Source organism: Triticum aestivum, chromosome 3D, assembly GCF_018294505.1.
Source record: "Triticum aestivum cultivar Chinese Spring chromosome 3D, IWGSC CS RefSeq v2.1, whole genome shotgun sequence".
Classification (NCBI taxonomy): Eukaryota; Viridiplantae; Streptophyta; class Magnoliopsida; order Poales; family Poaceae; genus Triticum; species Triticum aestivum.
This window is the reverse complement of record NC_057802.1, coordinates 450,192,751-450,264,839: the sequence shown is the minus strand read 5'-3', so window position 1 is coordinate 450,264,839 and position 72,089 is coordinate 450,192,751. Positions and strand designations below refer to the sequence as shown.

Here is a 72,089-nt window from a genome sequence, read left to right as displayed (position 1 = left end):
TGAGGTGACCACAGGTATCAAAGATACAAAGGAATAGCAAGGTGTTTGGAGTTTGTTGAGGCTCACACATGTGGAGATTAAGGCTGTTCTTTGACTGAGTTTGATCACTTACTAGGGTGACTAAGATAGCAGGGTTTCAGCTCAAGGGGAGGGGCTTAGCTGATAGTTGCTGTAGAAAGCATCCTCCTGACCAGATTTAGAAATGATTAAGAAGCACTCACTAGGAGTGTCAGTTGAGCTCAACTTGGGCAAGGCAGAGTTATTTGATCATATGAAGATGCTGAAAACGGTTTCATACCATTTGGATAAACCAAATGGTACTTCCTTCACAAACATTTCCACTGACCAGAAACTTGCAAAAATTCTAGAGGAAAATTGGCTGGATGAAATATGCCCAAATTGGGTGGAGATAGGTTATATGGATAAGAGAAGGCCTAGGAAAATTTACAGCCATAATGGAGCAAGATAAAATATACTTGCTTCACAAACTGAAAATTTGGATAGAATCAAAGAATTGAAGATGAGCTCTCATGGAGGCATGACATGAGCTCAACTTTGGTGGAGAGCTTTTATTTGATGATATGAAATACCATGCAAAAATTCAACTCAAATGGGTTAACCTAGCTAGTACTTCCTTCACAACCAATTCCCTCAGACAGGAACTTTGAAAAATTGCTTCGGAACATTTACTAGGCAGGTTAAGTTGAAATTTGTCATGAGGCAATTATTTGGACATGAAAAGGTGTCCAAAAGGTTTGTGGTCAACTGGGCAAAGGAAAATATCACTTGCTTCACAATGTGCCATTTAGGACAGAATAGGAAATGAATTATTTGAGCATGATGATAAACATGGCAAATGAAATATTTTGCCATATTTGAGGAAGATATTACCCAAACAATTTATGAGAATTATTTGGGAATTTTAGGAGTGATGGAAATATAGGTTGCTTCACAACCTAGGGCAAATTGGTTTATTCCTTTAATAGAAAAGGAATATCCCCAATAAAAAGAATATTAGGATTTGGGCTAGGATGAAAATGGGAAGGTCAAGGGAAGAATTTGGGTATGACAAGCCATTCTGGAAGCAAAGAAGAGTTCATCTTCTTCAGTTTCCCGACCACAGAGCCACAGAAAAAGAAATCTCAGGCAAAAACCTCAGAAAATCAAAAGAAAAAGAAAGGGCCAAAAATCAGGCGGTTACAGGTGGATCCAAGTAAAGTCAAGTATGTGCTAAAATGGCCAGCACCAACGACAATAACTGAAATCAGGAGTTTCCTAGGGCTCGCTAGTTATTACCATCGATTCATTGAAGGCTTTTCCAAGATTGCTAAGCCAATGACAGAACTAATCAAGAAGGACCAAAAATTCATATGGTCTGAAGACTATGAGAAGAGCTTTAATGAATTGAAGACTCACTTAACAACAACACCCATGTTGACGCTTCCAGACATGTATCGAAGCTTTGACGTGTACTGCGATGCATCTCGAAGAGGCCTGGGATGCGTGCTCATGCAAGATGGCAGGGTTGTAGCTTATGCATCCTACTCATGACTTGGAGCTAGCAGTAGTTGTGCATGCATTAAAAATTTGGAGGCATTATCTCATTGGCAAGCGGTGCCAAATATTCACCGACCAGAAAGTCTCAAGTACATATTCACTCAACCCGACTTGAATATTTGACAAAGAAGATGGCTTGAGTTGGTCAGGGATTATGACCTCAGAATAAATTATTGCTCGGGTAAAGCTAATGTGGTTGCTGATGCTCTCGGTCACAAGCCAGCCGCCTTAAACGCCGTAATGGAATCTATGCCCACCGAGCTTCAAGAAGAACCACCCAGCTCAATTTAACCATTGTTGAGGCTGACTCCCACTCTTGAGGAAGAGATTCACAAGGCCCAGGCAGAGGACCCATTCCTGCAACACCATGTCACACGAATGAAAAACGGCATGGCTCAAGATTTCCAGATAGATGAGCAAGGTACCTTAAGGTTTCGAGGACGAATCTATGTACCCGAAGTAGAAGATCTAAGGAAGAAGATATTAACGGAAGCTCATGAGTCCTCTTACTCGATCCATCCAGGCGGTACCAAGATGTACGAAGACCTCGGTCAAATATTTTGGTGGGATGGAATGAAGAAGGATATTGCATATTTTGTCGCCTGCTGTGATGTATGCAATAAGGTGAAGGCGGAACATCAGAAACCCACCGGGCTGCTTCAACCATTACCTGTCCCTCAATGGAAATGGGACAATGTCTGCATGGACTTCATCACCGTTCTTCCCAAAACCTCTCAAGGTAACAATGTCATATGGTGTTGGGAAACGTAGCATGAAATTTCAAAAACATTCTATGCACACGCAATGATCTATCCATGGAGATGCATAGCAACGAGGGGGAGAGTGTGTCTACGTACCCTCGTAGACCGTAAGCGGAAGCGTTTGACAACGTAGTTGATGTAGTCGAACTTCTTCTAGCTCCGACCGATCAAGAACGAAACGCACGGTACCTCCGAGTTTTGCACACGCTCAGCTCGGTGACGTCCCTCGTCTTCTTGATCCAGCAAGACATTGAGGTAGTAGATGAGTTCCTTCAACATGACGGCGTGGTGACGGTGATGGTGAAGTGATCCTCGTAGGGATTCGCCTAAGCACCACGAAGATATGATCGAGGGTGTAAACTATGGAGGGGGCGCCGCACACGGCTAGGCCATTGTCTGTGTGTGCTAGGAGCCCTCCTCTTCATATATATAGGTGGGAGAGAGGAGAAGCCATAGGAGGTGCCCAAGTAAAAGGAATCCTACTTGGAGTCCCTCCCAAGCCGCGCCCCCCTGCCATATATAAACGAGGGAGAAGGAAAGAGGGGGCGAGAGGGAAGGAAGTAGGAATCCTAATCCACACTTTCCCTGCCCTCCCCTCTTTCCTTCTCGTCCTCATAGGGCTTGCCTCTATAGCGGTGCACCAGGGCTGGTGTGTTCCCTCACTTGGCCCATAAGGCCCATATCTTTCCCGGGGGTGCCCGAAACTCCTTTCCGGTTACTCGACAAGTACCCGGTACCCTCCGGAACACTTCCGGTGTCCGAATACCATCGTCCTATATATCAATCTTTACCTCTCGACCATTTCGAGACTCTTTGTCATGTCCTTGATATCATCCGGGACTCCGAACAACATTTGGTCACCAAATCACATAACTCATATAATACTAAATCGTCATCGAATGTTAAGCGTGCGGACCCTACGGGTTTGAGAACTATGTAGACATGACCGAGACACCTCTCCGGTCAATAACCAATAGCGAAACCTGGATGCTCATATTGGCTCCTAAATATTCTATCTTTATCGGTCGAACCGTTATGACAACATACGTTATTCCCTTTGTCCATCGGTGAAAGATCGTGGATGTCGCCTAGAGGGGGGGTGAATAGGCGTTTTAAAATAATTACGGTTTAGGCTTGAACAAATGCGGAATAAACCTAGCGGTTAATTTGACAAGCACAAAACCTACAACAACTAGGCTCACCTATGTGCACCAACGACTTATGCTAAGCAAGATAAACAACTAAGTGATAGCAAGATATATGACAAGAAACAATATGGCTATCACAAAGTAAAGTGCATAAGTAAAGAGCTCGGATAAGAGATAACCGAGGCACGCGGAGAAGATGATGTATCCCGAAGTTCACACCCTTGCGGATGCTAATCTCCGTTTGGAGCGGTGTGGAGGCACAATGCTCCCCAAGAAGCCACTAGGGCCACCGTAATCTCCTCACACCCTCGCACAATGCAAGATGCCGTGATTCTACTAAGGGACCCTTGAGGGCGGTCACCGAACCCGTACAAATGGCAACCCTTGGGGGCGGTCACCGAACCCGTACACTTTGGCAACCCTTGGGGGCGGTCACCGGTACCCGTCAAATTGCTCGGGGCGATCCACACAACCTAATTGGAGACCCCGACGCTTGCCCGGAGCTTTACACCACAATGATTGAGCTCCGAACACCACCAACCGTCTAGGGCGCCCAAGCACCCAAGAGGAACAAGCTCAAGGGCACCAAGCACCCAAGAGTAATAAGCTTCTCAACTTGTAACTTCCACGTATCACCGTGGAGAACTCAAACCGATGCACCAAATGCAATGGCAAGGGCACACGGAGTGCCCAAGTCCTTCTCTCTCAAATCCCACCGAAGCAACTAATGCTAGGGAGGAAAATGAGAGGAAGAACAAGAAGGAGAACACCAAGAACTCCAAGATCTAGATCCAAGGGGTTCCCCTCACATAGAGGAGAAAGTGATTGGTGGAAATGTGGATCTAGATCTCCTCTCTCTTTTCCCTCAAAAACTAGCAACAATCCATGGAGGGATTGAGAGTTAGCAAGCTCGAAGAAGGTCAACAATGGGGGAAGAACACGAGCTCAAGAGATAAGGTTCAATGGGGAAGAAGACCCCCTTTTATAGAAGGGGAAAAATCCAACCGTTATGTGCTCAGCCCGCACACGAGCGGTACTACCGCTCCACGAGCGGTACTACCGCTCTGGCGGAAGAAGCAGGGAAAAGGAGCAACCAAACATGAACCTTGGGGCGGTAGTACCGCTCATAAGCGGTACTACCGCGCACCCCAGCGGTACTACCGCTGGAGGAGCAGAACACGGGACCAAAAATGCAGTAGCGGTACTACCGCCCGACCGGAGCGGTACTACCGCTTACAGGCGGTACTACCGCCCATCGGGGTGGTACCACCGCTTATAGGCGGAACTGCCGAGCCTTACTGCCGTGCAACTACTGCTAAACCCGACACGAAAAATGCAGGACCCAAAATCGAGGCGGTACCAGCGCGGAACCATAGCCGTACTACCGCTTATGGCCATAGGCGGTACTACCACTGAGGACAGCGGTACTACCGCTTGGGGCGATAAGCGGTACTGCCGCTCTGGCCGCGGTACTGCCGCAGGGAGAAAACCAGAACTGCCATAACTTCTTCATATGAACTCCGAATTGGGCAAACTCAAGCTTGTTGGATACAAGACGATGAGTAGCATCAAAACAGCGACATAACCTCCAACAAGTAGAGGAGTGAAACCTCCAACCGAGAAGAACCGGCATAACCTCCAACATCGAAAACATCATAGAAGATGCGAGTGAACTCCGTTTTCGATGAACTCGAGCTTGTCATCAAGATGACCATAAGCTCCAAAACTCACAAAGAGAAGAACCAAACAAGAACCAACAAAGATGATGCAAGGATGCAATGGTTTGAGATCTCTATGAACGATACGATCAAGCTACTCATCGAGAGCCCCCCTTGATAGTACGGCAATCGATCCTATAACCCGGTCTCCCAACTACCATCATGAGACCGGTAAAATAGAAAACCTATCAAGAGCAAACCTTTGCCTTGCACATGGTCCACTTGAGCTAGATGATGACGATCTTGACTCCCTCAAGATGGACCACCTTTCTTGGTTGTGTTGGCTCGATGAAGTCTAGTTGATTGCTCCCCATACTCCACTATGGGTGAACCACTCTTCCGCACATCTTCACCAGTCCATTGTCACCACAATGGACGGCAAGCTTCAAGCATTTGATCTCGTCATGATGCTTCACTTGAACTTGCACACCGCAACATCTTCACAAGTCCATTATCGCCACAATGGACGGCAAGCTTCAAGCATTTGATCTCTTCATGATGCTTTACTTGAACTTGCACACCGCAACCTAACCCCACAAAGAACTCTCACGAAGATCATGGGTTAGTACACAAAGCGTAATTGACAATGCTTACCACACCATGGGATCGCTTGATCCCTCTCGGTACATCTTGTGCGCTTTGTGTGTTGATCAACTTGATTCACTCTTGATTTAGTCTTGATCAACCTTGACTCTTTCCAACTCTCTTCATTTGGATAATGTCTTGAAGGTAAACATGAATGATCACACAATCTTCTTCTTCAAGACATGCTTGCTATAAGCTCTACTCTCACATGACCAATCTTTGGATAATTCCTTAATAACACCTTGGTCACCACATAAACTCCTTGAAACCAACACATGGACTTCAAGAAATGCCTATGGACAAATCCTTCAAATATAACTCAAGGCAACCATTAGTCCATAGAGATTGTCATCAATTACCAAAACCAAACATGGGGGCACCGCATGTTCTTTCAATCGGTATGTTGCTTGCCCGTGATTCAGTCGTCAGTATCTTCATACCTAGTTCAGTCTCGTTCCTGGCAAGTCTCTTTACTCATTCCTTAATACATCATCCTGTAACTAACTCATTAGTCACTTTGCTTGCAAGGCTTCTTATGATGTACATTAGCGAGAGGGCCCAGAGATACCTCTCCGAAACTCGGAGTGACAAATCCTAATCTCGATCTATGCCAACCCAACAAACACCTTTGGAGATACCTGTAGAGCATCTTTATAATCACCCAGTTACATTGTGACGTTTGATAGCACACAAGGCATTCCTCCGGTATCTGGGAGTTGCATAATCTCATAGTCGAAGGAATATGTATTTGACATGAAGAAAGCAATAGCAATAAAACTGAACGATCAATATGCTAAGCTAACGGATGGGTCATGTCCATCACATCATTCTCCCAATGATGTGAGCCCGTTCATCAAATGACAATACACGTCTATGGTTAGGAAACTTAACCATCTTTGATTAACGAGCTAGTGTAGTAGAGGCTTACTAGGGACACGGTGTTTTGTTTATGTATTCACACATGTATCAAGTTTCCGGTTAATACAATTCTAGCATGAATAATAACATTTATCATGATATAAGGAAATATAAAATAACAACTTTATTATTGCCTCTAGGGCATATTTCCTTCAGTCTCCCACTCGCACTAGAGTCAATAACTAGTTCACATCGCCATGTGATTTAACACCAATAGTTCACATCTTTATGTGATTAACACCCATAGTTCACATCGCCATGTGACCAACACCCAAAAGGTTTACTAGAGTCAATAATCTAGTTCACATCGCTATGTGATTACCACCCAAAGAGTACTAAGGTGTGATCATGTTTTGCTTGTGAGAGAAGTTTAGTCAACGGGTCTGCCACATTCAGATCCGTATGTATTTTGCAAATTTCTATGTCTACAATGCTCTGCTCAGAGCTACTCTAGCTAATTGCTCCCACTTTCAATATGTATCTAGATTGAGACTTAGAGTCATCCGGATCAGCGTCAAAGCTTGCATCGACCTAACCCTTTACGAGGAACTCTTTGTCACCTCCATAACCGAGAAACATTTCATTTGTCCTCTTTAAGGTAACTAAGGATAATTTTGACCGTTGTCCAGTGATCTACTCCTGGATCACTATTGGATCGTTGGAGCTTGCACATTTTGGTAGCACCTTTAGGATTGACAAAAACTTCTTGTTGCATCATATACAACTCTTCTTTAATCAATCCATTAAGGAATGCAGTTTTGATATAAATTTGCCAGATTTCATAAAATGCAGCAATTGCTAACATGATTCGGACAGACTTAAGCATCGATACGAGTGAGAAAATCTCATCGTAGTCAACACCTTGAACTTGTCGATAAACCTTTTGCGACAAGTCGAGCTTTGTAGATAGTAACACTACCATCAGTGTTCGTCTTCCTCTTGAAGATCCATTTATTCTCAATGGCTTGCCGATCATCAGGCAAGTCCACCAAAGTCCACACTTTGTTCTCATACATGGATCCTATCTCAGATTTCATGGCCTCAAGCCATCTGTCGAAATTTGGGCTCATCATAGCTTCTTCATAGTTCGTAGGTTCGCCATGGTCTAATAACATGACTTTCCGGACACGATTACCATACCACTCTGGTGCGGAACGTGCTCTGTTCGACCTACGAGGTCCAGTAGTAACTTGATCCGAAGTTTCATGATCATCATCATTAGCTTCCTCTATAGTTGGGGTAGGCATCACGGGAATGGAATTCACTGATGTGCTACTTTCCAATTTGAGAGAATGTACAATTACATCATCAAGCTCTACTTTCCTCCCACTCACTTCTTTCGAGAGAAACTCCTTCTCTAGAAAGGTTCCATTCTCGACAACAAAGATCTTGCCTTTGGATATGTGGTAGAAGGTGTACCCAATTTTTTCTTTAGGGTATCCTATGAAAATGCACTTCTTCGATTTGGGTTCGAGCTTATCAGGCTGAAGCCTTTTGACATAAGTGTCGCAACCCCAAACTTTAAAGAAACGACAGCTTAGGTTTCTTGCCAAACCACAGATCATACAGTGTCGTCTCATTGTATTTAGACGGTGCCCTATTTAACGTGAATGCAGCTGTCTCTAATGCATAACCCCAAAAACGATAGTGGTAAATTGGTAAGAGACATCATAGATCGCACCATATCTAATAAAGTATGGTTACGACATTCAGACACACCATTACGCTGTGGTGTTCTAGGTGGCGTGAGTTGTGAAACTATTCCACATTGTTTTAACTGAAGGCCAAACTCGTAAATCAAATATTCGCCTCTGCGATCAGATCGTAGAAACTTTATTTTCTCGTTACGATGATTCTCCACTTCACTCTGAAATTCTTTGAACTTTTCAAATGTTTCAGACTTCTGTTTCATTAAGTAGATATACCCATATCTACTCAAATCATTTGTGAAGGTCAAAAAATAACGATACCTGCCGCGAGCCTCAACACTCATCGGACCGCATACATCGGTATATATTATTTATAATAAGTCATTAGTTCGCTCCATTGTTCCGGAGAACAGAGTTTTAGTCATCTTGCCCATGAGGCATGGTTCGCAAGCATCAAGTGATTCCAAAAGTCCATCTGCATGGAGTTTCTTCATGCGCTTTACATCAATACGACCTAAACGGGAGTGCCACAAATATGTTGCACTATCATTATCAACTTTGCATCTTTTGGCTTCAATATTATGCATATGTGTATTACTACGATCGATATTCAATAAACCATTCACATTGGGTGTATGGCCATGGAAGGTTTTATTCATGTAAACAGAATAACAATTATTCTCTAACTTAAATGAATAACTGTATCGCAATAAACATGATCCAATCATATTCATGCTCAACGCAAACACCAAATAACATCTATTTAGGTCCAACACTAATCCCGAAGGTAGAGGGAGTGTGTGATGGTGATCTTATCAACCTTGGAGTCACTTCCAACACACATAGTCACCTCACCCTTAACTAGTCTCTGTTCATTTTGCAACTCCTATTGTGAGTTACTAATCTTTAGCAACTGAACCAGTATCAAATACACTGGGGTTACTATGAACACTAGTAAAGTACACATCAATAACATGTATATCAAATATACCTTTGTTTACTTTGCCATCCTTCCTATCCGCCAAGTGACCATTTCCTTTGCAGTAGAAGCACTTAGTTTCAGGCTTGGGTCTAGCTTTGGGCTTCTTCATGGGAGTGGCAACTTGCTTGCCATTCTTCTTGAAGTTCCCTTTCTTTCCCTTGCCCTTTTACTTGAAACTAGTGGTCTTGTTAACCATCAACACTTGATGCTCTTTCTTGATTTCTACCTTCACTGATTTCAGCACCGCGAAGAGCTCGGGAATCTTTTCCGTTATCCCTTTCACATTATAGTTCATCACGAAGTTCTAGTAGCTTGGTGATAGTGACTAGAGAATCTGTGAATCACTATCTTATCTGGAAGATTAACTCCCACTTGATTCAAGTGATTGCAGTGCCCAGACATCTGAGCACATGCTCATTGGCTGATCTATTCTCCTCCATCTTGTAGGCAAAGTACTTGTCAGAGGTCTCATACCTCTCGACACGGGCATGAGTCTGAAATACCAATTTCAGCTCTTGGAACATCTCATATATTCCGTGGCGTTCAAAACGTTTTTGAAGTTCCGTTTCTAAGCCGTAAAGCATGGCGCACTAAACTATCAAGTAGTCATCATATCGACTTACCAAAACGTTCATAACATCTGCATTTGCTCCTGCAATTGGTTTGTGACCTAGCGGGGCATCAAGGACATAATTCTTTTGTGCAGCAATGAGGATAATCCTGAGATCACGAACCAAGTCCACATCATTGCTACTAACATCTTTCAACTTAGTTTCTCTAGGAACATATTAAAAATAAATGGGGAGCTACATCGCGAGCTATTGATCTACAACATAATTTGCAAATACTATCAGGACTAAGTTCTTGATAAATTAAGTTCAATTAATCGTATTACTTAAGAACTCCCACTTAGATAGACATCCCTCGAGTCATCTAAATGATCACGTGATCCAAATCAACTAAACCATGTCCGATCATCACGTGAGATGGAGTAGTCTTCAATGGTGAACATCTCTATGTTGATCATATCTACTATATGATTCACGTTCGACCTTTTGGTCTCCAGTGTTCCGAGGCCATGTCTGTACATGCTAGGCTCGTCAACTTTAACCTGAGTATTCCGCATGTGCAAAACTGTGTTGCACCCGTTGTATGTGAACGTAGAGCTTATCACACCCGATCATCATGTGGTGTCTCAGCACGACGAACTGCCGCAATGGTGCATACTCAGGGAGAACACTAATACCTTGAGATTTTAGTAAGGGATCATCTTATAATGCTACCGCCGTACTAAGCAAAATAAGATGCATAAAAGATAAACATCACATGCAATCAAAATATGTGACATGATATGGCCATCATCATCTTGTGCCTTTGATCTCCATCTCCAAAGCACCGTCATGATCTCCATCGTCACCAGCTTGACACCTTGATCTCCATTGTAGCGTCGTGGTCATCTCGCCAACTATTGCTTCTACAACTATCGGTAACGCATAGTGATAAAGTAAAGCAATTACATGGCGTTTGCATTTCATACAATAAAGCGACAACCATAAGGCTCCTGCCAGTTGTCGATAACTTTTACAAAACATGATCATCTCATACAACAACGTATATCACATCATGTCTTGACCATATCACATCACAACATGCCCTGCAAAAACAAGTTAGTCATCCTGTACTTTGTTGTTGCAAGTTTTACGTGGCTGCTATGGGCTTCTAGCAAGAACCGTTCTTACCTACGCACAAAACCACAACGGTGTTTCGTCAAGTTTGTTGTTTTAACCTTCTTCAAGGACCGGTCGTAGTCAAATTCGATTCCACTAAAGTAGGAGAAACAGACACCCGCCAGCCACCTTTATGCAAAACTAGTTGCATGTCTGTCGGCGGAACCGGTCTCATGTACATGGACATGTAAGGTTGGTCCGGGCCGCTTCATCTTACAATACCGCCGAATCGAAATAAGACGTTGGTGGTAAGCAGTATGACTATCACCGCCCACAACTCTTTGTGTACTACTCGTGCATATCATCTACGCATAGACCTGGCTCATGATGCCACTGCTGGGAAACGTAGCATGCACTTTCAAAAAAATTCTACGCACACACAATTATCTATCCATGGAGATGCATAGCAACGAGGGGGAGAGTGTGTCTACGTACCCTCGTAGATCGTAAGCGGAAGCGTTTGACAACGCGGTTGATGTAGTCGAACTTCTTCGAAGCTCCGACCGATCAAGTACCGAACACACGGCACCTCCGAGTTCTGCACACGTTCAGCTCGGTGACGTCCCTCGCCTTCTTGATCCAACAAGACGTTGAGGTAGTAGATGAGTTCCGTCAGCGCGATGGCGTGACGATGATGGTGAAGTGATCCGTGCAGGGCTTCACCTAAGCACCACGAAGATATGACCGATGGTGTAAACTGTGGAGGGGGCACCGGACACGTCTAGGTCATTGTCTATGTGTGCTAGGCGCCCCCTGACGATGACATGTACCTAGAGTAGGGCAATAGACCTGATATGAGTACCCTACCCAAGGACACTGCCCTACAGTCAAAGACATTCAAAGGACAACAGATTCTACCGACTGGAATCACCACAGGACTCAACCCACTCGACTAAGTATTCACTCGGATCTCCCAATTCCATTTGACCATACCAGAATCCACTCAGAGAACAGAAGGTCTAAAGTCGCTCTGAATGACAATGGTCGGGCGTTCACTCCGTAATCTTAATGGTCATTTATGTAACTTTCATGCTGGCATTACCAGTAATGTTCCTATCTTTATGTACATTGAACCCTGTGTAACTGAGGGCCGGAGGAGTCTGGCAAACTCTATATAAGCCACCCCCTCCTCAGGCACAAGGGTTCACACCCCCTATAACTCCACACATATAATCCAATCGACCGAGCTCCCGAGCACCGAGACGTAGGGTTGTAACTTCCACTTTGAAGGGCCTGAACTCGTAAATCTTGTGTGTACAACTTCACCATAGCTGGGATCTTGCCTCCTCATACCTACCCCCCATTCTACTGTCAATCTTAGAACCACGACAGTTGGCGCCCACCGTGGGGCAGGTGCCTTAGCGACTTTCTGGTGAGGTTGCGATTTTTCCGATTCCCATCATCATGGTTTCTGGCGGTGGATTGGTTGAGGGCCGCGAGATCCGTCTCGGCGCGCTCATCTTCGTCGTCGACGACTCCGCCTGGCTCCAGGAGGCTCCCCACGACGTCGAGATACTCCCCGTCCGCGGGGCGACGCACTTTCACGCGTGCGTTCGCGGCGTCCTTCTGCGGCAGCCGTCGACCCAGCATCGGTCGGCTCCCGCAGCCTCTTTGCTCCCCGCTGTTCGCCGCCATAAGCGATCTGGTCGCTCGCGACTTCAGCGGTGGGTAAAGCACGCGGTGGCACGCCAGTCGGCCACCCCCCAAGTCGCGGCAATCGAGCCCGACGAATCACTCTACGGCATGTTCGATCTGTCGACTGGCTCCGTCGAGACTTTATCCGAGTGCGATAGCAGCGATCCTACGGTAGAATTCTTGATGGTCGACTCGCCGTGCAGCCCGCCTGGTTTCCTCCGCAACGGTGGCGGTGATGGCGGCGGTGATCCGTCGCGCGTTCATGAAGAGTACCACCCCGAAACCCTATCTTCACAGCAGAGGGAGGAGCTTCACCGCTGCAACATGGAGGCGCTCCACACACCCATCGTTGGGGAGACCTCTGAGGCTCGGGCCTTGGAGGAGGCGCGCCTGGCCAATTTGGCTGAGCGCACTCGACTGGAGAACCTTCAGCATGCACTCGACAAACGTGCTCGACAGCGGATCCCTGAGTCCAGTCGACGGCAGTGACAACTTTTCCCGCCTCAACCTCAGGTATACCGCACTCCAATTCAGAATCTCACAGTCGTGGCCCGTATAGCGGAGTCTATTCAGCCTTCCCAGTCGGAGGCTGGTAGGGGTTTGATGCAGATCCGGGCTTTACTTCGAGCAGTAGGAGAGCAGAACCGAGCAGTATCTCAGTCGCGGGACAGAATCCATAGCAGATCTATGGTGGCTGATACAGTTCAGTTGGCTCACAGCCCAAGATCGCCTCAGAGGCGTGAGGGACGTGGGCATCGTCAAGAGCAGTTCTTGGGTCAGAATCATGAGTAGTTTGATAATTGATTCGACCGCGATAACCGCCGTCGAGTGCCTACGCACCCTCCGAGGGGCGGGTCATATGTGTCCCGTCATCATGATGACAGGCGCCCATACAGTGGTGAGCGGAGATTTCCAGTCGACCCAAGAGAGCTTGGGTTTGATGCAAGGTCAATTTTGGTGCAAGGTCTGGTCGACAGGAACCGGGCACACTGAGAAGGGCAAGACAGAGATCGCCCGAGTGGAAGCAGAGTACATGTTTCAGGTACCGAGTCCTTTAGCAGAGCCATCAGGGCCACCGAGATCCCCCCAACTTCAGGTTGGCGACTGGGGTTAGTAAGTTTACCGGTGAGTCGAAGCCTGACACTTGGCTCGAAGACTACCGAGTGGCTGTACAGATCGGTGGTGGTAACGATGAGGTGGCTATGAAGCATCTTCCTCTGTTGTTGGAGGGTTCGGCCAGAGCATGGCTGAATCAGTTGGCCCTAGGCAGTATATTCAGCTGGGAAGAGCTAGCCCGAGTGTTTGTCAAAACTTTTGAAGGTACTTGCAAACGACCAGCGGGGTTGGCAGAATTGCAACATTGTGTACAGAAGCCGAATGAGACCTTGAGGGATTACATTCAGAGGTGGACCACTTTGCATCATACAGTGGAAAATGTATCTCAGCATCAAGCAGTTTGCGCCTTCAAGGAGGGCGTACGGTATCGAGAGCTTAATCTGAAATTCGGTCGGACAGGAGACATGTCCCTAACCCGAATGATGGAAATAGCCACTCGGTACGCTAATGGAGAAGAAGAGGACCGACTCCGCAGTGGAAAGGGCAAGCCAGTTGCCCAAGATACCGGAGGAGGTCGGAAGCAGAAACACAAAACCAAGCTAGCAGCTCCTGGTGAAGCTTTGGTCGTAGGTCAAGGAAAGTCCAAGGGGAAGCCCAAAGGGCCCTGGATCCCCAAGAAAGTAAAAGATCAAGCAGGAAATGATGTGTTGGATTTTCCATGTCACATTCATACCAAGAAGGATGAAGAGGGTAATCTGATTTATCCTAAACACACCCACTGGGTGTGGTGTCGAACTCGAGATCTGTGTGCGAGCTGCAGCGGTGACCGCAAACGCACGTTTCATGGCTCGACCATTTTACGTGTACCTCAAGCTGAAAATGCCTGGCCCTAGAGGTGTGATCACAGTCACTGGCAATCGGCAGTGAGCTGAAGAGTGTTTCCAGGAGGGCTCAAAGATCGCCGATGACCAAATGGCAGCAGTTGAGATGGCAGAATATCAGAAGAATGCAGATCCGAGTGATTTGTTGAGAGAAAAGAAGCCTGCTTCAGATTCCGCATTTCAGTCGTCCGGTGAGACAAAGTCAGTTCATATTCAGCCGACTGATCCCAGTGGTGCTCCGACCCGCATCTCGTCAACACTCGACGCCAAATAGGAAGAAGCGCTCATCCAATTCCTCCGTGAGAACTGGGACATCTTCGCATGGAAACCTTCTGACATGCCGGGTGTGCCCAGGGAACTGGCTGAGCACCGTTTGCGAGTCGACCCAAAGGTAAAACCAGTCAAAGAGCATCTTCGACAGTCCGCCGTCCAGAAGAGAAAGGCAATTGGCGAACAAGTGGCTCGGCTTTTGGCTGTTGAGTTTATCCGAGAGATTTACCACTCCGAGTGGCTCGCCAATGTCGTCATGGTTTCTGAGAAAGATGATCCACTCCGCATGTGTATCGACTTCAAGCACATCAATCAGGCCTGCCCGAAGGATCACTTCCCTCTTCCTCACATCGATCAGATAGTCGACTCGACTGCGGGGTGTGAGCGGTTGTCTTTTTTGGATGCATATTCCGGGTACCACCAGATCCGACTGTATGGACCCGATGAAATAAAAACAGCTTTCATCACCCCATTCGGGTGCTTTTGTTATGTCACCATGCCTTTTGGTCTCAAGAATGCTGGTGCCACATTCATGCGCATGATACAGAAGTGTCTGCTCACTCAAATCAATCAGAATGTGGAGGCATATATGGATGACATCGTGGTTAAGTCACGCAAAGGTTCCGACCTTCTGACTGATCTCGCTGAAACCTTTAACAATCTAAGGAGATATGGTATCAAGCTCAATCCGTCAAAGTGTATGTTTGGAGTTCCGGGTGGCAAGTTACTCAGTTTCCTTGTTTCCGAACATGGGATCGATGCAAACCCAGAGAAGGTTGGTGCAATTCTCCGAATGAAACGCCCCGTGCATGTACACGACGTTCAGAAGCTTACTGGTTGTTTGGCCGCTTTGAGTTGATTCATCTCTCGTCTCGGTGAAAAGGCACTGCCTCTTTACCGACTGATGAAGAAATCTGATAAGTTCGAGTGGACTCTTGAAGCTGACGCAGCGTTTGCAGAGCTCAAAACCCTGCCTTCCACCCAGCCGGTGCTTGCTGCCCCAATTAGCAAAGAGCCTTTACTGCTTTATATTGCAGCCACTGGACAAGTTGTCAGTACAGTACTCACGGTCGAGCGGGAAGAAGAAGGCAAGGCCTACAAGGCTCAGCGCCTAGTATACTATATTTATGAAGTTTTAACCCCATCCAAGCAAAGATACTCGCATTATCAGAAGCTTGTCTATGGGATTTACTTGACCACGAAGAAGGTTGCACACTACCTCTCAGATCATTCAATCACAGTCGTCAGCGACACTCCATTGTCAGAAATATTGAATAACAGAGATGCAACTGGTCGAGTGGCTAACTGGGTGATTGAACTCCTTCCGCTGGATATCAAGTTTGAGGCAAAGAAAGCAATCAAATCCCAGGGAATAGCAGATTTTCTCGTCGAGTGGATTGAACAACAACTGCCGACTCAGGTTCAGTCGGAGCATTGGACCATGTTCTTCGACGGGTCCAAGATGTTGAATGGTTCAGGTGCCGGAGTAGTCCTGGTATCTCCGCGAGGCGACAATCTCAGTTATGTTCTCCAGATTCACTTTGACTCTTCCAACAACGAAGTTGGATATGAGGCACTTTTGTATAGGTTGCGTATGGCCATTTCACTCGGCGTCCGACGCCTAATGGTTTACAGCGACTCAGATTTGGTGGTCAATCAAGTGATGAAGGAATGGGATGTTAGGAGTCCAGCTATGACTGGTTATTGTAATGCAGTAAGAAAGTTGGAAAAGAAGTTTGAGGGGTTAGAGCTTCACCATATACCCCGACTGAAAAATCAAGCAGTCGATGACTTGGCAAAGATAGGTTCCAAGAGGGAGCCCATTCCCAGCAATGTGTTTTTGGAGCATATTCACACACCCTCAGTCCAAGAGGATCCTTTCACCGAAGAGCCCCCACAGCCTAAGAGCTCCACTGATCTGACTGGAGTTGAAATCCCAGCCGTGGTCGACTTGGTCATGGAGGTTTTGGTCATCATTCCTGATTGGACAGTGTCGTACATTGCATATATTCTCATGAAGGAACTCCCAAGGATGAAGAATAGGCTCATCAGATCGTCCGTTGATCCAAAGCCTTTATCGTGATGGGTGGACAGCTTTACAGAGAGAGTGTCACTGGAGTCAGTCGGAAATGCATCATGCCAGAAGAAGGCCGAATGATCCTCAATGATATCCACTCGGGGACCTGTGGTCACCATGCGTCCTCTCGGACTATCGTGGCCAAAGCATACCGAGCCAGGTTTTACTAGCCACATGCCAATGAGATGGCGAAAGAAATAGTCGACAAGTGTGAAGGCTGTTAGTTCTACTCCAACATGTCCACAAAACCTGCTTCAGCTTTGAAGACCATTCCACTCGTTTGGCCATTTGTAGTTTGGGGATTAGATATGTTCGGACCTTTGAGGACTAGTAGGAGTGGCTTCACCCACGTGCTTGTAGCAGTCAACAAATTCACTAAATGGATTGAGGCTAAACCTATCAAAAACCTCAAAGCAAGTACTGCTGTCAGCTTCATCAGAGAGTTAACATTCAGATATGGAGTTCCACACAATATCATCACAGATAATTGGTCAAACTTTGATTCAGATGAATTCAGAGCTTTCTGCGCTTCCCAAGGCACTCGGGTCGATTATGCTTCAGTCGCCCACCCACAGTCGAATGGCAAGCAGAAAGAGCAAACGGTTTGATCCTCAAAGGGCTGAAACCCCGATTGATGCGTGACCTCAAACATGCAGCAGGTGCTTGGGTGGATGAGCTACCATCAGTACTTTGGGGATTGAGAACAACTCCAAATTGGTTGACTGGTCGAACTCCATTCTTCCTAGTCTATGGGGTTGAAGCCGTGCTTCCGAGTGACTTGCTTCACAATGCACCCTGAGTGGAACTTTTCTTAGAAGCTGAAGCAGAACAAGCTCGGCAAGATGTTGTTGATCTTCTGGAAGAGGAAAGAGAGATGGCCCTAATCCGGTCGACCATTTATCACCAAGACCTTCGTCGATTCCACGCTAGAAACATGAGAGGTCGAGCATTTCAAGAGGGAGACCTAGTTCTCCGAGTGGATCAGCAACGGCCGCACAAGCTTGCTCCCGCGTGGGAAGGTCCCTTCATCATCACCAAGGTGCTCCACAATGGAGCGTATCACCTCTACAATGTGGAGCACAATAAAGACGAGCCGCGCGCTTGGAATGCGGAGTTGCTCCGTCGTTTTTATACTTAAACACTCAGACTATTGAGATGTAATAAGAAATACCTTTTTAGTTTGTTTATCAAAGACATAGTTTTACAGTCTTCTAAATGATTGTTGTCGATTATACATGTGTGTGAAATCCCCCAGTGGGTGGCTTAGCTGTGAATCCGTTTCTCCTAAGTTTGAAACAAATCCCACCGAGTGAAGAGCAAGCCTCTCACTCGAGGGCTTAGCTGCGAATCCATTTCGCCTAAGTTTGAAAAAAATCCCACCGAGGGAAGAGCAATCCTCTCACTCGGGGGCTTAGCTGCAGTCCAGTACTCGCCTAAGTTTGAAAAATCCTACCGAGTGAAGAGCAACCCTCTCACTCGGGGGCTTAGCTGCAGTCCAATACTCGCCTAAGTTTGAAAAATCCCACCGAGTGAAGAGCAACCCTCTCACTCGGGGGCTTAGCTGCAGTCCAGTACTCGCCTAAGTTCAAAACACGTTCCAAGTGAAGAACGATCTTCCTGCTCGGGGACTTGGCCATACGCTCCATCCTAATCCGCAAGGATGACGAGGTGTAGGTCGACTGCAACCTTCTCCTCAGAGCTGCACCATAAATACAATGTGCGCTCCATCCCAATCCACAAGGACGACGAGGTGCAGGTCGTCTGTGATCCTCTCCTAAGAGCTGCGCCATAAGTACAATATGCGCTCCATCCTGATCCGCAAGGACGACGAGGTGCAGGTCGTCTGCGACCTTCTCCTCAGAGCTGCATCACAAGGACAAAAAAACTATTCCGAGTGAAGAAACAAGTCCCACTCGGAGGCAAACACAAGCATATTCAAAGAAAGGCTAAGTTTAAGATAAATCCCACGAGGTTCCCGACTGCGGATTAAAGTACTCGGGTATCAGACCCGAAGGAGTTTAACGGTTACAAAAACCACTCGGCATACCAAGGCAAATTTAATCAGATCATAAAAGTTTGTTCACTCCACAGGAGGCGGACTAGCAGGCTCCACGAATTCATCCAAGTCGATTCCATCTGCAATACGAGTGGCAGCAGTAATAAAAGTCTCCATGGAAGACTGGAAGTCAAGCCTATTGGTGTTGGCGACCATGATTGCTGCCAGCTTCTCTTCTTTGGCTTCCTGCATTGGACACGAACCAGAGACAGAGCCACATCAGCACCACACCGGGCAGAAGACTTCTTCCATTCCTGCACTCGACCAGGGACCTCATTGAGTCGAGTCATCAGAGACTCGAGGTCATTCTAGAGCATCGCCCCTGGCCAGAGTGTTGTGTCGATTCGCGACACCGCAACTTTCAGCCGAGCAAGGTAGTCGACAACGCTAGCAACACGAGATTCCAGTCGAAGCACGTTCATGGCGGCTTCATCCTTAACAGGGGAGAGGATGGCGTCCAAGCTTGTCTCAATTCGCCCAGTCTCTTCCTCGAAGTTCTGGCAGAATTCTGCACTCACAATAAAATGATGGGTCAACAACTATGTAAGGAGTCGACAACAGCAAATCAGTTGGACAAGGAAAAGCACCTTCAAGCATAACGAACAACTTCTTCGCAAACCCTCCCAGATAACTCTCCAGCTCGTCTCTCTTGCGGGCGATGTCTTCCATTTTGTTGGTCGGGGTTCTTTTGACCCTCTTCAGTCGAGTTGCCTCCTTGTTAGCTTCACCAAGAGCAGCCTTCAGCTTGGTGTTCTCTTCTTCCAGTTTACCGACTGAGGCCAGCTTCTGGTCGGCAAGTGCAGTTTTCTCTTCTGCTATTTTTTGTGCGGCTGCAAGCTCCAGATCCTTCTGCGCAAAGCCTGGTTCATCATTTTTGAAAGAGATAACACTTGGTTCAGAGGAAAGAAATAACACTCAGTTCAGAAAAGAGTCAGTCGACAAGTTTTTCATACCAACAGTGTCATCATTTGCCTTCTGCAAATTCGTCTTGGCTAACTCCTGATCAAGATTGAGTTGGGTCTGTTTCTGCTCCAAGTCAGCAAACCGAGCTCCAAGTTCACAAGATTTCTGTGGTTAGGGGATAATCAGTCGACAGACATGAAGATTGGTTACTTCCGAGCAATAGAGTGACAAGTTCAAAAAAGTTCTAAGACTACTGCCGAATCAAACATCCAACAGTAGTTTCGGGGACTACACCCAGTGGGTGCACTTAGCGTGCCCCCACTGGTCCAGTTTCTACTCGACATGATCTGACCAGGTCGAGTAAAAAAAGAAAGAGGAATGCAACAGTTGTTCTAAGACCCCAACCGACTGCCCGCAGTCGACCGCGGTCTCGGGGACTACACCTAGTGGGTGCACTCAGCGTGCCCCCACTGGTTTAGATTCCACTTGACATGGTCCGCCCAGATCGAGTGGAAGAACTGAAGAACAAGATATTTTCATCAAGACCTCCGCCGAATCACACATTCGACGGTGGCCTCGGGGACTACACCCAGTGGGTGCACTCTGCGTGCCCCCACTAGTCTAAAGCTACAATCAACATAACCCAGTCGGTTCGATCGAGAAAACACCCACTGGGTGTACGGATGCAAAAGTACAGACTGACAGATAGATGCACAAGAAAAGTTTTCAGGTAGCATATCCTAACAGAACAAGCGACAAGCTAAAGGATCAGTCAGAAATCAACCAACCTGGACGTTGGTCTGGAGAGCTGAGCTGGCGTCATAAGCAGCTTGACTGGCCTCTCGAACCACTTTCATCTGCTCCATCATGATGCCTGCCTGGCGTATAGCTTCCTTGGCAGCACCCACTTGGTCCTCTGGGACGTGATGCGCAGTGAAGAGTGAAGACGGTGGATCAACTGGAATTTGTGCAGTCGACGCTGAGGACTGGGCACTCGACAATGGTATGGCAAAAGTCACAGAAGCCCGGTTGGCATCACCGGTCTCCTGGATCACCGGTTCCGTCACTGGCGTCGACTGAGGCGTCTTACCAGATGATGTTTTCCTACTCCTCCTTCCCATGGGCCTCAGCGGCACATCCTCGTCATCGTCTGGAAGATCAATGACATTGGTAGGAGCTGCAAAAGAATCTATCGCTAGAGTTCAGTCAACCAACAAAATGGCTGAGAAAGTAAAAACAAAATTGCAGGAATCATACCCGGATTAGAAGTGACTGCGTCTTCCATTTCCTCATCATCATCTCTGTAAGTAGAAGTCCCAGAGGTAGCAGCACTGCAAATCTCAAATTTCAGTCGGTCAGAACAGAGGAGTGAGTCGACCAAAGAGCAAGTTGTGCCAAACTAAGAAGTCAAATTCAGGAATTACCCAGAGGCAATGGGTACAGCTACTTTGATTCTGGGCAAGGCCTTCCGAGGTTTTTGCGGTACGACTTTGGGCTGCTTTGGGGCCTTCTCAGTTGGCACAGGAGAAACTGTCCGAGTGCGCTTCGAAGACTGACCAGTCTGCACAGTCGCTTTCCCTCGAATGTTGGCTGGGTCACGGGTATGCTTGGATCGCCTTTCCGTGCGAGGAGGAGAATCGACCTCTTCACCATCGCTCGGGTCATCACTCTCCTCGTCCTCCCCTCCGTCAGACTGCCAGTCGGCGCTTTCCCCTCAGCTCGCCCCTCCCTCCTGCTCATGCACCTGCTCTTCGTTGGGCATTGAATACATCTCAGTGAAGACCTACAAGACAACAAGTTGGACGAATAATAGTCAGTCGACAAGAACAATTACATGATGGATCAAGAAGACACTCGGAAATTCAGAGTCAGACCTTGTTTGGTTCATAAGTGTTGTCGAGTGGAGGAATCCTCCTGAACCCTCTGGGGTTATCCTTGTTGCCGGTGATGCCCTGCAGCCACTGCGCCACCGTAGCCTCGTCAACTTCTTCCGGGTGAATCTGAGTGGAGTCGTCAATGCCCGAATACAGCCACATCGGATGATCACGGGCTTGAAGCGGTTGGATGTGTCGACTGAGAAAGACCTCTAACAGATCCATGCCAGTCACGCCGTCACGGACAAGCTGGACCACTCGCTCGACCAATGTCTTCACCTCCGCTTTCTCCGCCAAAGTCACTTTCAAAGAAGAGGGCTTCTCGACTCGAGCCATGGAAAAGGGGGGAAGCCCAGTTGACTGACCTGGGGTCGGCTGGTCTTTGCAGTAGAACCAGGTCGACTGCCACCCTCTAACAGACTCTGGAAGTATCATGGCTGGGAAGGTGCTCTTACTCCTCATTTGGATCCCAAGACCCCCACACATCTGGATCACGTGCGTCCTCTCATCACTCGGGTTGGCCTTTTTGACCGACTGAGAACGGCAGGTGAAAATATGTTTGAAGAGACCCCAGTGCGGTCGACACCCCAGAAAATTCTCACACATGGACACATATGCGGCAAGATACGTGATGTTGTTGGGGGGAAAGTGGTGAGGTTGAGCTCCAAAGAAGTTCAAAAAGCCTCGGAAGAAAGGATGGGGAGGCAGAGAAAACCGCGGTCGACGTGAGTGGCGAGAAGGACGCACTCACCCTCCTACGGCCGCGGCTCGGTTTTGTCCTGTGGGAGCCGCCAAGACCCGTGGGGGATCAGGCCCCCCTCGACCAAATCCACCACGTCCTCCTGCTGGATCGTCGACCGGATCCAGTCGCCCTGGATCCAGCCGGGCGGCAGGCCAGATCGCGACGAAGATCCACCCCGGCTGGTCTTCTTTCCCTTCACTTTCGCCGTCGCCTTCTTCGTGCGCTCCAGAGTTGTCGTCTTCTCCTTCCCCATTGTGGTGGGCGGAGCTCGAGCGGAGCGGCAGTGCTGAGGGAGGAAGTGGATACGGTGGATAAACAAAGGAGGAAGGGAGAGAATGGGATGCACTGTGCAGAAAACCCCAGCCACGGCACTTATATAAGGCCTTCTCCCGAGTGGCTGACTCGTGGGCCCAGGTAATCCTGTCAAATCCCGCAACAGTCGCGCGCGTGGTACGTGGCGAAAAAGGTGGCGTGGAGATCGAGGCGCCCCTGCCTAATCCACTCCAATCACTGCGGCCTCCTCCGTCCCGCGCACTTCCCAAAATTTCGAATCCCGCAAGATCCGGGAGTAGCAGAGCAATCTGTCAGACCGAAGATTTTATACCTTGTCAATCACTCGAAGCTTATTGATGAAAGTTCACTCGACAACCTCTGAATGGTTCAGGGCGATTGAAAATGAAGTTGAGACTTTTTGAATGATTCACCAATCTAAGTAAAATGTCTCTGAAGCAGGAAAGTTGAGTTGGAGTCACCTTCAACTTCAATTCACCTCGGACCCAGAACCATTGGGGGGCTAATGATGATGACATGTACCTAGGGTAGGGAAATAGACTTGATCTGAGTACCCTGCCCAAGGACACTGCCCTACAGTCAAAGACATTCAAAGGACGGCAGATTCTATCGACTGGAATCATGCTACCTCTTGAGCACTGCGTTGGTTTTCCCTTGAAGAGAAAAGGGTGATGCAGTAAAGCAGCGTAAGTATTTCCCTCAGTTTTTGAGAACCAAGGTATCAATCCAGTAGGAGGCCACGCACGAGTCCCTCGCACCTACACAAACAAATAAATCCTCGCAACCAACGCAATAAAGGGGTTGTCAATCCCTTCACGGCCACTTACGAGAGTGTGATCTGATAGATATGATAAGATAATATTTTTTGTATTTTTATGATAAAGATGCAAAGTAAAATAAAAGGCAATAAAAATATCTATGTGTTGGAAGATTAATATGATGGGGGATAGACCCGGGGGCCATAGGTTTCACTAGTGGCTTCTCTCGAGAGCATAAGTATTACGGTGGGTGAACAAATTACTATTGAGCAATTGACAGAATTGAGCATAGTTATGAGAATATCTAGGTATGATCATGTGTATAGGCATCACGTCCGTGATAAGTAGAGCGACTCCTGCCTGCATCTACTACTATTACTCCACACATCGACCGCTATCCAGCATGCATCTAGAGTATTAAGTTCATAAGAACAGAGTAACGCTTTAAGTAAGATGACATGATGTAAAGGGATAAACTCATGCAATATGATATAAACCCCATCTTGTTATCCTCGATGGCAACAATACAATACGTGCCTTGCCGCCCCTACTGTCACTGGGAAAGGACACCGCAAGATTGAACCCAAAGCTAATCACTTCTCCCATTGCAAGAAAGATCAATCTAGTAGGCCAAACCAAACTGATAATTCGAAGAGACTTGCAAAGATAACCAATCATACATAAAAGAATTCAGAGAAGATTCAAATATTGTTCATAGATAAACTTGATCATAAACCCACAATTCATCGGTCTCAACAAACACACCGCAAAAGAAGATTACATCGAATAGATCTCCACGAGAATCGTGGAGAACTTTGTATTGAGATCTAAAGAGAGAGAAGAAGCCATCTAGCTAATAACTATGGACCCGAAGGTCTGAGGTAAACTACTCACACATCATCGGAGAGGCTATGGTGTTGATGTAGAAGCCCTCCGTGATCGATGCCCCCTCCGGCGGAGCTCCAGAAAAGGCCCCAAGATGGGATCTCACGGGTACAGAAGGTTGCGGCGGTGGAATTAGGTTTTTGGCTCCGTATCTGGTAGTTTGGGGGTACATAGGTATATATAGGAGGAAGAATTACGTCGGTGGAGCAACGTGGGGCCCACGAGGGTGGAGGGCACGCCCAGGGGGTAAGCGCGCCCCCCTACCTCGTGCCTTCCTGGTTGATGTCTTGATGTATGGTCCAAGTCCTCTGGATCACGTTCGTTCCGAAAATCACATTCCCGAAGGTTTCATTCCGTTTGGACTCCGTTTGATATTCTTTTTCTACGAAACTTTGAAATAGGCAAAAAACAGCAATTCTGGGCTGGGCCTTCGGTTAATAGGTTAGTCCCAAAAATAATATAAAAGTGTATAATAAAGCCCATTAATGTCCAAAACAGAATGTAATATAGCATGGAACAATCAAAAATTATAGATACGTTGGAGACATATCAAATCACCATAGGACTCAACCCACTCGACTGAGTGTTCACTCGGATATCCCAATTCCATTCGAGCATACCATAATCCACTCGGAGAACGGAAGGTCTAAAGTCACTCTAAATGACAACGGTCGGGCGTTCACTCCGTAATCTTAATGGTCATTTATGTAAATTTAATGCTGGCGTTACCAGTCACGTTCCTATCTTTATGTACATTGAACCCTGTGTAACTGAGGGCCGGAGGGGTCTGGCAAACTCTATATAAGCCACCCCCTCCTCACGCACAAGGGTTCGCACCCCCTATAACTCCACACATATAATCCAATCGACCGAGCTCCCGAGCACCGAGACGTAGGGCTGTTACTTCCACTGTGAAGGGCCTGAACTCGTAAATCTTGTGTGTACAACTTCACCATAGCTAGGATCTTGCCTCCTCATACCTGCCCCCCATTCTACTGCCAGTCTTAGAACCATGACACCCCCTCCTCGTATATATAGGTGGGAGGGAGGGAGGAGCAGCCATAGGAGGCGCCCAAGTAGAAGGAATCCTACTTGGAGTCCCTCCCAACCCGCGCGCCCCCCTGCCATATAAAACCGCGGGGGATGGAAAGAGGGGGGAGAGGGAAGGAAGTAGGAATCCTAATCCACACTTTCCTTGCCCTCCCCTCTTTCCTTCTCCTCCTCATAGTGCTTGCCTCTATAGGGGCGCACCAGGGCTGGTGTGTTCCCTCACTTGGCCCATAAGGTCCATATCTTTGTCGGGGGTGCCCGAAACTCCTTTCCGGTGACCCGATAAGTACACGGTACCCTCCGGAACACTTCCGGTGTCCGAATACCATCGTCATATACATCAATCTTTACCTCTCGACCATTTCGAGACTCCTCATCATGTCCTTGATCTCATCTGGGACTCCGAACAACATTTGGTCACTAAATCACATAACTCATATAATACTAAATCGTCATCGAACGTTAAGCGTGTGGACCCTATGGGTTCGAGAACTATGTAGACATGACTGGGACACCTCTCCAGTCAATAACCAATAGCAGAACCTGGATGCTCATATTGGCTCCAACATATTCTATGAAGATCTTTATCAGTCTAACCGTTATGACAACACACGTTATTCCCTTTGTCCATCGGTATGTTACTTGCCCGAGATTCGATCGTCGGTATCTTCATACCTAGTCCAATCTCGTTATTGGCAAATCTCTTTACTCGTTCCATAATACATCATCCTGCAACTAACTCATTAGTCACTTTGCTTGCAAGGCTTCTTATGATGTGCATTACCGAGAGGGCCCAGAGATACCTCTTCGAAACTCGGAGTGACAAATCCTAATCTCGATCTATGCCAACCCAACAAACACCTTTGGAGATACCTGTAGAGCATCTTTATAATCACCCAGTTACGTTGTGATGTTTCATAGCACACAAGGCATTGCTCCAGTATCCGGGAGTTGCATAATCTCATAGTCGAAGGAATATGTATTTGACATGAAGAAAGCAATGGCAATAAAACTGAACAATCAATATGCTAAGCTAACGGATGGGTCATGTCTATCACATCATTCTCCTAATGATGTGATCTCGTTCATCAAATGACAACACATGTCTATGGTTAGGAAACTTAACCATCTTTGATTAACGAGCTAGTCTAGTAGAGGCTTACTAGGGACACGGTGTTTTGTCTATGTATTCACACATGTATCAAGTTTCCGGTTAATACAATTCTAGCATGAATAATAAACATTTATCATGATATAAGGAAATATAAATTAACAACTTTATTATTGCCTCTAGGGCATATTTCCTTCATATGGCTTGTGGTGGACATGCTGACCAAGGTGGACCACTTCATTCCAATCCGAACCACATACCATGCAGATCAGTTAGCCCAACTCTATATGTCCAGAATTGTCAGTCTGCATGGCGTGCCAAGAACTATCACCTCAGACCGAGGATCCCTTTTTACCTCAGCATTCTGGTCTCGTCTTCATCAAGCATTGGGAACAACACTGAAGTATAGTACAGCTTATCACCCTCAAATAGACGGCCAGACAGAGCGAGTAAATCAAATACCCGAAGAGATGCTTAGAGCATGTGCCCAAGGTTGGTACAGTGGCATATCAATTGGAACTTCCGCCCGAACTGTCAGAAATACACGATGTCTTCCACGTATCACAATTGTGAAGGTGTATCTCACCGCCCGAGAAATGGACTGATATGGCAGAAATAGAGCTTCTAAGGATCAGGCCTATGAGGAGAAACCTTTCCGAATATTGGATGAGATGGAAAGCGTCACCCACAGCAAGTCAGTTAAGTTTTACAAGGTGCAGTGGGAACACCATACCGAGAGCGAAGCTACCTGGGAGAGAGAAGACTTTTTGAGGATAGCATACCTGAATTGTTTCCCGAGCAACCAAATCTCGAGGATGAGATTCATCCTAAGGGGGGAGGTTTGTGACACCCTGGTTTCTGTCCTTTGTCTTTTTCTGGATTTTATTGCAATTTGATTTGAAACTGATTTTTGAATCAACTCATTTGGACTTAACACTTGGGCATTGTTTTGATTTTCACCCAAGTGACTCCACTAATTCTCAAAAACATCTCCTGGCGTTTGATATATCAAAATATTTCCTTGGGAATATTTTTCTCAAATGAAAAATATTCATTTCCCTCTGAAAATGCCCTATTTTCACTTCTGCTCCAAAGCAACACTCATTTTTCTTGCTCACAAAAATCTGAGAAAATTCTCAAATATTCTTTGGACTATGCCTCATCACCCCATGCAAAACTATCCTATGGTCATGTGGAATATTTTTCGGTAGAAAATCATTTTCATTCTAGTCAGAAATGGTACTTTGTGAAGCAAGTACATTTTTGACAAATCCCCTTGACCTGAAATTTTTATGGCATGATGACTCTCATAAATAAACCTTAACCACCAAATTTCAGCTCCCAACTCTCTCTGGATCTTTCACAAATGCCCTCACAAGTTTCTTTCCAGAAACTTGCCTGAAGCTCAAGTGTCATCCTGTCGACCTGGCTTTGATCCATCAATATAGTGTGACTAGGCACTGCAAGGACAAGCCACTAGACATGATTTAACCCCTTGGGCGCACTGTGTTGCACCACTGCACACGGTGACCGTGTGAATCCAACATGCCAGGCATGCGCTTGACACGCTTTGGGCAGCGGCAGAGGCTCTGTTCGGCCCGTGCGCTCGCCAGCACCGATCCAGGTTGTCTCCCTCCTGCTGCTGCCTCGACTCATCACCCTTGACCCCTCCCTGGCGCTCCCCGATGCTGGCGACAGCCTCAGCATTCACGGGCACAGCGGAGTAGGGGCTATAGTGAGCTCGTGCTCCTATTTTCGTCCTCCTCGGGCGCTCTAAGCTTGGCTGCACGCCTCCACAGTACCCGCGTGAGCCCCTGGCTCTTTCCCCCTCTCACTGACCCCGTTCGTCACCGCTCGCCACTTCAAGTGAGCTCTCTGGCAACCTCAATTCCCCTCACGCCTGCGCATATAAGTAGAGGACCTCCCGAGCTCTTCCGATCACCCCAATCTCCTCCTCCGACCCCAAGCTCCTCCTAGATAGCAGCGGCTAGGCCAGGCGGGCCTCTCGCCGCTATTCTGCTCTGAGGCTCGCCAGTGTTTCCCCCTTGGTCTCCCACTCCTCCAGCGATCCTCGACGCCCTCCGACCACCTAGGCGTGTTCGTGGTGCTCTGCTGGACCCTAGCGACATTGCTGGAGCCACTGGAGCTGCCTCACCTCGCCAGAATCTTCCTCTCCTGTGAATTCCCTCCACTGCCGTCTCTGGAGAGCTCCACGGCGACCTCCTCCGTCCATCTCCGGCCAATCCACGGGTACGTGCTGATAACCCACAATTATAGGGGATCGTAATAGTTTTCGAGGGTAGAGTATTCAACCCAAATTTATAGATTCGACACAAGAGGAGCCAAAGAATATTTGCAAGTATTAGCAGCTAAGTTGTCAATTCAACCACACCTGGAGATTAATTATCTGCAGTAAAGTGATCAGTAGCAAAGTAATATGATTGTTTTGATAATAGCAGCAGCAATAGTAATGGTAACAGCGATAGCAATAGTTTTGTAGCAAGTGCAACAGTAACGATAGTAGTAGTAGTAACTTAGCAGAAACAATATAAGATAAATTTCTTAGGCATTGGATCGAAAATTTGTTGGATGATATTCATCATGTGACAGTCATAACCTAGGGTGATACGACACTAGCTCTAGTTCATAAATATAATGTAGGCATGTATTCCGTAAATAGTCATACGTGCTTATGGAAAGAACTTGCATGACATCTTTTGTCCTACCCTCCCGTGGCAACGGGGTCCTATTGGAAACTAAGGGATATTAAGGCCTCCTTTTAATAGAGAACCGGAACAAAGAATTAACACACGATGAATACATGACCTCCTCAAACTACGGTCATCACCGGGAGTGGTCCCGACTATTGTCACTCCGGGGTTGACGGATCATAACACGTAGTAGGTGACTATAACTTGCAAGATCGGATCTAGAACATGGATATAATGGTGATAACATAAACGGTTCAGATCTGAAATCATGGCACCCGGGCCCAAAGTGACAAGCATTAAGCATGGCAAAGTCATAGCAACATCAATCTCAGAACATAGTGGATACTAGGGATCAAGCCCTAACAAAACTAACTACATTACATGATGAATCTCATCCAACTCCTCACCGACCAGCGAGCCTACGAAGGAATTACTCACCTCCGGTGGGGAGCATCATGGAATTGGCGATGGAGAAGGGTTGGTGATGACGAAGAACGAAGATCCCCCTCTCCGGAGCCCCCAACGGACTCCAGACTACTATGAAAAGGGCTATAGATAATATGGACACTAATGGCGCACCACACATGTGGTGCGCCACTACTATATACTAATGGCACACCATGTGTTGGTACACCATTAGTGTCCAAATACTAATGGCGCACCACATCCACAGTGCGCCACTACTAACAATTTTTTTTATTTTTTTCGAAACTAGTAATGGCGCACCAGGGGATAGTGCGCCATTACTAGTTTAACTAGTAATGGCGCACCACACCCTCGGTGCGCCACTACTAACAATTTTTTTCCAAAACTAGTAATGGCGCACCAGGGACAGTGCGCCATTACTAGTTTTAACTAGTAATGGCGCACCACACCCTCGGTGCGCCACTACTAACAATTTTTTTTCAAAGTTAGTAATGGCGCACCGTGGGTGTGGTGCACCATTACTAGTTAAACTAGTAATGGCGCACCACACCCACGGTGCGCCATTACTAACTTTGCCCAAAAATTCCACTGAATGCACCCCCCCCCCCCCCCCGTGGACCGCCTTTTCAGTTTTAGAAAAAATAAAAGAAAATGATGGAAATGTAAAAAAAATAAGTTTCCCATGTGATATGTGGTCTAGTTGTTGGGAAAATTTACAAATATGAATTTCGACTTTATTTGCAAAATCTCTGTGGAATTTGTAAAATGGGCATAACTTTTGCATACGAACTCGGATTAAAAAGTTTTTTATATGAAAAATCATCTACTCGAAAAGATACATCCGAATTCAACGGGGCGAACCCCGTTGAACATTTTTAGAATCCCCAAAAACCTAACAGAAAAAAGATACGGGACTTTTAAGATCTAGAGGGGGAAAAATGGGAAAAAATTCAAACTTACTAGTGGCTCACCATTTGCTAGGTGCGCCACTAGTAACAGAAAAAAATAGTTTCAAATTTTTTTTGGAAAAAAGTTCAAAATATGATACGTAATATGAACGGAAGTTTGAAATATTTTTTCAAAATTTCATCACACTCATGAACATGAACAAAGTCCTAGACATCAACAAGGTTTAATAGGATTGACATGCTAGATATATCAACAAGTGCCTGTTAAGTGAGCTGGTGCTGGGGTTGGATAGAACTCTAAAGTTAAGCGTGCTTGGGCTGGAGTAGTGTGAGGATGGGTGACCTTTTGGGAAGTTTGACCACGGAGTGCGATTTGACTTGAGATTAAGCATATTGACCCAAGATTAAGCCATAGTGACCCGAGATTAAGAAAAAATTTGAAAAAAAAAATTCTGAAATTTTTTTGAAAAAAATAGTTAGTAATGGCGCACTTCTATGTGGTGCGCCATTACTAAGTCAGATAGTAATGGCGCACCGTGTGATATACTAATGGCGCACTGCCTGGTGCGCCATTAGTATACCAGATACTAATGGCGCATCTGTGGTGCGCCATTAGTAAAAAATTCTAATGGCGTGATGCTAGTGGCGCACCTGTAGTGCGCCATTAGTAGGCAAAACAGGTGCGCCACTAGCAGGCCTTTTCCTAGTAGTGCCAGGTCAGGCCTCCCGATTAAGAACAGGAGGTGACGGCGGCTCCGTCTCGTGCAACGCAATAATTCTTTCTCCCTGATTTTTTTCTCAAAAAAATAGGATTTTATAGCGTCGTTTTCAGGGTCTGCGAGGCCACCAGGTGGGGACAACCCACCTGGGCGCGCCTGGTAGGGCAGGTGCGCCCTGGTGGGTTGTGCCCACCCAGGTGCCCCCCTCAAGTTGCTCTTGGCTCCAGAAATTCTCTTTTATTGGGTAAAAATTCCTCGCAAAGTTTCGTTCCATTCCGAGAACTTTTATTTCTGCACAAAAACAACACCATTGTAGTTCTGCTGAAAACAGCGTCAGTCTGGGGTTAGTTTCATTCAAATCATGCTAATTAGAGTCCAAAACAAGAGGAAAAGCATTAGGAAAAGTAGATACGTTGGAGACGTATCAACTCCCCCAAGCTTAAACCTTTGCTTGTCCTCAAGCAATTCAGTTGATAAACTGAAAGTGAAAAAGAAAAACTTTTACGAACTCTTTTGCTCTTGTTTGCATAAATAAGCTTAAACAGCACCCAGGTTTTCAGCCAACATTATAACTAACCATGCCGACAATAACTCTTAAAAATTATATTAACTCATATCAATGACATAATGAGCTAGCGAGCAATAATAAGATATCTCAAACAGCAACACGTTATCAAAACAACCATGATATAATATGACAATAGTGGTATCTCGCTAGCCCTTTCTGAGACCACAAAACATAAATGCAGAGCACCTCCAAAGTTCAAGCAGTGACTAAACATTGTAATTCATGGTAGAAAAGATCCAGTCATGATGCACCCAACATTAGCTACACACAATGCACAGCATGACAACAGTGCTCTCAGGTTCTAGCGCTTATTTTAGAAGGTGATGACACAACATAAAAGTAAATATATAGTCCCTTCGCAGAGGGAAGCGGTGATTTGCAGAGCTGCCAGAGCTCAAGTTTTAAAACAGAGATAAATGATATTTTGAGACGTGCACCGTTCTCATTTACTTTACGACCATCAGTTATCAATACCTTCCATGCTAAGCACGCTAGTGGCGGTTCCCAAGCAGAGAAGTACAGGTTATGACTCCATTGGGAGTTTTTGTTTGATTATTTGAGAGATCAATTCTTTTTGCAGTTTGGGACTGGGCATCCCTATTACCGCCCTTTTCTCGTGCGATGGCGAGTGACTAAACACTCGACCTGAGAATAACCCGCTTAGCATGGAAGATACCGACTACCTCCTATTGTTCCATGAACGATCCAGGCACACAAAAAGGATATTTATTTGAAGTTTTTAGAGATGGCACATGCAAATTTACTTAGCACGACAGGGTAATACCGCATATAGGTAGGTACGGTGGACTCATCGGGAACAACTTAGGTTCAAGGTTTTTGATGTACAAGCAGAATTCCCACTTAGTACAGGCGAAGGCTAGCAAATAGGTTGAGAAGCGGCCAGCTAGAGAGCAACAACGGTCATGAACATGCATTATGCATAAGTAACATTGGACACTAGCATGAGTAGGATATGAACACCATGAACATAAATATCATAGAGGCTATGTTGGTTTTGATTCTACTACATGCATGAACATGCGCCAAGTCAAGCCACTCGAACATTCAGAGGAGGATACCATATCATCATACCACATCACAACCATTTTAACACAATGTTGATATCCAAGATAAATCAATATCCACTCCTAGCTACTTATGCATGGCATGAGAAACTATAATCTCTAATTGTCATTGCAAATATGTTTAATCATAATGGGCTGAATCATGGATACTAGGTTAAACATATTTACAAAAACAGAACAAGTCGAGTTCTTATCCGTTTCTCTGCCACGGCCAGTTCATTGAATATCGTCATTATTGCCTTTAACTTGCATGACCGAAGGATAAGAAAATAATAATAGTGCAAGAGTGCCGTGGACTAAGCTGGGATCCGCAAACATTTTATTCAACAGGAGAAGACAAGGTAAGATGGGCTCTTTGTTAGATCAACAATTATGCAAATGAGAGCCACTCAACATTTGCATCGTGGTCTTCTCCTCGGTATGACTCAAACAAAAAGAAAAGAAAATCAGAGAAACACACTGTTTTTTTTTTGAGTTTTTGGTTTTATCTGAAAGAAGCAAATAAAAGGGAAAAAGCAAAAACGAGAAAGACTATTTACACGGGAAAGCTCCCAACAAGCAAAAGAAGAACAAAGAAATCTTTTTGGGTTTTCGTTTTAGTGCTATGGCTAACAACTCTAGAAAGAAAATCAAAAAGAAATGGGAAATATTTTTGTATTTTCTCAAGTTTTTCAAACACACAAGAAGAAAGTGAGAAAATAAAATTAAGCATGGATAATACAATGAAAAAGTGTGAACACCGACAACTGAAATGTGTGAACATCAATGTAAAGTCAATGAGAAACACGTACTCCCCCAAGCTTAGGCTTTTGGCCTAGCTTGGTAAACAATCAGTAGTCTGCGTAATGGTCGGAGTGGTAGCACACTGAGGCTCTTGGTGCGGATGTCTCAGCCTGCCGTGCAACCACAACCGTCGCGTTGTGGGCTCGGGTCTCGCTCTTAAGAACAAAATATCTTCCCCTGCTATGATAATCAAAGAGAGCAGGCGCAGGCAAATATGTGTATACAACGGATTCTTGATTAAACAACAATTTATAGGTGAAATTATCTGGTTTACCCTTAAGGATTTTATGACGCTTCATAGCATCAAAGTCTAAATATTGTGTGGGTAAAATAGGGTCATATGGCAAAGGTGAAACACCCAGGTCTCTTGCTAAGCGTGTGGCATAAATTCCACCATAAAAATAACCACTATTAGCGTTGTGTTGCAACCTACGTGCAGCAATCGCTCCAAGATTATAGCTTTTGTCACCGGTGAGAGCGGCGCGTATGAGGCTCAAGTCTGGAGCACAAAGTGTACTGCAATCTTGTTTTCCTATAATACATTTCCCATTTAATAATGCAAAGTACTGAATTGCGGGAAAATGAATGCTCTTTATTCTACCTTGCGTCACTCCCCTATTCTCACCATAGCAAAGGCTAGACAAAATGTTTCGAACTCAGCCCTTGGTGGTTCGTCAAGCGAACCCCAAAATGGAATTTTGCAGTGGTGAGCAAATCTCTCTAGCGATATGGTAAATGAATTTTCATACAGTTTAAATGACACCCTAGACTCACGGGGATGGAATTTAAATCCTTTGACAAATGATTCGTTGAGAGTGTGGTGTTGATTGCACTTATCTGAAATGTAGGGACTGGGATCGACATTGTGAACATATTGTTCAAATTCCTCCTTAATGCCCACACTCACCATATAATCGTCGCACGGCCATAAGCATGTTTTGGTGGTGGCATCTCGTATGGAACTCTCACCTTGTTCAACATAAGACCGACGAACGGAACTGTCACTAGAAGATGCCTCCGAGGATCTTCTCTTCGAAGACCTCCTTCCAAAGAGGTTCATCATGTCCGCGTACAATTTTTGAAAAAATTTGGGTGACAAAAATTTATCAACAAAACTTTACAAGATTGATAGCAACTACTCATAGGGATGCCTAGAGGCCATAGCAAGCATTCAAACTACTTAGAACTCTAAGAATTCAACATGCAAGCCTATCTACAGCAGCACCAAGAGTAGCTAATTATTCAAGACATAAACCATTGAAACAAAACTAATTGGACAAATGGAGGAGTCACATACCAAGCAACAATCCCCCGAAACAGTTTCGGAAACGGAACTTCAAGCAAAGAGATCGAAATCCGCGGGTTTGAGAGCAAGAACATGAGAGAGAGAGCAATGGTGATTTTTTTTCTGGAGGTAGCTGATGATGTGGGACGAAGAGATAAGTGAAGGGGGCCACGTGGGTACCACAACCCACCAGGGCGTGCCTGGGGGTCCTGGCGCGCCCAGGTGGGTTGTGCCCACCTTGTGCACCTCCCTCTGATATTATTTGCACCAGAAATTCTTGAATATTCAGGAAAAAATTGTATTAAATTTTCAGAGCATTCTAAGAACTTTTATTTTCGGGTCATTTTTTTATTGCAGGGGAAATTCAGAAAATAGACAAAACATGGCATTTTATTTTATTTAACTACTAAAAACAGAAAACAAAAAGTAGGGACAGAAGGTAGTGCTTACTAAATTCATCAACTTCATACCTCTCAAAAATGATCCATTAATAAGGTTGATCAAGTCTTATTAACAACCACTTTCGATTAGCATGAAACCGAAGAACTTTCGTAAATCACTAAGTTACCTCAACGGGGATATCAATGTCCCCAACAATAAGCATTTCATATTTCTTTTTAACAGTAGGTAGAGGTAGTTGAAAACTTCCAATAGTGATTGTCGGAGATTTTTCAATAACATTAATACCATTCACTTGGAATTGTTTCTTCGGAAAGTGCACCGTATGCTCATTACCATTGATATGAAAAGTGACCTTGCTTTTATTGCAATCAATAACAGCCCCTGCAGTATTCAAGAAGGGTCTACCAAGGATAATCGACATGTTGTCGTCCTCGGGCATCTCAAGTATAACAAAGTCAGTCAAAATAGTAACATTAGCAACAACAACGGGCACATCCTCACAGATACCGATAGGTATGGCAGTTGATTTGTCAGCCATTTGCAAAGATATTTCAGTAGGTGTGAGTTTATTCAAATCAAGTCTTTTATATAAAGAGAAAGGCATAACACTAACACCAGCTCCTAAATCACATAAAGCAGTTTTCACATAGTTTCTTTTGATGGAGCAAGGTATAGTTGGTATTCCCGGATCTCCAAGTTTTTTAGGTATCCCATCTTTAAAAGTCTAATTAGCAAGCATGGTGGAGATTTCAGCTTCCAGTATTTTTCTCTTATTAGTGATGATGTATTTCACGTACTTTGCATAAGGAGGCATTTTCAAGATATCAGTCAAGCGAGTACGCAAAAAGACTGCCTCAACATTTTGCAAAGCGTTCAAACTCTTCATCATCTTTCTTTTAGTTGACTTAGGTGGAAAAGCCATAGGTTTTTGAACCCACGGTTCTCTTTCTTTACCGTGTTTTCTAGCAATAAAATCTCTTTTATCATAACGTGTATTCTTGGGTTGTGGGTTATCAAGATCAACAGCTAGTTCCATTTCAACATCATTATCTGGTTCTTTTTCATTGTTTGGTTGAGTATGTTCATGAACATCAGCATTATCTTTTTCATTATCACTAGGTGAATGTTCATTACCAGATTGAGTTTCAGCATCAGAAATAGAAACATCATTATCATTATCAGAAGGTTTTTCGACTTCAGGTTCACTAGAAGCATGCAAAGTCCTATCATTTTTCTTTTTCCTCTTCTTTTTAGAAGGACTAGGTGCAGTGGTATTGTTCCTTTGTGAATCATGTTCAATTATTTTTGGGTGTCCCTCAGGATAAAGTGGATCCTGAGTCATTTTACCTCCTCTAGTTGCAACTCTAACAGCAAAGTCATGTATGTTGTTATTCATTTCATCAAGCAATTCTCTTTGAGATTTAGCAACTTGTTCTAACTGGTTTGTACCATAGAAGCATGCTTTCCCACACCTCTAACATCATTTGAGATTCTAAATAGCAAGACACTCAAGCAGGCAATCATATCAGAATTATATTTCAATTCTTTCATAACATTTGCATTGAAGTGATCTTGCTTTCTAATATAATTTTCAAACTCATAAAGGCATTGGCAAGGGTGCATATTGTGAGGATTATCATTATCATTGAATTTCATTAGAGACTTTACCTCTACCACCTTAGGCAGTGGTGGTGTATCAAGCCCATGTATTTCTTCAATAGGAGGTAAATTTTTGACATCCTTAGCTTTAATACATTTTTCCTTCATAGATTTCTTTGCCTCTTGCATATCTTCAGGACTGCGATATAATATACCCCTCTTCTTCGGAGTGGGTTTAGGCGGTGGTTCAAGAAGAGTCCAATCATCATAATTTTTAATATGTTATTCAATAATTCTTCAGCTTGCCCAACAGTTCGTTTCCTGAAAACACAACCAGCACAACTCTCTAGGAAGTCCCTAGAAGCATCAGTTAGTCCATTATAGAAGATATCAAGTATTTCAGTTTTCTTAAGAGGATGATCAGGCAAAGCATTAAGCAATTGGCAAAGCCTCCCCCAAGCTTGTGGGAGACTCTCTTCTTTAATTTGCACAAAGTTAAATATTTCCTGTAAAGCAGCTTCTTTCTTATGAGCAGGGAAATATTTTTCAGAGAAGTAATAAATCATATCCTGGGGACTTCGCACACAACCAGGAGCAAGAGTATTGTACCAAGCTTTAGCATCACCCTTTAATGAGAACGGAAATAATTTGAGAATATAGTAACAACGAGTTTTCTCATCATGAGTAAAAAGGATGGCTATGTCATTCAACTTAGTAAGATGTGCCACAACAGTTTCAGTTTCATAACCATGGAAAGGATCAGATTCAACCAAGGTAATTAACTCTAGGTTGACAGAGAATTCATAATCCTTGTCATCAATAAAGATAGGTGAGGTAGCAAACTTAGGATCATATTGCATTCTAGCATTCAGAGATTTTTCTTTATACTTGCATAATAATTTCTCTAGATCATCTCTATCCTTACAAGCAAGAATATCTCTAGTTGTCTCCTCATTCATAACATAACCTTCCGGTACCTTAGGCAATTAATATCTAGGAAGGCTAGTTCTAGCAGGTGTTTCAAGATTTTTAGTTTGAAGCTCATCATCAGATTCAACAATATCATGTTGTCTTACTCTAGCAATTTGTTCATCAAGAAAATCACCTATTGGCACATTATCATCAAGCAAGGTACTAGCATCATCATAAGCATCATTCATAGCAGAAGTAGCATCATCAATAACTTGCGACATATCAGGATTAATAGCATGTGGTGGTGTTGCAAGTTTACTTATAACAGAAGGTGAATCTAAAGTGGAGCTGGATGGCAGTTCCTTACCTCCCCTCGTCTTAGAGGGAAAATCTTAGTCTTAGCATCCTTCAGATTCTTCATAGTGATAAATTGATAATAATCCCAAGTGACTCAGCAAATATAGCTATGCTCCCCGGCAATGGCGCCAGAAAAAGTTCTCGATAACCCACAAGTATAGGGGATCGCAATAGTTTTCGAGGGTAGAGTATTCAACCCAAATTTATAGATTCGACACAAGGGGAGCCAAAGAATATTTGCAAGTATTAGCAGCTGAGTTGTCAATTCGACCACACCTGGAGATTAGTTATCTGCAGCAAAGTGATCAGTAGCAAAGTAGTATGATAGTTTTGATAATAGTAGCAGCAGCAATAGTAACGGTAACAGTGATAGCAATAGTTTTGTAGCAAGTGCAGCAGTAACGATAGCAGTAGTAACTTAGCAGAAACAATAAAAGATATATTCTTAGGCATTGGATTGGTAATTTGTTGGATGATATTCATCATGTGACAGTCGTAACCTAGGGCGATATGGCACTAGCTCCAGTTCATAAATATAATGTAGGCATGTATTCCGTAAATAGTCATATGTGCTTATGAAAAGAACTTGCATGACATCTTTTGTCCTACCCTCCCGTGGCAGCAGTGTCCTATTGGAAACTAAGGGATATTAAGGCCTCCTTTTAATAGAGAACCGGAACAAAGCATTAACACACGGTGAGTACATGAACTCCTCAAACTACGGTCTTCACCTGGAGTGGTCCCGACTATTGTCACTCCGGGGTTGCCGGATCATAACGCATAGTAGGTGACTATAACTTGCAAGATCGGATCTAGAACATGGATATAATGGTGATAACATAAACGGTTCAGATATGAAATCATGGCACCCTGGCCCAAAGTGACAAGCATTAAGCATGGCAAAGTCATAGCAACATCAATCTCAGAACATAGTGGATACTAGGGATCAAGCCCTAACAAAACTAACTAGATTACATGATGAATCTCATCCAACTCCTCACCGGCCAGCGAGCCTACGAAGGAATTACTCACTCCCTGTGGGGAGCATCATGGAATTGGCGATGGAGAAGGGTTGGTGATGACGAAGAACGAAGATCCTCCTCTCCAGAGCCCCAAACGGACTCCAGATCTGGCCTCCTGATGAAGAACAGGAGGTGACGACAGCTCTGTCTCGTGGAACGCGATAATTCTTTCTCCCTGATTTTTTTTCAAAAATAGAATTTTATAGCGTCGGTTTCAGGGTCTGTGGGGCCACCAGGTGGGGACAACCCACCTGGGCGCGCCTGGGGGGGCAGGCAGGCCCTGGTGGGTTGTGCCCACCCAGGTGCCCCCCTCAGGTTGCTCTTGGCTCCAGAAATATTCTTTTATTGGGTAAAATTTCCTCGCAAAGTTTCGTTCCATTCCGAGAACTTTTATTTCTGCACAAAAACAACACCATGGTAGTTCTGCTCAAAACAGCGTCAGCCGGGGTTAGTTTCATTCAAATCATTCAAATTAGAGTCCAAAACAAGAGGAAAAGTGTTAGGAAAAGTAGATACGTTGGAGATGTATCACATGCTTGCTCGCCGTGCTGAGGCACATCCATCCCTCCCCTCGCCGGTGGCAGCCGTGGTCTCATCGCTAGAGAACCACCGGCGCCCTCGCCGCCGTCCTCTGTTTCCCTCTCTCTCTCTTTCTCTCTCTCTCTCTTAACCCTGACTGGGGCCCCCACCTTTCATTCTCTCCGTTACTCCCCCGAACCGGTATAAATGGAAGCGTATTTCTGAAATACGTCTTCGACATCACCCCCTCTGTTTATTCTTAAATTCATTTTAATTCAGAATATTGACCAAATTTTGATCTACTCTAACTTTTATTCTACAAGTCCAAATGATATGATTCTTTTTGCATTGGTTTTGTATTGAACTCCTCTATCAGCATGCAAAAGATGAGATTTTTGCTTGCTGTAAATCTTTTCTGGTGCATTTCAATGTGTTATGTGACATTTTCTTTTTGTTATTTTAATTATTTTTAGAAGGAACTTGTTGCCTTGAAGAGAACCTGGAGGAGTGTGACCCTCCTCTGCACTAAGGCAAGCCATCACAAATATTTGCAAGAGTGTCATTTCAATAACTATGATTTTCACTTGAATATGGTCCTTTATAATGCATATAGAAAATTAAAATAATATCACTTGAGCTAGTACATTTTCATGCTATGCTTGCTATGTTATCAGTGGTATTTAAGTTGAATGACTAAGGATATGCAGTAGGATAACATGATAATGAGCATGAGTAAGTGCATACCGGCGTTATGTTGAAATGATGCATGTAAAGATTGTGCATTTTCATGGCATACTATGACTCGGAAATATTTATTTGCAAAGTTGAAACCTGATAATAATCCAACTTGAACATGTTGTTGATCGAGTCATGGTGCCACCAAATCGAGCTTCCCGGTGCAACCACATTTGCCTTTATGGGGAGGCCTTTTCTCCATCCGTTGTTATGCCTCTCGTCGGTGCCTCCAACTAGGGAAGGTTATGCGCTTGCGCTACCCTGGTCCGGTAGGCAGGCATATCCTTGTGTGCCCGTAGTTGTTTTGGTACCATGTCCCCATTTGGGACCATTTTGTTTTGCCACGACGGTGGCCGTTGGATGTCCGGAGTGGCATCGGGGCCACCCATGACTTAGCCCAAAGGGGAGTTGGTCGGAGTGATCGGGAAAGTGACATGGAAATAGATTGGTTCTGTCGGAACGCCGTTGGTCCACCCGAATGGGAGTTCGAGGCCATGGGTTCTGTGGTGTGGGTACAGTGTGCTAACATATGCAGAGTGTGTTTAATCTATCGATAGCCGTGTCCTCGGTCATGGACACAGTTCGTAGTAGGTCACACCATGGATCAACAGAAATATTTCACCTGCACACTTAAGTTATACTTGTGGCACATGTCATGATGGTGAAGTTTTTGAGACCGTCGAGATGGTTTATTTTGTGATCCCGAGGTGATCACCGTGATAAGATGATGTTCGTGCTTACGAGATAACCAAGATGGTAAGCGGGTCTGAGAGGCCCTGTTATGAGCACTGTCACTTCATGAGTAGCATGTTAAGTTCTTGCATTTAACCTGCTTAAATATCATGTTAATGTTTTCCATTGTTGCTTTATTTGTGTGAGCTTGCGAGTACATTCAAAGTACTCACCTGGCGTCTCAAGCCAGTTTCAGGAGAAGCCGTACCGGAGTTGGAGTTGCATCGTTGCATCGCAGTCTAGGCCGTGTCCACATCAGTGTCCCTGTGAGATGGAGTCCTTCTACGTCGTATTTCCGCTGCCGCGTAGCTTTATCGTCGTGCTCGAGGCACTTATCATGTTCAATAAATAATGTACATATGTGCAGCAGCACCGTCCGTGCCGCTTGGCCTCGCTACTTGATGTATTATCGAACCTATGTATCAATAAAGCGGTTGTCCTTTTGTACCAAGTTGTTGTGTGTTGCCAGAAGACTTGATCTCTGGGCTGGCAATGCAAGGTAAACCGGTCGCTCTGAGCCGGGGTGCCACACTTCTTTACCACTTGGGTATGGGGGTGAAGGGGGTTTACATACAACCTGGACAAAGTGGTTTATGATTGAATCTCAGAGGCATTCTTATCATTTGGTAGATCCAAGTCCATGGCCTATTTTTGGTTCACTCGGAGCTTTGGCAACCACCTTTGGAGGTGTGATGTACATCCACTCATTTCAAGGGGGTGCAACACTTCTCAGTTTGGGCCTAATATTTCTCCTTTATACCATGTTCGTATGGTGGCGGGATGTTCTACGTGAATCCATGTTGGAAGGGCATCATACAAAAAAAGTTGTACAATTAGGACCTCGATATGGTTCTATTCTCGTCATACTCTCGGAGGTTATGTTCCTTTTTGCTTTTTTGGGCTTCTTCTCATTCTTCTTTGGCACCTACGGTAGAGATCGGAGGTATTTGACCCCCAAAAGGGATTGGGGTTTTTGACCCTTGGGAAATCCCTCTTCTTAATACCCCTATTCCCCATTCATCTGGAGCTCCCGTCACTTGGGCTCATCATGCTATACTCGCGGGGAAGGAAAAACGAGCAGTTTACGCTTTAGTAGCAACCATTTCACTAGCTCTAGTATCCTCTGTCTTTCAAGGAATGGAATATTACCAAGCACCCTCCACTATTTCGGATAGTATTTATGGTTCTACCTTTTCCTTAGCAACTTGCTTTCATAGTTTTCATGTGATTATAGGTACTCTTTTCTTGATCGTATCTGGTATTCGCCAATATTTTGGTCATCTGACCAAGAAGCATCACGTTGGTTTGAAGCAGTTGCATGGTACTGGCATTTTGTAGACGTGGTTCGGTTATTCCCATTTCTCTCTATCTATTGGTGGGGAGGTATATGAAAGAAGGGAACAAATAAGTGGATTGAGGAATAAATGCTCGAAGACAAAGAGAACTTCTCCGGGTACTCAAGACATTGTGTTTGGAGAGGTGTAGATTGTAGATTCCAGCCGAGAAGACCACGAAAAGATAAGGATAAAGAGAAATGTTCCCATTTTTAAATAGATTGAAATTCACTAAAGACCCCTCAGTTTTTAGCAGATACCTTCCTCAAATCAAGAGGATTGTAAACTGAAAATAAGAAAAATGGTTCATTCGTTTTTAGGAACCTCGTTTACAAAGTTACATAAAGATATCGTCATAAATTTCTTATTTCGAAATCTGGGGGAGAAGGGGCCTGCTGAGCTCTGTCTGCATTTAATAACAAACAGGTACCATTGCGAGAGGTTCATTTGGGTTGTTGGTCATATACAAGAAGTGCAACGGATCCAGAATGCAGCGGAGAAGCTGAAGCAAGCTTTTGTCTGGAAAGAGCAAGCAACAATGGCAAAAAAGGCCCTTGATGATGCCAAAGAAAATTTTGCAGAAGCATCAAATTATTATCAACAAGCCGCTGCAGAAGCGGACAAACCACTGCTCTAGTCGCTCTTAATAGTCCCTTGGAAGAAGCGCTCCATATCTCTCTCCCTATGCCTTTTTTTTCTTTTCAATTTGCTCGTGATTTTTGTTCTTTCAGGTTCAAGTTTGTATTTTTGGTCATTTAAAAAATAACTCTGTTTCGTATAGTTGTTTTTGTGTAGTGATCTCTGTTCATGGAGATCACGAGGCCACTGATACCCTATGTGGATAGGTGGGATAGAAGAGTGGGCAAGTGGGCTTCTATCAAAAGATACCGCTATCGCTACGCTCATATACGTCAAGGAAAGGGAGGGAGCGAAAATATACTTTAATGTTTCCACCTACTCTCTTTTATAACACAGGGGTGAGTTAAGTATAGGGATGATCCACTCGTCGTAAGATCCTGATTCTAGATCACATCCCTTGATGAGTAGATCATTCGTGTCTTACTGGTCAAAGGTAAGAAAGAACCTCTTGATATCGAGTTTAATAAATAATAGGTCGCTATTTCAAATAGGGATTTTGGAATTTAATAAAGCTTGGGTGGTGGGAAGAGGAGCAGGAACATTTGCACTCGACAGGTCTATTGGGCCGCTTCTGGGAGATCATCTTTTCTTTCAGATTCTTGCTATTTTTTGGTATCATGACATAAACTCTCCTTTTCTTGTGCTCTTTATCTTATTATTTGCACTCTTCTTTTCGTGGTGAAACATATTTCAATGATGGACGGTTCGAGACGCAACCAGAGAGGCGATTATGGCGACGACTTGGGCGATGGGCTCCCTGCCGATGAGATGGCCCTCAACGACGGAACTCTGGATGATGTGATGGTAGGAGACGGGGGATGGCCTTCCCTCTACATCCCCGGCCTCCTGGCGGTGGGGCACCTCTACTATCAGAGGGGATCACTCCTCATGCAAGGTACGATTCGCAGACTGTTGTTGCTCGATGACGAGGGTAGAGTGGTGGACAGTTGTGGGCTGCACGCCGGCGAGCTGATTTCATGGCGATCGGTGGTCTGGTTCCCGTGTCATGTGGTACACGTTGGGTACATGATTTCTCGTGAGGTTGGGGGATACGATGGGGATTCCAAGGCAAACGTCCGCCATGAATGCGAACGGGAGGTGGACAATAAACCCCCCCCCCCCACTCGATGGTGAGATGATGCACTCCAAATCAATTCCCCCACCCACCACACCGCCTAGCGACCCAATTCAATGAGAGGAGGGAGAGGATCCGGTGGAGATGGCCGACTAGAGGATGAGGATGGAGCGAGCCATGGTGGAGCTCGCAAGCGGAGACGGCATGAGGCTGGAGAGGGCGCGAGAGATTGTCTCCTGGTTCTCAACCAGGAAGGAGATGCGACGCGCGGCGAAAGTGGTCTTCAGGAACCTGGCGATGGAAGAGGACGAGAGGCCCACTCCAAACGGGATGACCACCCCGTCAGGCGCGCCGGTGAGCTCCCTTGCTTCTCTGGTGTGGGCTATGGAGGAGACAGAAGTTGGGAATCCATTGCAGAGGGAGAAGTGGTGGGCCTTCCGTTCCCACTGCCACTTCCCGGCAGGACCGAAGGAGTTTGTTGTGGGGGCGCTGATGGCAATCCCCACCCCGAGGACGCACTAGTTGCCGATCCCAATTGAAGACAGCGAGGAGGAGATAGAGTCAGACAATGGAGATATAGAGGAGACGGCAAATCTAATGAAGGAAGGAGAGAGGGGGAAGGGGAAGAAGTAGAAGACCCACACCCCTCGTCCCTCCCCACACTTCTTGCATCGATCGCCGCGCCTCCTCGGTCTCACTCGATCCGCGGCAGCGGAATAGGCCTCTCCCCCACCGGCAATCGTTTTTGGTTGCTCGCTGGGGATGAGGCTGACGAGGAGACTGGGGACTCGTCAGATTCAGCGGGTAAAATTTCCAAACTTGCTAGAAATTCCTATTACTTACATTATGTCGATGAAAATGGCAGTGATAGGGGAAATCAACGGAAATAAGCTAAAAAGATAGAAAGAACAACAAAAAAAGAGACATTAAACATCAAAAACTAAGTGGGATATTGGATCCTACCAAGATAAGTTGCAAGGAAGAGGAGATAAAAATGATAGAAAGTAGGGTAAGTAATGGCTGTCGAGATGGTCAAGTAGTCAAAAAAAGAATGGAAATGATCCCAAATATACCTAATTACTGGTCAGGAATTGGGCACGATGATCACATTCTTACTGTATCTGAATGTGTGGTGAGTACTGTGACTGACAGACAAAACACTAGATATATGGATCAGATAGATATTTTTGACGATGAGATTTTAGAAAATTGGGTTGCTGACTTAGAGGGATGGATGGGCTTAAGGCCTAGCCCAAATGCTGAAGACACATACAAAAAAAATAAGCTCTCGGGAGCCTTTGCCTATATAAACAGCTCCCTCTCCCCTCATTAGGGTTTGCTAAAGGGAGGGCGGACAAATTAGGGTTTCTCACCTTGCCGCTGGAGGAATAAAAGATAGATGGATAGGTTTGGAGGTCGCCTCGGAGGTGGGGGAGATTCGGTAGGGGGAAGAGAGGAATGGCAGTACAGAAAAAAAGAGGAAGAAGGTGACAGATTTAGAAGCTACAACACAAGAGAGAGAGCAAGAAAGAATGGGGGCAAGGATCTCGCAGCAGCAATACCCATATGTGACAAGATCTGGAACAATCAATGGTGCGCGTCAGTCCTAAACAAATGGTTTTTAACCCCTTTCCGCGACGGCATTTGGTCCGTCGCCAAGTGAGTGTGTGCGATAGGGTGTCCTTCCCACACGACCCAGAAACCGTCGGGGATATGGAGCAGTGATCCAGAGGCCTTACAAAATGTAATCGTATGCGATGTAGCACACACTAAATTCTTTCGCACGTGTGGTATCGATGATTAAGCGTTTCTAATGACGCAGTGAAACCATACGGTCTGTCGTAACGAACCGTTTGGGAAACAGTATGTAAGGCACACGGGCCAACATATGAACTGTGTGCAATTTGTGCCCCATCGCACACGCGTTTTCTGCGTAACCCGTCTGCCATGCTAGACTCCATCGCACACGTTTGCCAACAATTACCGTCTGCGATAATGTTCTATCACAAACGGTTCAGGAGCCCCTTCGCACACATACAAGTGCTGCAGACCATTTGTGATTTGTTGGGTATCATCGATGGTTGCCGCACGAGTGACGTGTGCTTTTCGTTTGGGATCCCACACGTTTCCTGAAAAATTATGACTGGGATTGTACTTTGCATTGGGCACGGTTTACTCCCGGTTCTCGTGTGCGATAACGCGATATCACAAATGGTTCCGGAGACCCTACGCACACGTAGTAGCGCTGCAAATCGTTTGCGATCTGCTGTGTATCACCGACGGTTCCGCTACGATTAACGTATGCTTTCCGATGTGGATCGCACACACTCATTTAGTTGAACTATGTGCGGTGCAATTGCTAGGTTAAAACAAAATTATCTCATTTTGAATCGGCACGCAAAAAGAAAATTCGCCACAATATTCAATTAAACAAATAAACAAAAATATCCTATTTTGAATCGGCACGCAAAAAGCAAATTCGCCACAATATTCAATTGAACAAATAGTGTCCACAGGAAGAACATTCATCAGATTTCGCAACAATTGCAATTGAACATATGGTAGCTAAATTCCAATGATTTTTTCACACATGTATGCATTACATAATTAATCATAGTGTACGAAATACGAAGACCTCATCAGATGGAAAACAATGGATCCATGTGTTATATGTTTAGCGGCTAACTCTTACTCAATGTTTCAGGAGAATGCATGCTGAAATCTTCATTATCACCAGTGGGATTGATGTAGTGATCCAGGAAGAAGTCGCAGATAAATCTCCGAATCATCAGCAATTCACCAGCCGGGAGCGGTTCAGGGGTCCTCAGTTTTAAGATGAGCTGCAGTATTTTTAAGATCAGAACGTGCCATATTAGTGGAGTAGAAGATATTAATTAAGATAGACTTACTGGTACTAATTCGCGAGGATCATCACAACTATCAGCAGATTTGCAGATGGAGATCATGTGTGTGCAAACATAGTATCCACAAAGGTTGGTCCCTGCTTCTTGTTGTGGACACTGAATTTTTTTGTACAGAATTAGTCATGTATTTGTCCTGTTAGGAACAACCTAACCGGTGTTAGATGTATTATTTTTTCTTTGGACAAAATAGAAAGAGGTTTATTTAGAAGCTTGAACATTTGACTAGCGTAAGGAAAGGTATTTGTAGACTGTTGGATAAATTTTCCGAAAATAATGGATTTCAGTGTGTTACCGGAGAAACGATCTCATGCTGCAGGGGTTGTTCCGTCTTGAACAGGTTCCCTGGTTTAGTTTTCCACAATGCGAGCACACTGCAAATGATGATGAATTTTGACAACATCAATTATTGAACCAGATATGAATGCAAATTAATTTCAACATCATAGAATTCAATACCTATCCAAGAATTGCTGAACATGCGTCAGATCTTGAGCGTTTGTTGACTCTATGAGAGAATCAATGTACTAAACTGTGTTCTTGTTTGGAACAATGAATACCAATATCCAGTGATCGCTACATATTAAGAAAGCCATGAACTTACGAATGATGTCGAAATCTGAAAGACAATCAGTGTATGCGTGGTTGTTTACTTGACTTACCGTTCATGATATAGCCAGAGAAATGATTCTGCATGGGACGTGTTTTCGGAGATACGGATGACCGCGTTAATGGCCCAGTCCCGTCGGTCCTTACCATCTAATGTTGTGCCATTTGTTAATGCAGGATCTATGAAATACACACTCTCCCTTTTTCTTCTTTGCGCGTTCAATCCCCTAAGAGGAATAAAATGCAGTTAGTTGTTTATCATTTACAGCCTTGTATGGACTCATCAAAGTATTCACCAACAAGAAATGGCTTGCCATGGACGTACTTGCGTGCTTGAAGTACGTCTGCTTTACTTTTAGCAAGCAACAAATCTACTTCTTCATCATCCATGGCGTCAGAAATAATATTACTCCCCGATTCGAACAAGCTGCTGTTAATTTGGTTCTGGGCGATGAGTGCTTTAAGTAAGAGGCAATCGTTCTCTTTCCTATTCACTCTCCCGCTGCGCTTCCTCGTGGGTGTAACCTTTTTGGCCACTTCCTTCTTGGTACTTGAAGCATTTCTGGCAGAACGTCTGGTTGGCTGCAAGGTAGACTGTCGAGCAGACGGTGAAGCTTGGACGGACTGCTTAGCAGACGGTTTATCTATGCCAGACCACTGAGCTGGCGGTGCTGCTGTGACGGACTGCTAGGCTGTAGGAGCAGAGGCATCAGACTGCTGACCATGCGTTGAAGCCATGTCGGGTTTCTGCGCAGGTGGTGCCAACTTGAGGAGGTCGTGCCAACGCGTTGGTTTGCTGAGCAGGAAGTGCTGACGCATTGGTATGCTGATCACGCGCCTGCGGACCGACGGACTAATGAGCAGTCGGTTCTGGACCTATAGACTACTTAGCAGGCGGTTCCGAAGCATCAGACTGCTTAGTAGTCTGTTCCACTAGGTTTGTCTGCTGAGCATGTGCCGCAGCTGGGTCTCCCCCCGCTGCTTCAGTGGCCGGCATCTGAACTGATGGTGCGTCATCAGCAGTTGTAGGCCTTGCCACAGGCTACTTTTGGGGCGGAGGATGACATGGCCTGTACGCCACAAATTCGGGCCGACTGATCACAGGTTGATGCATCAGCCCACGAGAGCTGCTGTGGCAAGGAGAGCGTCACCGGTTGAGGGGCGACAGTGGTTGCTCTTGGCGGGGCTTCAGGAATCTCATCGATGAACTCTATTTTCTTTCGTGACCACTGGATGTGATGTAACAGTGCTTCTCCCAAGTCCTTTGCTCATAGAAGTCTCCTAGGACATTCATTAGGGCAAATTCATTGAATCCAGGCTTTACTTCAGTCACGTAGTACTTCACACAGCCCGGCTTCAATGGCACATTGTCCAAGAAGATGCCATCTTCCAAGAAGGGTGGGAAAACCCAGGCTGATGCACATTTTAATGTACCTTCATAATGTGTAAGCACGCTCTTCAGTCTGTCTTTCATTCTAGATAGATCAGATATAGCATCATCACGAGCAGTTGCAGTCTCAGTGTGCTGGGGTCAGCTGATGCACAGCTACTCTTGTGCGGTGTTGGCGCGCAATAAGCAGCATCCTCCATGCCCGCCTCCCCTCCCATCTGCTGGCTATCTGTCAGTGTTAGAGTCTTCTGCATCATCATTGACTCCTCAACATCCTTTCGAACAGCCGGATAAATCTCCTTCTTCAACCTTTCATACAATGCATTCTGCTTCATTTCACTCCTCGCTTTTTTCATGTTGAGCCTCTCTTCTTTGCTGAGTGTGAAAGCCCTCTTATGCGGGACATTAACACCTATACCCCTTGCATGGCCAAGGGGCTCTTTTGTGTCTAGAGCAATGGACAGAATGTCACATGGCCCTGAGTTCCTGTAGAACCTTCTAGTGATCTTGGAAGCCTCTAACATCACTTCATACAGTTTGGCGTCACGTGTGTTTTCAAAGTAATAAGTTCCATCATCACGCCTCTTCGCACGTGCCCACAAGTAGTCTCTGGCGCGTTCGCCCCTGATTTCACTAAAGGCTGGATTCCCACCCGCCGCTACTGCTTCTTTGTCCTCCTGTTCCCATATCAGTTTCATGCCGTAGTATCCTGCCACACCCATACGGTGGGGGTGTATGTTCTTCTTCTGAAGTTCCGATTGCTTGAAACTCTTCTCAGCAAACTCTTTAGTTGCCCTGACCCTTTTGAATTCTACCGAGTCTGCCATTGTAATTTGGGGGTATGTGGGGATTGGGTTTTTGCCTTCACTCAAGTACTTCTTGTACAGCACGTGCTTCCAGTTTCTCCAAGCATCCCTAGCCTTCTTCAGTGCAGCATGTTCCACCTGCATTCTCCACTGCTCTCGAACGTTGAAGTGATCCATGATCTCCCAGACTATCCTTCGCCATGTTTCTGTGTCAGCCTTCCAAAACCCTGGCAGATTAATGTTGAGCCTTACCCTACCAACAAATCCACACACACTCCTGAACCTCATGCGTGCTTTATCTGGTTTAGTTGGAGCCCAGGACTTTAAATCAATCTCGGTTACTTCATATACACCTTTAGGCTGGTGTGTGGGCTTCCTTGGAGCGTTCCTCCGTGTCCTGACCGGAAGGGTAATTGCTGCAGCTCTATCCCTTTCAAGACTACTTGATCCCTCACAATCTGCTGAAGACCTAGGGTTGTCCGAATCAGATAAAGATACATGGCCTGAATGAGTGTTGTCGCTGCTACTCGGCATCTACAGAGAACACATGCGAAACTCAGGAAAGTAGGATAAGCATAAAACTAACAACTTGGTATCAAGCTTTCTAAACATGCCATGCAAAAATTTAGAAAATGTACGGCTAATTTGTTAAGTTTGTGTGACTCGGGCGCCCGCGATCTGTAAATAGGCAGTAACTTATAGGAATAAATACAGCTTATATGTAGTAAGGAAGGTAGATAATGAACATATATACGCTCTCTGTTATTTTGTAGCCAATTTGGGAACATACGGAATGAAATTGGAAGAGGGATTGCGAGGAAATATTCCTCACCGCGATGGAGAGCAGTAACTAACAGGCTTCTTAATGCAAACCCGGCCGGACCACAGGAGAGGCGAGGGTTACTGCATCGATATGCTCGAGGGCGGCTGGCGAGCAAACGAAGACGGCGAGGCGCGGGCCGCCGCGTGTTGGAACCGCAGTGGAGGTAGGCTTGACGCCGAAGAGCGGGCACACGGCCGGGGTGAGCATGGTGGCGCCGGAGAGGGTTATGCTGTGGATCTGGGGGTGAGCTGGCGAAGGAGATTGGGTGGACTAGTTGAGTGAAATGCGTGCGGACGGTGGGGGGTGTTGGCGGCCTAGGTGAAAAGGGTGAAAAATATCCCCGGTCGCCGCGCGCACGGAAAGGCCTATGCAAACGGTTGCCTCTAAGCGCTCATGTGCACAAACAGAATAATTTCGTTTGAAATGAAGACGTACTAATTTTGAAATGAAGACGTGAGTTTATCGTTTCGCCTCTAAATTTTTCCCACGTAAACCAATCATAATTTTACCACGGGTTTGATTTGCTGGCGCATTTCAGGTCTCGTGTGCTATATGTAAGACATTTTTGGCATTTACCGTGCATGTTGGCATATAAATCAATTCCTAGCCGGACTGCATTTCCTATCGAAAGGGATGAGGATTGTTGTTCGATCTGGGAGCATCCAACGGTGCAGACGTACGATCCGTGGGGTTTGGGTTCTGGCCAATCAGAACGCATGACTCAGATCGCCCGTGCAGCAGGGGCATCGGCCACGGTTTGGTAGGCACACGGCTTTCGTGTGTGAACCGTGTGCATTTTAAAAATATTTTTTTGGGAGGGGCTATTTGAAAACATTTACATGTGTTGTCGAAAGGGATGGGGATCGCCGTTCGATCAAGGAGAATCCAAAGGTGCAGACGTACGATCCGTGGGGTTTGGGTTCTGGCCAATCAGAACGCACGACTCAGATCGCGTGCGTGGCAGAGGGGTGGGGGTGCATCGGCCACGGTTTAGTGGACACATGGCTTTCGTGAGTGAACCGTGTGCTCTTTGAAAACATTTACATTACCTAACATCATATTTTTGTTCGGATGAAAACATGAGTTCATCATTTCGCCTCCAAATTTTTTTCCACGGTAAGAAATCACGAGTATAGTGGAGAGTGTCATATACTAGTATCATGAATATACAGTATATATGATACTAGTATGATACTATCTTTAATTAATTATAGCGCATAGTATAATACATAGAGGGCCAGTTCTTTTGGGCGATTCACCCCCTCCCCAGCTTCTCCTAGAATCGCCACTCCATATATTTTTTACAATCCTATCGAACGAGTAGCAAATGATATCTACAAGACATCGCAAGGATGGAGGCCGGGAGTGCTACGTCTGGCAGGCTGAAGCGGACCTGGTTTCTGTTCCTGTTTGGTAGATGGTAGTGTGCTTGTTTTGCTTACTTTCGATTCGGGGCTGCACTCCCTCTCTATCTTGGTCGCCTGTGGCTTAGGTAATATTAGTTGGTTTAAACTTGAACTTCTAAGGCAAGTACACCCCTCCGTTAAGGGGTTAGTTGTCTAGGGAGCTGATACTGTTGCTACCTAAAGTCGTTTTCGTGTGATGGTTTCGTCGATGAAATCGGAGGGGATCCCCTCTTTTGCTCAAAAATATATATATAAGCCTGTACAAATAGAGCATCCTTTTTCGTTTCTGAACCTAGCTATTTGCAGATCTCCCTTGCTAATTAAAGAACGACTTCGTGCAGGGTCTGCACCGAGTCCACCACACCGCGTAAAAGCGTCCCCCAGCCCCAAGCCAGGTTTACAGTGAATCGCTCCCAACTGCCTGAGCTGCGACGACGCTTCCTCCCCACCCCTTCTATATATTAGCAGCCCTCGTGCAAGTGCAGCCTCTACTTCCGCCCGCCCCGCCACCAAAGCTGCCTAGCCAGCCTACTAGACTTTTCAACAAATTAACTCTTGCGCTCACAGGAACTCTCGCTCCATAGATAACGGCGTCGGCGGCCAGCTCGCGAGGCAGCACAACTCCAGAACCATGCAGACGCAGTCCCGTCTCATCATGAACCCCAACGGCGGCGTCGCCGGCTACGAGTCCGCGGCGGCCGACGAGCAGCACGAGGCGGTGCTGAGGGAGCTGACGCACGGGCACCAGCTGACGGCGCACCTGCAGGCGGAGGCGCTGGGGGCGCTGCGCGGCCAGGGCCAGGCCGAGGCCACCGCCGCATTCATCCTGCAGGAGGTGTCCCGCGCCTTCTCCGTCTGCATCAACATCATGGGCGGCTCCGCCCCGGCCGCGACCCCGACCACGCCGCCACCGGAAGAGGCGGCCGTCGTTGCCACCGGCGCCGCGAGCGCGCGCCGTCCTAGAGATGACGGCGTCCCTAGAAAGTGAGTCGCCTAGCTGCTCGTACTACTACATACCTGCAGTAGGGTAGAAGCTTTGACAAAATGGTCGAGAAACAAAGCAAGTCGATTATGTGGGGATCTGATTGTGTGAGGTCCATTTTTCCTTCAACAGAGTAACAGTGACTTCCTCGCCGTACTCCGACGGGTACCAATGGAGGAAATACGGCCAGAAGAGGATCATGAGGACAAGCTTCCCAAGGTCAGTTCATCTCTATATATCTCGGCGTTCCTGTTGTTTATCTTATCCAGATAACTAATTAATCAACGGATGATGAGTGATTAAGTTGCCATGTCGCTCTAACAAGAAAAAAGAACATGCTCCTAAAAATCATAGCTAAGGTTTAGATCGTGATGCTTGTCGAGAGCGCGTACGGGATAATAGGAAAACGTGCAAGATTAGGTTCATTCCGATTTTGGGATGGCCACGCGATGGCACCGGGAGATCCGGAAAGCGAAGCGCGCAAAGGACAAACGCAAAATGTTGCGCGCTTGCCACGCAGCGACCGTGCGCGCCTCAAAAAGGATGCTTGATCCTGATGAGCAGCCGATCGGATCCCCAGTTCCCCACACGGCCACACGTTTGAAAGCATCGGCAAAGTAAAAGCCAGTTTTGATGCTGACCCATGCTCTCTTTTAGGTAAAGAGAATGTTTTCTTGACCATCCGCAATTTTCATGCCTGAAAGTTACGTTTTGTGGCGCGCGGGGAGCGGGATCCTCGTGTGTGTTACTGTGTGTTAATTACCACGGTGAATGATTATTGGGTCGTTACTGATTTGACGTTAGTAGTACTGTTTATTAGAGACATCTCCTTACGTCACCAACTGCTAAATAATTGCTCTCGAGCGACGTCACCGCGTATTGCCAGCTACTAGCCGTCATGTGCTAAGATGAGACAGAATACTCCTACCTACCTGATAATACTCCTGCTGGACATGTGTAGAAGAGACACTAAAACGAATCTTAGTTCTTACTCCTACTTGTGTACGTGTACACGCAGGTGCTACTACCGATGCTGCTACCATCGCGAGCGCAGCTGCCCGGCCACGAAGCTCGTGCAGCAGCAGCCGCAGCAGCAGCACAGCGACGGCGACCAGACGATGTACACCGTCACCTACGTCCACGAGCACACGTGCCACAACATGGCGCCGGCCGAGCCCGAGGCGGCGGCACGTAGCTCCACGCCCGACCCGCTCGGCTTCTCAGCCGGGATGCAGCCGAGGCAGCAGCAGCGGGGCGGCGCCGGCCTGGACCGCGGCTCCAAGGAGGAGCTCGAGCGGCAGGCGCTCGTGTCATCCCTCGCCTGCGTGCTGCAGGGCCACCACCAGAGCTACCCCGGGTCCGGGGCCGGCACGCCGGACGGATCGCCCTCGCAGGGCCGCGCCGGCGACGGCCCGTCTGCGTCCGGCCTTTCGCTCGATACGTCTGACGACTTGGGGTTGGACATCATGGACTACGGCGTGACGGACGCGCTGTATTTCGCTGCGTCCTCATCGTATGGCCCAGGCGGCGACGGCATGATTCCTTGAGGGGCAGCGTGACTGATCGTGTCGATGATATATGTAGATTGAGTTTCAGAGAGTCTACATGAGAAGCGCAAACGCAGCGGTTTTTTCGCGGGTGTTTACGACGACGACACACCCGCTTGTCAGCCTACTTTTTTTTTTTGCTTGTCAGCCTACTTAACTACTCCAGCTATGTTTGATGTACGTGTACGTGTACGTGTACGTACAGGCCATATACAGGTCACCCTGTCCCTATATATACGGTATTTGTAAGATGTAATGTGTGCAACTAAATCGTCTTACGGTGTGTGCTTCTCCAGTCAATTTTGATCAAGCTGGAGCTTTCAACCTGATGATTTCCCCGCTTTTGTTTTCTCCCCTTATTTTCCTCTTTGGTTCATTTTCCTCAGAGGTGTTCTCATTTTATCAAAGGGTCTTCCTCCCTACTACATTCAGTAAACACTTTATTAGAGTATATTGTTCATCTTTATTTTCAATCTGTTTTAGTTTTTTAACCTGATTTTCTCTCTCGGTATTTTCTATTGTTTTTATCTTCTATAAATTCTTTTCGTAGTGATTTCTTGCTTAAAATAATTACCAAGAAATATTATAGACCAAGCACACAATGGAGTTGATTCAAACAAAAAAACACGGTAGATTCAAATGGAAACGATAGTTGGCTCTAGCAACGAAAAGTGTAGTGGATAGCTAAAAAAAATCACTAGAGGACACTAAAAATGCAATAAACTCTGCGTAACACAATGCAATGGACTCAGTCTACAAATGCACACATTCCAAAAGGTGCATTACACACTAGTATTAAATCATAGTACTAGTTAGTGCAAAATTTAAATACACAATAGTGCAAAATAAAATAGATAAAAAATCATCAATATGAATCTTGTTTTGAATATCCGATTGAAACAAAGACAATAGTGAAGTGGTTTTAGAATAGCATGTTTAGTCCAAAAGCAAAAGTTTTAATAAGTTTCCAAGTCACATTTTCGGAAAGTTGGTATCAAATATTCTAGAAACTAGCTCTTTTCAAACAAATATATTGGAAGCTACCTCTTTTCAACCAATAAACCTAGTGTGTAAAAGGGTGGCTTAAGAAAATGAACCGTAAGTTAGTAAGTAAAAACAGGCGAAATATAGAGAACTATTAAAAAATAGAAATATTTACTCATGTCATAAAAAGTTAGCATGGTTATTAAAATAGTTATGAAACTTGTACTATCTTCTTGTGCAAGATTATTTATAACACATTGATGGAGCTGGGAATAGGATGTAGAGAATGATATTGGGATGATTATAGAAATTAGATGAAACTATTTCTAGATGTGGGGGGCAGACTATAGATTGGTACTTTGGTCATCTAAATGATGGGCAGGTGAGAGGTAATTTACATCTATTGTAAAAGGAAATATGGCACATCGGTCACATAGATGTGCAAGTTTTTTATTCATGCCAATATTCAGATATGTGTGTATTTCTGAAAATAGCAAGCACCTTTTAAATTTCAAGAAGCTTAAGAGCTACGGCCCATTCGGCTTCTAGAGGTTTGGTGAGGGTCAAGGAAGGTTTTTTTTTGTAGAAGTTCCTCCAAGACTAGGAATAGTATGGGCACAAGATCTTTTTGCCCAACACATGGGTGAGGGAACTTAGCCAACAATATCTGAATTTATATCATATCGCTTAACGTCAACATGTTTCTGTGGTTGATGTTTTTTTAAATATACCAATGAAATATTAACTTTTGGTGTGCGCTTGTTGGTAATAAGCGGATGGCCTAGTTACACCTCATGAATAGGTTGGTGAGGTTTAATTTGTCACAAGAATTCAATGCCCTCCACTGAAATTTGTACGGGTTGGGTGTCTTCTCGGTGCGATCTATGTATGCTAACATGGTCAACAAGGGGTACATGTTTCATGGGTAAAACATTTAGAAACTCAAGCTCCCGCTGAAAATCAAGAGCTTTATGTGGTATCTGTGTAAATGAGTGGTCTAGGAAAGAGACAACTTGGCGAAACATGGATGCCAAGGTTGTTAAAGTATTATTATGACTAGGAGGAAACGATCCACCACTTATTTTTCTAGTGACATTTTTCATGACTTGTAGGCCATATAGTTCACATTGGTTTCAATCTTCAACGACCCATGAGCATCACGAACATGTTCAGAAATTGGTTGACAGGTTTAGACCCAATGTTTAAGGCTTAAATCCATGTGAAAGTTGTTATGGTGATTCTGTTTTAACAGGATTAGAGTTTTAATTTTTTTGCAGGCCATCTACAAGGATATCCACTAGATCCATATTTGATCTTCACTTCAACTTGTGAAGGCGGGGGAGCCTCTGTTCCCTGGGTGCAACCACTTAGCGATTGCACCGCGGGCTTTGTGCAACTAATGTAGATGTCGTTCTATTAATAGGACCAGTGTGTGTGGTTGCATCATGCATGTAATCCATATTACTTATTGGTTGTCTTAGCCTTATCTGGATCATATGAATTTACCTACACATGATACATTGTGATAATGATGGTTGCATGTTTTAAACTTTTAATCAGTGTTCATACTGAGGCATATCAATCTTTTTTCAAAGAACAGGAAGACCATTCAGTTTGTGCTTAGCTATTCATATTCGACGAGTTGTTATATAAAAAAACAAGGACCCCAACATAAATTTGATGCCCTTAGGTACGTCGGATCTGGATCAAATGCATGGCAATTACTCGCTGCAGCATGACAATTTTCTACACTACAAGGCAATTTTCGCTTTAGAACATGGCAAATCTTATACAACAACATGACAAATTTACCTGTTTTCGCATGACAAATTTGGAGTGTTCACTCAAAACGTTTAAAATATGATGTCAGATTTTTAACATCTCCCAAAAAGAATATGCGCATCAAATCACCTCTAAAAAAGAAACGATATACAACAGTTATTGAAACTTGGAAAGCTGGCCCGGTTCAAACTTCCTTTATGGAAAAGACGAATCAAATCAAAGCATGTTGAAAGTAGACACGTCTCATAATTGCGGTGTTAACGACATACTACTGCACACGTAGGCAGACACATTTTCCACTGTCCGTGCGCAGATGATCGCGACCATGGCATTAGCCTTTAGCCAATGTGACCGTATCCATCGGCAGTGTTTGACCGACGGACTTCGCTTATCGTGCGACCGTTGCACGCACAGGCCAAGACCACGGACGGGTGCGCTGGACGTGTGAAACTTGTGAGTTAACGGCACGTACGTCGCTCGCTCGGACGTCGCACGCCGGAGCCCTGTACAAGCTCCTACTTTCCCGTGCGTTTCGTCGCTTCCTGGGCCTCCGCTCCGTGGGTCCATGCAGCGCGCGCGGATCGCGACGCGGCACTAGCAGCCGGGCTCGCCCGACCGTGACATCACGGGCGCGCGCGTCACGCTCCGCCGCCGCGTCGACGTCACCCGTGTGTGCGCGTCGGCTGGTGTTCATCGCCCTAGCCGTCCGATGCCCGGGGGGCCGCGGATCGCGTGGCGGGGAGCGCTCCGGCCCCCGGCCCGCACGTGATAAGCGTTGAGCCGCTAAAGCAGCACCTTCATACGGGCTTCCGTTTCCTTCCTGCCTCTCACCGTCATCAAGCTTTCTTATTCCTTTTTGACAACGAGCAGCTCTGATGGGGCTGACGGCAAATTTGATAAATTTGATCTATAGACGAAATCAAATCACAGAATGAACTGTCCGTAAAACTATTTCATGCGGCTGACCCGTGGCGCCTAGCTCTCAGGTGCTGCACTAGTGCAACGCCTAGGAGCTAGGCACTGCACTAGTGCAACGCCTAGGAGCTAGGCGCTGCACTAGTGCAGCGCCTAGCTCAGTGCAACGCCTAAGAGCTAGGCGCTGCACTAGTGCAACGCCTAGGAGCTAGGCACTATACTGTATAGTGTGGCGCCTAGCTCTTAGGCGCTGCACACTGACTTAGTAATTTTCGGATCACACGGATGCGACGCTGGCCGTGTGGCGCCTATCTGTGAGGCGTTGCACAGTGTAGTGTGGCGCCTTCGTGTCGGGCGTCACACAAAAAGGTCAGCCGCGTGAAATAGTTTCACGGACAGTTCATTTTGTGATTTGATTTCGTCCATAGGTCAAATTTGTCAAATTTGCCGGGGTTGACAGACAAATGGTACATGGACCCTATGGGCCGGGTCTGTTATTTGCACAGTGAATCGTACCATCTTTTGTCAACCGATCTTTTATGTCTAAGCACCATCATAATATCACGGCCCGGGGCCTGTATCGCCCAACAGACTCCTAAATACACAGTACGAAAAAACAAAAATACAGCTCAGGTATGGCCTGGCCAGTTTAACAGCTCAGGCCTGGCCAAGGCAGGGCCAGGCCGAAGCACGGATGCAGCAGCTTTGTAACTGGGTCCTATAGCTAAAAATGGCCCCGTGCTAACGCAGAAAGCCAATATCTCCATGAAAAAAAAACTTACTGTGGCTTTTGTTCTGTCAGTGAAATATAAAGTGAGATTCAGCGATCAAGAAATAAATGGTTTAGTGCCTTTGAGGGGGTCTCATCAGGGGATTCTTTGTCATCATATTTGTTCTCAACTTGTGTTGAGTAATTATTGAGTTTATTGGCTCATAGAGAGAAGGTCCGTGACATTGAAGGAGCAAGGGTTTGCGGAAACACACCATCTATTTCACATTTACTTTTTACTGATGGTTCCCTAATCATTGGGATAGGTGTCAGTTTCGAAAACATCCATGTCCTCTCGTGACGGGTGAGCACGCGTAGCGGCTCCCACTCGATCTCCTTGCTCCGGCCAGCCCAGCACCCCCTCTGCGCTCTCTCTCGCCCCCCGCAGTTGCGCTCCCTCGTGCTCCTCGTCTTTCTTGCCGGATGGATCCTCGCCGAAGCTCTCGGCCTAGGTCCTCGATGATGGCTGCGACGCATGTTTCGTCCGCGTCGGGCGTCGATCTTGCCGTCACTCCAGCCACCCCTCTGGTGTCCACGGTGGCGCCCTCTGTCGCTGCGCCCCTCCCCTTCCCCGCCCTCGCCAGCCCCGCCCCTCCCTCCGATGTCGTGTGCACCACCTCATCACCTTCCACCTCATGGGGCTGAGTGGTGGAGGACAACGTGGAGGTGGTGCTGGAGTTGCCACCGAGGGAGACGACCATTGCTTCACGCGGTCTGGATCTGGTGCCGGCTAGCCTACTCCTGCCCGGATCCTGCGGGATTCTCGTGGGGACTGCAAAAAGTGTGGTTGGAGGGGTAAAGTACTCATTTATGAGGCTAAACTTGTTTTACTTTGTGTTGGTGTCCTGGATAAGGGGGCACTTGCCACATGGGCCCACCAGTGATGGACTGGGCCGAGGACCCATTGAAGATTGTTGATATGATCATGTTGGCCCTGTCCCTCAGCCTAGTGAAGACGAAGATCTCCTGGAGGCTTGGCGTACGCTTCAAGTGTATTACAAATAGTCGGCATGTTTATCCCTACATTGTAACCGACCATGTGTAAACCCTAGATACCCCCGGCGGCTATGTAAATCGTGGGGTTTAGTCCGTAGAGGCATAGCCATTTACCTTTGCAAGCTTTAGAGCTTAGACAAACTCATATGATCTCGAGGTAGATCAATTTGTACTTTGTACCCCATCACAATCAATAATAAGAAGTAGGACATAGGGTTTTACCTCATCAAGAGGGTCTGAACCTGGGTAAAACATTGTATCCCTACTCTCCTTGTTACCATCTAGCTCCGATCATCAAGCTTGGGCCCCCTACCCGAGATCTGCCGGTTTTAGCACAGACACTTCGTACTTGTATTGCTAGTATGCCCATGTACCTCATGTCCATAATGAAATGAGCAGGTGTACACCATGAGGTGAATATTGGGGTGATTCATCCCCTGCGTCTTGTCATTCCACTGGCGCGCCTGCATCCCTGCCATGTGTTGTAAAAGGCATGCGCACACAGAACCAGTGCGCCACGTGTGGGGTGTGGTGGTTGGTTGTTCCCGCTTGCTGGGTGCGGGCCAGGTGGAGCCGTCGTTGTTAGGCATGGTTGTTCCTGAAAGTTGGCTGCCTCAGCTCGTTACCGGGTGTCTTGAATTTTCTTTCTCCCACAGTTAGTTGCTGGCTGCAGCAGAGTGTGGCAGGTCATGAGGAAGATCTGCAAACCACCATGGAGTCTGGACTCCTTCTTTGTGTTGTTGTAGATAATCTTGACAAAGATCTACATGTCACCATGAAGTCGTGGTAGTAGCTTGTTGCCGAAGCACCCCTCCAGCTATTTGCCTTAGCTAGGAGGCTACCGTGGTTCGTGCGTAGTTGGACTCGTGAACCCAAGTGTCACGGTACCGACAGTGATGGATTTTGATGTCATCTGATTATGAATCATCTGACACTTGCCACTTCCTCCAAATAGTGAAGCAACTAAACGTTCATAGGCCATAAAGAACAAGCAACAAAATGATTGGAAACATGCATATTTATGTATGTAGTCCAATAAGTGTTGTTGCAAGCACTGGATTTATCTATCTTCATGGTTGAATCAAGCAGATATTTATATTACTTAACGAGATATAAATCTGGATTCTTTGAAATGTTTCAAAAGAATTTTAGAATTAAGTAAAATTTATTGTAATAACAAAATTATGTTTCTACAATTAGATTGCTGAAAGAAATATTTGAGTTACAAGTTTAGCAGATGTCCAATAACTATGAAAATAATTTTATAGCCTGCAGCTTCCAGAAATTACTAAGAGTAGATTGTTTTGAGTAGATGTATTCAAATTATGTATGACATGGTGAGATCAAAGATTACATTAATCAAATTGCCATTATACTTTTAATGTGATTCTTTAGACAGTGCAGCTTTTTCACTGAAAAGTGCACCATCAAATCGGTTGAAAAGATGGCATATAAGATATCGTATGGTATGCCAAACCATTTGGCCTTTTCTTAACATTTGGGAATATGAGACATAATTAAAAATGTTTACGATTTTATATCCCAAGTCAGATAAGTGCTACTTTGTTGGTTATCCCAAATGGTTGGGGTACTCCTCTATCACTATGTCGAGGCAAAATGTTTTGCCAGAGAGTGCGGTAAAATTTGAAGAAAATATTTTCTATAAAAGATTGAGTGGGAGGACAATGCAAGTCAATGAGATTATAGATTCTTCATCATCAAGTCAAAGCAAAGAAACGCTACAAGTGGTTCTAAAATTTCCTACTGCCAAGGAGAGTTGATTGGGGATCTGATAGTAGCTCAGGTAGCACATGGAGAGGTGGACAAGAGAAACACTTCGAAAACTTTGGGAGTAAGAACATCATATCATTAGGCAGCGATGGTCTGAATTGTAGGAAGGATTTCATGAGTTTAAAGGACCAGAAGAACAAAAAGGGGGAGGACAGAGAGGTTACCAGCCCACTGAAAATCATCGGGAAAAGAGGGGATGGAAAATGAAACAGGTGATTGCAGGAGACAGCTGGAGTTTAATACTAAAATTGGTGTTGGGCATCAATCAAACAAGGCGAATGGTGGAGGAGTAGACCAGGTGCAAGAAAGGCAGTAGCAGGCTAATGGGCCAATTGAAGGGGTGGGTAAAAGAAGCAATAGAACAAAACTTTAAGAAGGGATCCACATCCCTGCAAATGAACGCCCCCATGCACGTCGACCAGGAACACGAGGGAAAGGAGAAGCAGGGCCAAGAGAAAACCACAAAGCATAGGGGCAGGAAGTGGATTAGGCAGCCAAGGATAACTGGTGGGGACGGGACCAAAAAAACAAGTCTGTGGCTGATACTGAGAGAAAGCTTAAGGATAAAAAGTGTTAAGTGACAGATCTTGATATGGAAGATGGAGGTGATGTGAAGAACAGAGCATGGGTGGGGTGGCGGGGAGTGAACCCGGGAACTCAACACATGTGGATGCGGGGCTGCACGGATAGCTCCGCGAGTACAAATGAGGCTCATGACTTGGAACGGCCGGGGGCTCGGGAACAAGCCGGCAGTTCTGACCTTCTAGAGCTCCAGAAGAAGGAGGATCCCAATGTTTTATTTCTTTTAGAGACAAAGTTGAATAAAAATAAAGTGGCTAAGCTGTGTTACACTTTGGATATGCCAAATCTTGTCTACAAGGTATCTGATGGCAAGAGTGGTGGCTTGGCTATGCTATGAAAGAGAGGTATAAATCTCAGCCCGAGGTGCATGCAAAGGATGCACATTGATGTAATAATTGAGGAGAAGGATGGGTATAAGTGGAGATTCACAGGTATTTATGGGGAGCCCAAGATGGAGAAGAAGGAAGAGACATGGCGGTTTCTGCGTAATCTGCATCACCAGGAGAAGCTCCCATGTGTATGCATGGGGGACTTCAATGAGATCCTCTACAACTTTGAGAAGCAGGAGGGTGTGCCCAGAGCACAAATATATATGGACCACCTTCATGGTGCCTTGAATTTTTGTAACCCGACTGACCTTGGTTTCGAGGGGGGATGTCTTTACTTGGTGCAATAATAATTATCGTCTGGAGGGTTATATTCATGAGCATCTTGATAGGGCTGTGCCAAATCCACAATGGTGTCTTCCTAGGTTACAATGTGACTAGTGGATGTCCCGAACAGTCTAATCACAGGCCAGTCATCATGGATGTTCATGGTGCGAGAAGGAAGGTCAATCCCAAGGCGAACAATCTTAATAAGCGCTTCGGAGCCAGTTGGTTACTTGAAGAGGCTTGTGAAAAGGTGGTTGTTGAGGCATGGGATAAAGCTACAACAAAGGGTAATAGGAAGGTGATGGAACGCATCAAAGAAGTCCCGCAAATTCTTGACAAATGGAGTAGAGAAGTAGTGATCTTCAGAAAAGAATAAAGAAGTTGCGGCAGGAGTTGGAGGAGTGCCGAAGGAATGATTTGTCGGAGGAAGCGGTGAGACGTGAGCAGGTGGTGTGGTACAAACTTGGACGTTTGGAGGAGGAGCTTGATATATTTTGGCAGTAGTGGGCATATGTGAGCTGTTTGACGAAGGAAGATCGTAACACAAATTATTTCCATGGTATAGCGTCGGAGAGGAAGAGGCGAGATATGATTCATAAATTGAAGGGAGAGGATGGTGTGGAGAAAGAAGGGGATGAGGGCTTAAAGGCTCTCATTACTAACCATTTCTCTAGCTTGTTTACCCCCAAAGCAGGTTCTCAAATGGATCACGTTCTACTTGTGTTATGCCCCGAGTGACTCCACAAATGAACACCTTCCTTCGGGAAGAGTACACGGCTCAAGAAATAAAGAGTGCAACTGATGATATGGGAAACTTAAAAGCCGCTGGGGTTGATGGTATGCCGGCTGTTTTCTACAAGAGATTTTGGGGGACGGTGGGTGAGGTTGTGGTACAGGAAGTTCTAAGCGTATTGCAAGGCGGAAGCATACCGGAGGGATGGAATGAAACTATTATGGTACACATCCTGAAGGTTCAGAACCCATATCGTATCAATGGTCTTCGCCCCATTAGCCTTTGCGATGTGGTGTATAAGCTTGTTTCCAAAGTTCTCGCCAACCGACTTAAGGTGTTCTTGGATGAACTCATTTCGGCTAACCAAGTGCCTTTGTCCTGTGACGGCTAATCTCGGACAACATCATCCTTGCTTATGAGATGGCACATTTTATGAGGAGAAACAGAAGTGGAAAGGATGTCTATATGGCCCTCAAACTAGATATGAACAAGGCCTATCATAGAGTGGAGTGTCCATTTTTGGAGGGCATGCTGAAACAATTGGGCTTTACGGATGAGTTTACCCAGCTGATTACGAAGTGTGTGACTACTTTGACCTACAAATTTCGAGTTAGCGGAGATATCACAGATGCTATCATCCCAGGTAGGGGCTTGCGACAAGGTGACCCCATCTCACCCTATTTGTTTCTAATTTGTGCGGAAGGATTCTCTGCTTTTGCTGCACCAAGCTGAAAGACAGGGTAAAATCAATGGTATTCAGCTTGCTCTTGCGGCTTCAACAGCGAGCCATCTCCTATTCGCTGATGACTCACTACTGGTGATACAAGCAAGTGTACATGGGGTCCAAACGGTGAAATCTATCTTGCAAGTCTATGAAGAGAGCTCGGGTCAAGTCATCAACAGGGAAAAATCTTCAGTGATGTTTAGCTCAAATGCAAGGCAGAGTTTCAAAAACATGATATTCCAGGAACTTCAGCTTGGTACTGAGGCCAACAGCGGGAAATACTTGGGGCTGCCAACCTGCATTGGAAAATCTGTTAAGAAGTGTTTCCTCTACATAAAAGACAAATTATAGGCCAGTTGCTGAAGGAAATATGCCCTAGAGGCAATAATAAACTTGTTATTTATATTTCCTTATATCATGATAAATGTTTATTATTCATGCTAGAATTGTATTAACCGGAAACTTAGTACATGTGTGAATACATAGACAAACAGAGTGTCACTAGTATGCCTCTACTTGACTAGCCCGTTAATCGAAGATGGTTAAGTTTCCTAGCCATAGACATGAGTTGTCATTTGATGAACGGGATCACATCATTAGAGAATGATGTGATTGACAAGACCCATCCGTTAGCTTAGCACTATGATCGTTTAGTTTGTTGCTATTGCTTTCTTCATGACTTATACATGTTCCTATGACTATGAGATTATGCAACTCCCGAATACCGGAGGAACACTTAGTGTGCTATCAAATGTCACAATGTAACTAGGTGATTATAAAGATGCTCTGCAGGTGTCTCCGATGGTGTTTGTTGAGTTGGCATAGATCGAGATTAGTATTTGTCACTCCGATTGTCGGAGAGGTATCTCTGGGCCCTCTCGGTAATGCACATCACTATAAGCCTTGCAAGCAATGTGACTAATGAGTTAGTTGCAGGATGATGCATTACGGAACGAGTAAAGAGACTTGCCGGTAACGAGATTGAACTAGGTATGATGATACCCACGATCGAATCTCGGGCAAGTAACATACCGATGACAAAGGGAACAACGTATGTTGTTATGCGGTTTGACCGATTAAGATCTTTGTAGAATATGTAGGAACCAATATGAGCATCCCGGTTCCGCTATTGGTTATTGACCGGAGATGTGTCTCGGTCATGTCTACATAGTTCTCGAACCCATAGGGTCCACACGCTTAACGTTCGATGACGATATGTATTATGAGTTTTGTGATTTGATGTACCGAAGGTTGTTCGGAGTCCCGGATGTGATCACGGACATGACGAGGAGTCTCAAAATGGTCGAGACATGAAGATTGATATATTGGAAGGTTACGTATGGACACCGGAAAGGTTTCGGATGAGTTCGGGCATTTTCCGGAGTACCGGGGGTTATCGGAACCCCCCGGGGAGTTAATGGGCCTTAATGGGCCATGGTGGAAGAGAGGAGGAGGCGGCCAAGTGGTGGGGCGCGCCCCCCAAGCCCAATCCGAATTGGGGAGGGGGTCGCCCCCCTTTCCTTCTCTCCCTCTTCCCCTTCCTCCCCCCTCCTAGTTGGACTAGGAAAGGGGAGAAACCTACTCCTAGTAGGAGTAGGAATCCCCCCTTGGGTCGCGCCATAGGAGGCCGGCCCTCCCCCTCCTCCACTCCTTTATATACGGGGGAGGGGGGCACCCCATAGACACACAAGTTGATTTTAGCCGTGTGCGGTGCCCTCCTCCACAGATTTCCACCTCGGTCATATTGTCATAGTGCTTAGGCGAAGCCCTGCGTTGGTAACTTCATCATCACCATCACCACGCCGTCGTGCTGACGAAACTCTCCCTCGGCCTCAGCTGGATCTAGAGTTCGTGGGACGTCACCGAGCTGAACGTGTGCAAATCGCGGAGGTGCCGTGCGTTCGGTACTTGATCGGTTGAATCGTGAAGACATTCGACTACATCAACCGCGTTACTTAATGCTTCCGCTTTCGGTCTACGAGGGTACGTGGACACACTCTCCCCGGTCGTTGCTATGCTTCTCCTAGATAGATCTTGCGTGAACGTAGGAATTTTTTGAAATACTACGTTCCCCAACAGTTGCAAGGAGGCTTGGAAAGGGTTTTGTCTACTCCCGATAAAGAGATTTATGTCAAAGCAACCGCACAAGCAATCCCAACCTATGCTATGGCGTGTTTTGATCTTACGAGGTCCTTGTGTGATGAAATAAGTTGGTTCATATGTCGTTACTGGTGGAATCAGGAAGATGATGAGAGGAAGGTGCATTGGATAGGTTGGGATAATATGAAACTATCAAAGAAGGAGGGGGCCTTGGGCTTCCGAGATCTGCACTCCTTTAACTTGGCCATGTTGGCGCGACAAGGGTGGCGACTCATTCAAGCTCCGGACTCTTTGTGTGCGCAGGTGCTCCGAGCGAAGTACTATCCCAATAGAGATATTCTAGCTGTTGTGCTTGTGAAAGGAATGAGCTATGTATGGAGGAGTATCTTAAGGGGCATTGAGGTGCTGAAGGAAGGCCTAATTTGGCGTATCGAGGATGGGACTAATGTGAGGATCTGGGAAGATCCATGGATCCCGAGGGGTGTTACACAAATCAGTATCATACCAAGGCCAGAACCTCCTCAAACAAGTTTCTGAGGTAATCGATCCAAACACAGGCTGTTGGGACTGTAATCTTGTGTCAATCCATTTCCACCTGGACGATGTCCCCATCATTTTAAGCATCCCAATCTGTGAGCATGGGGAGTATTTTATGGCATGGCATTTTGACAGCAAGGGCATCTTCTCTGTGAAATCAGCCTACAAAATCCATGTCCAGATGATGAAGGAAGAAACAAGACAGAAGAAGGGGTAAAGTTCTTATGATGTACAACCAAACTCTAATGTTTATCAAGCCATTTGGAAGGTTAAATGCCCACCAAGAGTCCACCATTTCCTTTGGAGATTAGCACATAATAGTCACCCAATGTATATGAACATTAGCAGACGTGGGGTGGAGCTTGACACATGTTGTGTAGTATGTCGGAAGTATTTTGAGGACGGCGGCCACCTCTTTCTCAACTGTGAACTGATCAAGCAACGATGGTGAGCAATGCTACTTGAGGATATCAGACTCAAACTACTCCAATGTATATCTACTAAACCAACTCTATTAGTTATCCTTGGACTGCTTGAACAGAGGAAGCTGACATCCATTGCTTTGCTCTGGTGTTGGTGGACTGAGCGAAACAGAGGCAATCATGGGGTGAAATGGCACGAGGTTGAAGCATTTCGATACACTATTCATCATCATGCAAATGAATGGAAAGAGTTCTTGAGCTCAAAGCCTTCTGAACCGGTTTCGCAGTAGTGCAAATGGGTGAAGCCTCCTACTAATATAGTTAAATTAACATTGATGCTGCATTTGTTGAACAAACAAGATCTGGAGGATGGGGCCTAATATGCAGAGATGATGCCCATGACATTCGTTTTGCTGCATTTGGAGCCCGTCTTGATCTGAACAATGCCCTACATGCTGAAACGATTGCCCTTTCCGAAGCTATAACGCTGGCGGACATGCTCGGAGTTGGGCGCATGATTTTTGAAACCGACTGCCTGGTCCTCCAACAAGCCATGAACTCAAATGTCTATGCTTTCTCACCCCTGGCTGTTCTGTTTGAAATCAGGTTTAAACTTAGGACCATTTTCATTAAGGCCCAGGTGTTGTTTGTGCCGAGACTTTGCAACGGCCCAGCGCATGTGATGGCTTTCATAGGTGCAAGCTTAGCTGATCGTGACTACCGAGAGTGGTTCACCAGCTACCCCGATGATGTACTTAGTATTGTGACCGGCGACTGAGCCATGTCTTAATGGAATATGAGTGTTCCATTTAAAAAAAGAAATTCCTACCGTGACTGATACAAAAGCGTCTACATGAGATATAGAGACTTCTGTTGAACTTGCAGCTGAACTATATAGGTTAGGCAAACTCATACAAACATTCGCGGTATGCAAACGATATATCGTTGAACAAGCAATGAACCTATAATACACAAAGAAGCATTGATGGATCATGACTCCAGAAATGGCTAAATGCCAGAGTAATCTGAGATAGTATCCATATACTAGAATCAAGTTTAGAACTTGATGAACCCTCCGGAAGACTTAGAGTCTAACATATAGTAATGAATCTATAAAATGACAAAGATAAAATGTTTTATAAAGCTTGACTTGTTACAACTTACAAATAGTTTATGACAAGATCAAGGAGTTGACTATGATGAGATTGTCACGTCATAGCAATACTTAAAGTCTATTCAGGTTAAACTATCAATTACTACATATTTCAATTATGAAATATAAGGCATGACAAAAGGATTCCCATATGATGGAAATAGAACCAATGTTGTATTTATAATACGACCCAAGGTAATTTTATCGATCCAAAGGATGCTAGTAAGTGTGCAAACTTCAAGAGATTCTATAAGGGATTGAAGCAAGCATAGTGGAGTTGGAATCTTCGTTCTGACAAAATACTCAAATAAATTTGATTTCATACAGGAAAGCGAAGATGCTCATGTTTACAAGAAAGTAAGTGGGAGCATGATAATATTTCTATGAAGGAAATATGCCCTAGAGGCAATAATAAAGTTATTACTTATTTCCTCATACAATGATAAATGTTTATTATTCATGCTAGAATTGTATTAACCGGAAACATAATACATGTGTGACTACATAGACAAACATAGTGTCACTAGTATGCCTCTACTTGACTAGCTCGTTAATCAAAGATGGTTAAGTTTCCTAGCCATGGACATGAGTTGTCATTTGATTAAACGGGATCACATCATTAGGAGAATGATGTGATTGACTTGGCCCATTCCGCTAGCTTAGCACTTGATCGTTTAGTTTACTGCTATTGCTTTCTCCATGACTTATACATGTTCCTGTGACTATGAGATTATGCAACTCCCGAATATCGGAAGAACACTTTGTGTGCTACCAAACGTCACAACGTAACTGGGTGATTATAAAGGTGCTCTATAGGTGTCTCCGACGGTGTTTGCTGAGTTGGCATAGATCGAGATTACGATTTGTCACTCCGACTGTCGGAGAGGTATCTCTGGGCCCTCTCGGTAATGCACATCACAATAAGCCTTGCAAGCAATGTGACTAATGAGTTAGTTACGGATGATGCATTACGGAACGAGAAAAGAGACTTGCCGGTAACAGGATTGAGCTAGGTATTAAGATACCGACGATCGAATCTTGGGCAAGTAACATACCGATGACAAAGGGAACAACGTATGTTGTTATGCGGTTTGACCGATAAAGATCTTCGTAGAATATGTAGGAACCAATATGAGCATCCAGGTTCTGCTATTGGTTATTGACCGGAGACATGTCTCGGTCATGTCTACATAGTTCTCGAACCCGTAGGGTCCGCACGCTTAAAGTTCCGTGACGATCGGTATTAGGAGTTTTTGTGTTTTGATGTACCGAAGATAGTTCGGAGTCCCGAATATGATCAGGGACATGATGAGGAGTCTCGAAATGGTCAAGACGTAAAGATCGATATATTGGATGACTACGTTCGGACACCGGAAGTGTTTCGGAGGTTTCGGACATATACCGGAGTACCGGCGGGTTACCGGAACCCCCCGGGGAATGTAATGGGCCTATTGGGCCTTAGTGGAGAAGAGGAGGGGCGGCCACGGCAGGCCGCGCGCCCCCTCCCCATCTAGTCCGAATTGGACAAGGAGGGGGGGGGGCGGCGCCCCCTTTCCTTTCTCCTCTCTCCTTCGCTTCCCCCTTCTCCTTCTCCTACTAGGAAAGAAGGAGTCCTACTCCCGGTGGGAGTAGGACTCCCCCCTTGGCGCGCCCTCCTCCTGGCCGGCCGCCTCCCCCTAGCTCCTTTATATACGGGGGCGGGGGGGCACCCCAAGACACAACAATTGATCATTGATCTTTTAGCCGTGTGCGGTGCCCCCCTCCACCATAATCCACCTCGGTCATATCGTAGCGGTGCTTAGGCGAAGCCCTGCGTTGGTAGCATCATCATCACTGTCACCACCACGTCATGCTGACGAAGCTCTTCCCGGAAGCTCTATTGGATCGTGAGTTCACGGGACGTCACCGAGCTGAACGTGTGCTGAACGCGGAGGTGCCATATGTTTGGTGCTGAGGATCGGTCGATCGTGAAGACGTACGACTACATCAACCGCATTATTATAACGCTTCCGCTTACGGTCTACGAGGGTACGTAGAAGACACTCTCCCCTCTCATTGCTATGCATCACCATGGTCTTGCGTGTGCGTAGGAATTTTTCTGAAATTACTACATTCCCCAACAGTGGCATCCGAGCCTGGTTTATGCGTAGATGTTATATGCACGAGTAGAACACAAGTGAGTTGTGGGCAATACAAGTCATACTACTTACCAGCATGTCATACTTTGGTTCGGCGGTATTGTTGGATGAAGCGGTCCGGACCGACATTACGCGTACGCTTACGCGAGAATGGTTCTACCGACGTGCTTTGCACATAGGTGGCTAGCGTGTGTCAGTTTCTCCAACTTTAGTTGAACCGAGTGTGGCTACGCCCGGTCCTTGTGAAGGTTGAAACAACACTAACTTGACGAAATATCGTTGTTGTTTTGATGCGTAGGTAAGAATGGTTCTTGCTCAGCCCGTAGCAGCCATGTAAAACTTGCAACAACAAAGTAGAGGACGTCTAACTTGTTTTTTCAGGGCATGTTGTGATGTGATATGGTCAAGGCATGATGCTATATTTATTGTATGAGATGATCATGTTTTGTAACGGAGTTATCAGCAACTGGCAGGAGCCATATGGTTGTCGCTTTATTGTATGCAATGTAATCGCCCTGTAATTGCTTTACTTTATCACTAAGCGGTAGCGATAGTCATAGAAGCAATAGTTGGCAAGACGACAATGATGCTACTATGGAGATCAAGGTGTCGCGCCGGTGACGATGGTGATCATGATGGTGCTTTGGAGATGGAGATCAAATGCACAAGATGATGATGGCCATATCATATCACTAATATTTATTGCATGTGATGTTTATCCTTTATGCATCTTATTCTGCTTTGTTTGATGGTAGCATTATAAGATGATATCTCACTAAATTTCAAGGTAAAAGTGTTCTCCCTGAGTATGCACTGTTGCCAAAGTTCGTCGTGCCGAGACACCACGTGATGATCGGGTGTGATAAGCTCAACGTTCATCT

At 45.6% G+C, this 72,089-nt stretch overlaps 1 protein-coding gene and 1 pseudogene across 1 annotated transcript; both read left to right on the top strand.

Moving 5' to 3' along the window:
- The first annotated feature begins 41,990 nt into the window (after positions 1-41,990).
- On the top strand, positions 41,991-42,788 carry LOC123074918 (cytochrome c oxidase subunit 3-like; annotated as a pseudogene).
- Positions 42,789-52,905: 10,117 nt separating this feature from the next.
- On the top strand, positions 52,906-55,273 carry LOC123074917 (WRKY DNA-binding transcription factor 70). The gene is made up of 3 exons (XM_044497643.1): positions 52,906-53,384; positions 53,515-53,601; positions 54,401-55,273. Exons 1-3 carry the CDS (start codon positions 53,032-53,034, stop codon positions 54,927-54,929), a joined length of 969 nt encoding a protein of 322 aa, XP_044353578.1. The 5' UTR covers positions 52,906-53,031; the 3' UTR covers positions 54,930-55,273.
- Positions 55,274-72,089: the final 16,816 nt, after the last annotated feature.

Coding starts and splice junctions, on each gene's coding strand:
- LOC123074917 (XM_044497643.1), top strand. CDS start 53,032: ATGCAGACGCAGTCCCGTCTCATCATGAACCCCAACGGCGGCGTCGCC. Junction 53,385..53,514: donor GATGACGGCGTCCCTAGAAA/GTGAGTCGCCTA, acceptor TTCCTTCAACAG/AGTAACAGTGACTTCCTCGC. Junction 53,602..54,400: donor ATGAGGACAAGCTTCCCAAG/GTCAGTTCATCT, acceptor GTGTACACGCAG/GTGCTACTACCGATGCTGCT.